A 72,089-nucleotide genomic window follows, 5' to 3' on the forward strand; every position below is an offset into this window, starting at 1 on the left:
TGTCACAGATTTAAACACTAATTCCTACAGAACCTTCTTCATCCTGCTGATCCTCCAGTATCTTTCCTAACTTCATGAGCCAATAAACTCTTTTATAATTAAGCTAGTATGAATTGGGTTTCTGTTACTTGCAACAGAAAAAGTCTTGACTGCTACAAGGATGTAGTTTAAAAATGCATTCCAGTAAGCTTTCTGACAGAGAATAATTTCACTCTATTCCAGAATAGCGTAAACCTGACTTCACTGTGATTTTCAGTATAAAAGAAGTTAGAAATTTTGAAAATCCTTCTGATAAATGTCTAAACTTTTGCACGTCACCTCTATCCCACTATACTATTCCTCAGAATATGTCTTTTTCTCTCTGTCTAATCAAAAGAGTAGAAACCTCAATATAATTATATTTAGAAGTTTGGAATGATGGTTCAAAAGGCTAAGAATAGGACAGCATTGTCTTTCTTAAAATAGTTACTGATTCAGAAAATGAACCTGTTCTATTCACAAGAAAACTCCCTCAACTGGTAATTTACATCCTAAGGCAAATGACAAGAATCACAGTAGTTCCACAGCTGCTATGGTTCTCAAATTAAACTATTTGAAGATGTAAAAATGGGAGCCAAGGAAAGGGTAGAAAATCTCCAGAAAGAGAGCCATGTTCTGTGTCTTGGTTTCTGTCCATGGAGCAATGAGAAAGCTATTCCTTGGGTAGTATATTGTAGTGATTCTGAAATACAGTTTGTATGGAGAGACGCTGGGTTCATATCTTGACTCTCCTGTTCATGAGATGCATGACCCATATGCGAATGACATGAATCAGTTCCCTCACCCATAAAAAAGTGCTAATATTAGCTATCGACAAGATGTGGTCATTGTGAGGATTAAATCAGTTCTCAACAGGACCACTTTGTGCTACATAGTTTTCACTCACTTCACTCTTCTCCCCTGACCTTGGTGCCTGGGAGGCAGACCTTGTTATGATGAAGCAGCCAGCTTCCTCCTCTGACTTGCAATTAGTTTTGTCGAATACAAGACACATCTGCAGGAAATGGAAGAACACGAGGAAAGTGAGGTCTGTATACTTTTTCCCATATCAGCTCCCTGCCAGGCCGCAGATGGGCTGTGCTGCCATCTTCTACCAAAAGCCAAGTTGGTATTGAGAGGAATTCTTCCACAACTACAGTTTTGCCAAGTTTGGTACCCTCCCCCACCTCTTGCTCTTTCTAGCTTAGGAGGAGTATCAGCTTCTCTCTGTTGTTAACCCTGGAGTCCTTCACTATCCCCTGTTGTTTTCCCTTAATCCTGCTCATATTGTTGTAAATAGTCTCTTCATTAAACTCTCTAATAATTGTTTTGGAGTACAACTCTTTCCAGCTGGGTCCCTGAACAACATACACTTAAAGACTGTCAGTCATGCTTAAATATTAAATAAATGTTATCTATTAGAGAAATTGTAGAGGTGAAAGTGGTTCCTTTTCTGATAAGTACACACACTCATAAGAACAAACAGGCATAAACTATTCTGGAACAAGATTATTATTCAAAGATTTAAGAGGACCAGAATAACTACTTTTTTCTAGAAGCAATGCCTAGGAAGATTACTGCTTGTAAAAAGCAAGACAAGCAACAAGGATTAAGATATGCATTAAATGAGAATATTTGAGTGAAAAAAATCAGTACTCTGTTATACCTAGAATTTTTAAATACTACATTCTCTTATGCCAATAAAACAAAATACACGAGGAACAAACAAATAGAATAAACTAAGAATTGTTTTGAAAAACAACATGCTAAATTATTTTAGAAAACAGGCACACTGGGGTAGGGTTAGTTCTTTTAACTATTTTTTACTACACTAACAGACAAACCTGCTATATAACTTTGCAGTAATCTTAGGGGAAATAAGCAAATATAGAGTAGGCTTGAAATCTGGTCTGACCACATGGTGACAATATTATGCCAGTTTATCTTACAGAACATATCAAGAGAAAAGATTACGGAAACAAGTAGTTGCAGAGATTTGCATCTTTCTTATTTAAGGACCAGGGGGAAGGAAGCACAATGGATAACAACAACATTGTTATCTGTTGAGGACAAAACAAGTGATCATGAAAAATACAAATAGTATGGATCAATGAATTCATCTTATATGCCATATATTTAAATGAGTAAACCATAACACATGACTGTATAGATATTGAAATTTTAACTTATTAGGCTTTTTATTTCCTTATAAGCAAATAAGATTCAAGAGCTTTAAAAGTCTTGCCATCTATTTTTAAAAGTTGGATTGAATATAATCAGCAACTTACTTTAGAGAGAATTCCTATAAGTAGAAATAAGTGCCAGACAAAACACTGCTGCAGGTTTGTTCCTGTAAGTCTGCCAAAAGGATTATATATTTACAAAGAAAATATATTCTATTATTAGTTTTTTTAGTATTACTGAAAAACTGCAATTATTTTCCATTTAATAGGGAAAAAAATTCCCATTCCTAGAGAATTGTTTCTTCAGGGAAAAAGAAGAAGAAAGAAGGAGGAAGAAGGAGGAAGAAGGAGGAAGAAGGAGGAGGAGGAAGAAGAAGAAAGAAGAAGAAGAAGAAGAAGAAGAAGAAGAAGAAGAAGAAGAAGAAGAAGAAGGAAGAAAGAAGAAAGAAGAAGAAAGAAGAAGAAGAAGAAGAAAGAAGAAGAAGAAGAAGGAAGAAGAAGAAGAAGAAGAAGAAGAAGAAGAAGAAGAAGAAGAAGAAGAAGAAGAAGAAGAAGAAGAAGAAGAAGAAGAAGGAAGAAGAAGAAGAAGAAGAAGAAAGAAGGAAGAAGAAGAAAGAAGAAAGAAAAGGAAGAAGAAGAAGAAGAAGAAGAAAGAAGAAGAAGAAGAAGAAGAAGAAGAAGAAGAAGAAGAAGAAGAAGAAGAGGAAGAAGAAGAAGAAGAAGAAGAAGAAGAAGAAGAAGAAGAAGAAGAAGGAGGAAAAAAGACTATGCTGTTCCAGCAGAAATCACTGAGAAGGTAATATATTTCATCTTCCAGTCTATTACATTTTTGAAGGTTTTATTTTATTTTTTTCCTTCTTCACGCTTCTTTTTTCCAGCTGCCTGTTGTCTCACCAACCCTTTTGCATTGATCAGATGTCATTGTCTTTATTTTCTCCTGTTAAAGGTGAGGGATCTTTCTAGGATATTTGCTTTGCTATTAATGTTTCGGAAAAGAAAATACAAGTAGCTTCTTTTTAATCAAATCAAGCTTAGTGTAAAATAGGGACCAGGTTCTACATGCATAAGCAATTGGGGATACGTGGAATGGGATAGACAGAAGGCAGCATTTAAACTTAAAGAGACTGGATTTTATTAGAGCTGTTCAATGAACTGGTAAGCTATTTGTGTGCTAAGAATCCTATGAACTAAAGTAGCCTTTTCCTATTATGCACAAGTGGGGGGCGAATGTATATATTCAATGCTAACTATATAAAACAATCTAAGAGAATCTTCCTCTACAAAGTCCTAGAATAACATACTGGGTGTTGATGGAAAAAAAATCTAGAGCTATTACAAGTCATCCTGCTATTTTAATAAAACAGGAGGAAGAGCTTTTAGCAGGATATTGGTTTGAGAAACGATGTTTGCACATAAAGGCCTGGCTAATTCTACTCCATGACCAATCTCAATTCTATTAGATTCAGATCATTCTCTGTGTTTGATACTGAAACTGAGCTTAGGCTCAGGGTAATGAAGTAAAGGAAGAGATGAACTTCAAGTCTTCCTCCTTGAAAGCTGGATAGTATATTCTATGTAAACACTTGCATTGAAGAATGACACGTAACATCATGCTGGTATTAGAATCAGCAGGTTTTAGTTTGCACAACTTGCAGGAACTGAGGGAGATAAAGGTTTGATAATAGACTGAAGGCATCTCAAAATAGGGAAAGCAGTGATTAGAAATTCTAGTTGGCACATTACTTCCCTGTGTTGTCAGCATGTGAAGTAAAGTAGCTGTGAATTACACCGGTGGTAGCTTAGTGGTTTATACCATTCAAGACTGAATATCAATGTCATTGGGCTGTGGAGACTTCCCTATATTTGAGACCACTTCATTCCCACAATATCTCTCTCTTACCCCTTCAGGGAAGAGGGGATTGCCTTTTGTTGAAACCTCAGTGCAATAAAAGACCTTCAAAACCAGCCAACGTCTTATAAGGTCACTTTATAAAAAATACACCATTTTTCTTTTATAAACACCAATCCTTCCTCATATAGCTTGAAAACAGGTAAAGGACTGTAAGTCCTTCAGCTTGAGTGGAATTAAAGCTATTGATGGAAATCTCAATTTGCAGGGCATTGGACTGGTCATGGAATCCCTCAATGTTTGCCTATTGGATTAAACTTCCAACATAGAAAAGCTAATTCCAGAGGAAATACAACTGCCCCTGTAAGGAGAATTTTTTAATTCTGTAAGAGCTTTTAGTTCATTGGAGCAGATATTTAAAGCATGCAGCATGGGGCAGGAAATGGGTGGAGAGTTGGTGAAAAGGGGATGGGAAACAGGAAACAGAAGAGAAACATTCACGTATCCATCATTCGATATACACACACACCACATTCCATACACAGCTCATACATCAGATGCTCCACTGGACACAGAGATAGAGAATGAACAGCCAACAAGATAGGCCAATGCCCTCATGCATTTTTCATTTTAGTGAGAAGAGATGAACAATAAACAAACAGTAAATAAATAAGACAATGGGCAGATAGTGATAAATGCTGAGAAAGGAATGAGAGTCACTATTGTAGAATGTCTTGGGGGTGGCGGACGAGGGCAGATACTCTAGATGGAATGATCAGACATATCCTCTCTGATGAGGGGGCCTTTGAACTGAGACTTGTAGGAAAAGAGGGAACCAGTCTTGAAAACTACCAGAGAAAGTTCCAGATAGACAAACTTCAAGTACAGGGAACTTAATGACTATTTTTAATCCCTACAAATTTAGAATGTCAAAGTAATACAAGTCCATGTGTTGATGGTGATCTCAAATTGAGGGACATTGGACTAGTCATGATATCCCTCAATGTCCTTCAATTAAACAACAGAAATTTTTTTCTCACAGTTTTGGATACTGAAAGTCCAAGATCAAGGTGCCAGCAGGTTTGATTTCTAGTGAGACCTCCCTTCCAGGCTTCTCAGTGACCCCCTTCTCAATATGTCTTCACATGGCCTTTCCTTTATGTGAACAAACTCCTGGTATGTCTTCCACTTCTTAAAAGGATACTAGTTTTTATCAGATTAGGGCTCTACCCTATGACCTCACTTAACTTTACCTCCTTAAAAGTCTTATCTCAGATATAGTAACTTTGGGGATTAGGGTTTCAACATATGAATTTGGGGTGGGGGGAATACAATTAAGTCTATAACAGAGGAGCTGAGTGATATAGTCTTATACTTGTGAAATATCCCTCTGGCTGCCATGTAGAACTTGGATGGGGGAAGGGGTCATAGCTATATAGAGCTAAACACAATCTTCCTTTTCTTGTACTAATAACTAATAACTAACTATTTATAGTTAGTTATGTTAATAACTCCCAAAGACTCACCATTGTTAGAAGCAGGTAAACAAAAAAACAACTTTTTAGCTGTTCATGTTTGACATGAAGGTCAGCGTTCAATCCAAAGAAAAGAATCTTGGATACACTCAAAACCCACAAAATTCATGTGTCAGTTTATGTTCCTCCTGTTTTAAGGGTTACAAGGCCATGTTTTTTCTTTCTATAACTTTCAAGAAAGGTACTGTTGGATCATCATCAGCCATATGAACAGTGTAAATGCCTCCAAGACGAGAAAGGTCCTACCTCCCGCACAAGGCAGTGTGCTGTTGTCCTCCTATTAGCCCAGAAGCAATGATTTGTTGCCTGTGCCCTGTTTACCATGGCCCTTTCAGAGCTGGCATGATGGTTTCTAGACATATTGAAACAGGGAATTCCTTTCCCCCACCATGCCCAACTGGAGCAGAACGCGAAAGGAATAGGATAGTAATAACACCTATAATTTTTGAGCCTTTAATACATGCCAGCTACGTGCTAAAACATACCATTGAATCCTGAGAACAAACCTCTGAGGTAGCTATTATTAACCCAATTTTAGAAATGAAGAAAATTAAACTCAGAGGGATGAAACAACTTGTCCAAAGACACAAGATGAGTAAGTATAGAGCTACATTCTGACTCTGAAATATCTCAAAACCGTGGATTCTAAGCTAAGTGCAATGGTACATAACTGCACACCATTGGGGCTTCACTTCTGAAGTTACCCAACACAGCAAACATCAGCAAAGTTCTCCTCGGCTTGAAATAACCAAGAAACACAGCCAGCTGTTAAACAAATTGTCTATTCTGATCAAAAATATATAATCTTTTATGTGTGTATATTGCTTTATAGCTTATGAAGTACTTTGACATACACAGACACATTTGACTCTCAAAACAATTCTGAGCATGTTGAATATATCTTGTTCTAGTTTACATCTAAGAGATTAGAGGCTCTAAAAGTCTCAGTGACTAGTACATGGTCATAAGGCTAGCAAATATCAGGGTGTGAACAGGACCAGGATCATCTCTTACTTCTAAGGTCAGTATGTTTTCTACTAATCTCATTGTTCATCCTATAGCTCCTCCTCCCTCCCTTTGAGCCTGCTAAGTTTGGACCACATACAGCTTGTCAAAACTGAGCAGTAAAGAAGAGTGAAGGCTACGGACTAAGACAGTATTATTTGAATCCCTCCCTCCCCAATGACCTCTTTTGTAACCTTGGGTCAAATTGACTTTATTATAAAAGTTTCATACATAAGAAAAGTTCTGCCTTCCATAGAAAATGGCTTGTCATTTTTGCTGTATTAGACCAGAAAAAGTCATTTGTTGACTGTACCTATTTATCTGGCTTTTATTGATATACTGGAACCAGGAAGTTCAGTCTGTGTAAATGAGAATAACAAAAGCACTTACCTTATAATTGGTTATGTACTGACATGGAAGTATGCACATGGTATATTGAGAATAGGAGGCACGACATGACCCTAATTCTGTTTTTTAAAAAAGGGTGTGTGTGTAATCTCATAGACTGATTAAATCTAGGTGCAATAAGAAAATATTGCATTCTTCCCTTCCCCCCTTCCCATATGAACCCGGTCTGTGAGGCTGGTTATACCTCTACTTTGTATTAAAATATTGAGCAGTCTCCATATGTTATTCAATCACACTCAGAGAAGATAATATTTTCCTACTGGTAGAAAAACCTCATTTAAGTAATTAAAATGTTCATGTTCATGTGGTAATTCCATGTGGTGATCAAAACTTTGAAATGTATTTAAGTTGATACCTCACCCTTCTGCAAATATAAGTAGCCCCATGAGGAAGCCTGCACTGGGAAATGCTGGAATAGGCATTATCTTCTCACTTTACAGAAAGCTGCTTTTCTATTCTACCTTCACTTCTAGAAGAAGGGATGAAAGCAAGAGTGTAGGTAGGACAAGCAAAGCTCTTACTGCCCAGTATGAATGCCATTTGCCATTTGTTTTCTCTGAACCAGGTACATATCTAAATCCAGCTCTCCTCTCTGGGATGTTTTGTAGGTTCTACAGAAACACCTACTCCTGAAGATCTCTAGCTCTGTTGACTCATGGGAACATAACTCCACCAGTGGAGTTGTGGCATTTGATGGCACACTGCCAATTCTTCCAGCTGAAGTTTCCTTGCTCCTCCAGGTGACTCTGTCAGACATTTCCCAGCCTACTCTCTCTCACACATAGTTCATATCTGGCCAAGAGAAGACTTTCACATTTGTCCTGCCATCTATAAGAATGGGTTTCTCAAATGGGCTTCTCATCAATAAGAGAGGGCTTCTCAAACATAGCCCTCTCCTCTGCTACTCCAGAAGTCTTCATAGGAGACACATTTGACTTTCTCCTTAGGAGAAGACTTGAAATGAGAGAGTATCAACCCCTCCAACCTTCAAGCCTTGAATGGAAAGAACTCACAGAGCCAACAATTCTCTCCAAAGAACTCCCTTCTCTAAATTCCAGAATCTTCTCTCTTGACTTCTACAAAGTCTTAGAGGATGGAGATGGGTGGTCAATTGCCAATTACAGCATATCACAGGACACAAACCTAGAGAAAGTGGGAGTGACCCACTGAAATAATCCCTTTGCTTTAAAACCATAAAGATTTATGTTGCTTGTCCTTTAATAAGCCCTGTGAAGATAAAGACAGTGACTTTCTTGTTGACTATTTTATCCCCAGAACTTAGAAAATAATCTGACACTAATTAAAGCTTCAATAAAAGTGTCTGAACGAATGAATGAATGGGTGGTTGATGTCAATATTTATAGTGGCTAAATGCTTGAGTTCTGGAATCTAACTGACCTATATTTGAATTCTGACTTTCCAAATTTACTGGATGTATGGCCTTGAACAAACAGATTTAACACTTAGAGGTAATGGCTAACTCAAGGAATGATGGATTCTCTGAAGGATGGCCTCCCAGAGCAGGAGTTGATCCTCTACTGAGCAGTACCATTGGAGAATTAAAAACTATTTCATGAAAACTGTCCACTGCTAGGAGCTTTAGGCAATTTATTATGGTTACAGCTCTGAGGCAGTAAATCATACTAGAGCCACACAGCCATATAATATTGAGAAAAGAATTGGGCCTCCTACCAAGAATCAGAGGCAGGAGAACCGACCACACAGCTGCAACCAATGCATGGACTCCTGCTCCTAGTTATTCCAGGGGAGGACCCAGTGCTCTACCAACCCTGAACACTGAGGTGCAAGAACAGGGCTTAGAGGCCATTGATCTACCACGTTATAACAAGTCAACCTCATCTTTATCATAGAGTTGAAAAACTCCATAACCTGGAACCATGGTTCCTCTCTGTATCTGACATCTGATCCTACCTAGACTCCTATGTGCTGCCCAGAACACAATGGGCAGTAGGTGATCACCATCTCTGTCTGCCTCTGAATGTGTTTCCCAACAAACACTATTCAAAACCCAGAGGGTCAGGTCATATTCAAACCTGTCATGTCATTTACCCTCTTTTTGCTCTTTACTACTTACTGCTTATCAGTAAATTATGTATTGAAATAATACCAATTTTGAGAACCCAAATAAAAAAATTAGACATGAAAAAGGAGAAATCTCAACTGATACCACAGAAATCCAAAGAACCTAAGTGAATACTATGAACAATTATATGCCAACAAATTTCACAACCTAGAATAAATAGACAACTTTCTAGAAACATACAGCCCACCAAAATTGAATCAAGCAGGAACAGATAATTTGAACAGACCAATTACTAGAAGTGAAATAGAAACTGTAAAAAAAAAAAAAAAAAAAAAAAAAAAAACTCTCTACAAACAAAAGTCCAGGTCAGATGGCTTCACAGGAGAATTCTACCAAACATACAAAGAAGAACTTATACCAATTTTTCTCAAACTCTTCCAAAAGACTGAAGAGGAGGAACATTCCCAAAGACATTCTATGAAGTCACCATCACCCTTATACCAAAACCAGACAAAGATGTCACCAAAAGAGAAAATTACAGGCTAATATCTTTGATGAATAGAGATGCAAAAATTCTCAACAAAATATTAGCAAACTGAATCCAACAACACATAAAAAAAGACGATACACAATGACCAACTCACAAGGACGTTTCAACATACACAAATCAATGTAGTACACCATATTAACAAAAGAAAAGTCAAAAACCACAAGATCATCTCAATAGATGCAGAAAACGCATGTGAAAAAATTCAACATCCATTCATGATAAAAAAAAACTTACCAAAGTGGGTATAAAGGTACCATATCTCAACATAATAAAAGATATTTATGACAAAACCACAGCCAGTATAATACTCAACAGTAAAAAGCTGAAAGCCTTCCTGCTAAAATCTGGAACAAGACAAGGATGCCCACTCTCACCACTTTTCTTCCAAATAATATTAGAATTCCTAGCCACAGCAATCAGACAAGAAATAGAAATAAAATGTATCTGATTTGGAAGGGAAGAGGCAAAACTGTCACTCTATGCAAATGACATGATACTATATATAGAAAACCCTAAGGACTCCACACAAAAACTACTAGATCTAATAAATGAATTCAACAAAGTAGCAGGATACGAGATTAACATTCAGAAATCAGTTGCATTTCTTTATACTAACAATGAAATATCAGAAAGGGAATGTAAAAAAATAATACCTTTTAAAATTGCACCAAAAAATAAATAAAATACCCAGGAATAAACCTGGCCAAGGAGGTGAATGAATCATATGCTGAGAACTATAGAACATTAATAAAGGAAATTAAAGAGGATTCAAAGAAATGGAAAAATATCCCATGCTCTTGGAATGGAAGAATTAATATTGTTAAAATGGCAATACTAACCAAAGCAATCTACAGATTAATGTGATCCCTATCAAATTACCCATGACATTTTTCACAGAACTAGAACAAATTTATATAGAACCATAAAAGACCCAGAATTGCAAAAGCAAACCTGAGCAACAAAAACAAAGCAGGAGGCATAACCCTCCCAGACTTCAGACAATATTACAAAGCTAGAGTAATCAAAACAGTGTGGTATTGGTACAAATACAGACATATGAATCAATGGAACAGAATAGAGAGCCCCAAAATAAATCCGCACACCTACAGTGAATTCATCTTGAACAAAGGAGGCAAGAATATAAAATGGGTAAAAGTCTCTTCAGCAAGTGGTACTGGAAAAGTTGGACAGCTGAATGTAAATCAGTGAAGTTATAACACACCCTCACACTATGTACAAAAATAAACTCAAAATGGTTTAAAGACTTAAACATAAGACATGACACCATAAAGCTCCTAGAAGAGATCATAGGCAAAACATCCTCTGACATAAATCGTACCAATGTTTTCTTAGGTCAGACTCCCACAGCAATAGAAATAAAAACAAAAGTAAACAAATGGGTCCTAATTAAACTTACAAGCTTTTGCACAACAAAGGAAACCTAAAAAAATGAAAAGACAACCTATGGAAGGGGAGAAAATATTTTTAAACCATGCGAATGACAAGGGCTTGATGTCCAAAATATACAAACAGCTCATACAACTCAACAACAAAAAAACAAACAACCCAATTGAAAAATGGGCAGAAGACTTTAATAGACATTTTTCCAAAGAAGGCATACAGATGGCCAGTAGGCATATGAAAAGACGCTCAACATCATTAATTATTAGAGAAATGCAAATCGAAACTACAATGAGGTACCACCTTACACCAGTCAGAATGGACATCATTTAAAAAGTCTACAAATAACAAATACTGGAGAGGGTGTGGAGAAAAGGGAACCCTCCTACACTGTTGGTGGGAATGTAAATTGATACAGCCACTATAGAGAACAGTAGAGAAGTTCCTCAGAAAACTAAAAATAGAATTACCATATGATCCAGCAATCCCACTCCTGGGCATATACCCAGACAAAACTATAATTCAAAAGGATACGTGCACACTAGTGTTCATAGCATCACTATTCACAATAGCCAAATCATGGAAACAACCTAAATGTCCATCAACAGATGAATGGATAAAGAAGATGTGGTACATATATGCAATGGAATACTATCCAGCCATAAAAAAGGGCAAAATAATGCCATTTGCAGCAACATGGATGCAACTAGAGATTATCATACTAAGTGAAGTAAGTCAGAAAGAGAAAGACAAATACCATATGATATCACATATATGTGGAATCTAAAATATGGCACAAATGAACTTATCTACAAAACAGAAACAGACTCACAAACATAGAGATCAGACTTGTGGTGGCCAAGGGGGAGGGGTGGAGGGAGAGGGATGGACTGGGAGTTTGGAGTTGGTAGATGCAAACTATTACATTTAGAATGGATAAAAAACAAGGTCCTACTGTATAGCACAGGGAAGTATATCCAATCTCCTGGGATAAACCATAATAGAAAAGACTATTTTAAAAAGAATATACATTTATTTGCTGCTATAGTCTTTCAATGATACAAGCAGTTATATGCATGGGATAAAATAGTGTTGGGCCATTGTAAATTGAGGTGAAGTAACCATATCATCTCTTCTCCATGGTCTAGACATTGTTTCCATGTCTAAATGTCCTATGTAAGTAGGCTTTAATCAAGGTACTTAGAGTGAATTTCTACATGGACTTATTAAAGCATCGATTTAAGAATTTCACTGTTTTTTAAATAACACTAAGTCTCATAACTCTGCATCAATCATCTTATGTATGTATATATGTGTAAAACTGAGTCACTTTGCTGTACAGCAGAGATTTGCACACCATTGTAAATCAACTATACTTCAATAAAGAAAAATAAATGAGTGTAACTTATTAGCAAAAATAATATAGTAATACCTGGAAAATTAGAAGTAAGTAGATTGGTTCAACTTTTTCCTGTAGTCAGTTTCACTGGGAAATTTTTTAAAATTATGTTTTTGTTGGCTGAATAAAGGCTTATAAAACAACAACAAAAAAACACAATTTTATATGGTTGTTTGGATATTAAACCAGACAATGTAGTTGGAGAGTTTAGCATCCTATAATTGACCTTGTCTTTATTTAATATTTTGATACTTTTTCCAAATGGGATTTTTCTATTAATTTTGATTTTTAAAATACTGCTTTAAAATATCTATCTTGGTGGCTGAGTTTTTTTGTATCTTCTTCAATTTCACTTCTGAAGTGAGTTACACACTTGCCTCACCCTAGTCTCAGTCCTGCCTTACCTGACATATTTAGGACACTAAATAAATATTATGCATTATATTTTTTGGCTGTGGTTACATTATATTACTAGGTTCTCTCTCTCTCTTTCTCTATGTTTTGATCCATCTCTCTGTTTCCCTTTCCCCTCCTTCATATACACACATGCATACACATACACCCAAAAACTACTACTACAGTTAGTTGCACAGTTGTTTCTTGATATAGAGCTTAGTTTCTGGGGAAAAAAAAAAAGAACATTCATCATACATAGCCTTTCCATTTTTAATTACTCCCTATCACAACACACAGCACATGTTGGCTTATAAAGGATCCAATGCTGGAATTGCTGTGTAACGAGGCTTTACCTGTCACTAACATGTGCTGTTGCTATAAGCAACTTTTCCATCTAATCTGGTCAGCTATTTCAACAATACTAGGATCGGGCCTCAGGAAACAGGGGCAGATTTAGAGCTCTGCATTATCTCCTATAGTGCCCAGCATGAGAAAGTAGCCAAGGAAAGCTTTCTCCGTCTCTGTTGGCAATCTTGAAGGACACTGACAAGATTACGGGGGATATGCTTTAGGAAAGGAGCTATAAACAACATCCCTCTGCATCGAACAAATGTACTGACAGTTAAGCAAATGGCTGTCTACTTATTATCATGGATTTTTACTAATTTTTCCTACATGTTTTAAAAAATCTTAATAATTAATAGCAATACATTATTTCAGCGGCTATGAGGTTTAACCTTCATTCTCCATTACAATTGCATGCTAATGTTTTTGACATGTGCCATACCTAACTCTTGCTAAGTATAGTAATTACAAAGAAGACAGAGGGGTTGGGAAATGGGAGGAGAAAGCACGAGGAGAGGGACGGGGAGGAAAAAGAGAGGCATGTGGAGGCAGAAGTAGGTGCTTATAAATAACAGAGCACATGAAAATCAATTTTGGTCTTACAGAGAACAAATCGAAAATAAATCTGGAAGTATTATAGTCAAGATTGTAACAAAAATTAGATGTGAAAGCCACACTCCAATTCCAGTGATCATTTGTGAATTTTTCATACTTCCAGCCAACAAAAGGTTGTTCACTGATTAATCACAGAATCTGAATCCTGCTTGAGATCTGATATTAAAAAAAAAATAAGTCTGGGAAGAATTAGGATTAAGGCAAACAAAAGACATGTGGAATCACTTTCAGTAAACGACCTTCTGTAGAGCAAGAATGAGGAACTGTGTATATGCTGGCAAAACACACTAATCATCTTAAACTAGGTGCTGTCTTGAGAGTGGAAGGAATTTATGCAGTCCCTCACTGGATGTTGTAAAGACATCTCTATTATCAGGTTCTATAGAATTGGAGAGTACCAGTGGGAAGAGCGGGGGAGTCTTTCATGAACAATTAAACAGTCAAAGGAAATAAAATGAAGATGAGCTGCCAGCAAACCCAGGACAGTCATATTATGGGAACAATAAAATCAACTTGATATAAAATCCTTAGAACTAGTTGCCAGATAAGCAGGGGGAAGAATTAATGCAATTGTTTTAGTTACTGACTTTCTCTAGACTTTGCATATGGGCAGTCTCCCTTAGGATCATTCTCTCTTCTTGTTATGTAGTCTATTCAGAATGGAACTCTCTTGTTCAGCATACTCTGATTCTCTCTAAAATGAATGAGATTTCAGATTTCACTGGTGAAGGGAATATTTCCAGTTTCATCCTAAACACTAGGTTGATTTTAACTTACAGGAGGCGGGCCAAAGGGAAATTTGTTGTGGCTAGAAAGCTATGTTTTCATTTTACATTTGCCATCCATAATTTGTATTATCTTTCCTGACCCCAAAGTGACATGCTGTGCTCTATTTACAAGCTAATAACAAACCCATTACAGGCATCCTGTGTTCTAGCAGACTGTTAGTATAATTGTCTATAGATAGAATAAAATCTTCGATATGCATTTTAACAGAAAATTCATTCCAACAATTTGAGTTTTGGATAGTCTTAACATACACAACATTTTTAGATTGAATATTCTAATCAAAGAAACAACTGGCCAAAGTTACGATAGGTTAATTTTTTTTAATATTGGGAGGTATTACATTTTACAGTAAATTAAGCATTTTATATAGTCTACATTCTTGGGATATTTTGTTACTAACGCTTATGAAATTTAGAACCTCTCCAAACTTACCAGTAAATAATCTTGAAGGAAATATTCAAGCATACCCCACCTCTTGGTTATTGGTTAGCATTTAATAGAAAGAGAACCATTAATGGCTCTTTTCTAGGCTTCCAATAAAATGTATCTAATTAGATAGTCACTGAATCTAGTGCCCAGCTATCAGTAAGACAATTAGGAACCATCTCTGCATTTGTCATTTGAGAAAGAATGAACATTACTTTGTACGTTCATTTTTTTGTTTGTTTGGTTTTGAGTGAACTCAGAGTCCTATTTAGAAATTTAGTGGAAGACGTAAGATGATCCTTTTTAATATTTACAAAAAAAGCAGTCAGTGCAGTGACAATACAAGCTTCAGGATTAGACACAAAATACTATGGATCTGATATCAGGAAGTAATTCCCCAGCCATCTGGAGAGTGAATAATTCTGAGACCTGTTGTAAACTATACTCCACTGCTTGCAGAGACAGACACTGACTGTACAACAGTTTTTCTTGATCTGGGTTCACAAACATGTTTTTGGGGATCAAAGGCATCATTTCCCTTTTAAAAGGTATTCAGGGTCCACTGGCATTTGGATAGCATTGTGATGGAATAGTTCCAGAAAGACACAAAACTTAAGACCTGTTATTATTTGTTTTCCTGTTGTCTCTGAGATTTTCCAATGAAAGTGAAAATGGATAGTTAAAACAATATCCCCATATTCATTCTTGGAACCATTTGCTCAGATCCCAGAGGATTTTTTTTTTTTATATATCAAAAGAGAGAGCCTGTGTTTTGCTGAAATGGGCTAGAGGGTAAGGAGGAAGGCAACATGCGAGGAGTTTAGAGTATTTTCTTACATCTATCTAAGAGGCTGTGTCTGAGCTGCTCTGCTCCACAGACCCATGCTTACCAAGGTTATACACAGAGAGCAATGCAGTAACACAGGAAGGAATGTTTATCAGAGCTTACGTACATGTGGAGCTGTGTGTCATGGCTTAACTAAAAGGAATAAAGTAGACTGAAACTCTGTAGGACATATTGGAACACCAGGTCTAACATATCTTAGAAGATGGGGGCTGGGGAGAGAACAAAAATGAACCAATAGGATGAGACGACAAAGGCCAACCTAGAAAATGAGCCAGGAACCATTTTAAATTTTCTTCCCCCAAATTTCAGGGTCCTTGGTGCTGTCAACCAAGAACTTCAGTCAGACCCTCAGAATGGGAGAAAATATTTGCAAACACAGCAACTGACAATGGATTAATCTCCAAAATATACAAGCAGCTCATGCAGTTCAATATCAAAACAACAAACAACCAAATCCAAAAATGGGCAAAAGACCTAAAGAGATATTTCTCCAAAGAAGATATACAGATTGCCAATGAACACATGAAAGGATGTTCAACATCACTAATCATTAGAGAAATGCAAATCAAAACTACTGAGGTATCACCTCACACCAGTCAGAATGGCCAGCATCAAAAAATCTACAAACAATAAATTCTGGAGAGGGTGTGGAGAAAAAGGAACGCTCTTGCCCTGTTAGTGGGAATGTAAATTGATACAGCCACTATGGAGAACAGTACGGAGGTTCCTTAAAAAACTAAAAATAGAACTACCATACGACACAGCAATCCCACTACTGGGCATATACCCTGAGAAAACCATAATTCAAAAAGAGTCATGTACCACAATGTTCATTGCAGCACTATTTACAATAGCCAGGACATGGAAGCAACCTAAGTGTCCATCGACAGATGAATGGATAAAGAAGATGTGGCACATATATACAGTGGAATATTACTCAGCCATAAAAATAAATGAAATTGAGTTATTTGTAGTGAGGTGGATGGACCTCGGGTCTGTCATATAGGGTGAAGTAAGTCAGAAAGAGAAAAACAAATACCATATGCTAACACATATATATGGAATCTAAAAAAAAAAAAAAAGGTTCTGAAGAACCAAGGGGCAGGATAGGAATAAAGACACAGATGTAGAGAATGGACATGGGGACATGGGGACATGGGGACATGGGGAGGGGGAAGGGTAAGCTGGGACGAAGTGAGAGAGTGACATGGACATATATACACTACCAAATGTAAAATAGATAGCTAGTGGGAAGCAGCCACATAGCACAGGGAGATCAGCTCAGTGCTTTGTGACCACCTAGAGGGGTGGGATAGGGAGGGTGGGAGGGAGACGCAAGAGGGAGGGGATATGGGGATATATGTATACACATAGCTGATTCACTTTGTTATACAGCAGCAACTAACACAACCTTGTAAAGGAATTATACTCCAATAAAGTTGTAAAATTTTTTTTAATTAAAAAAAATAACTTCAGGCAATTTGAAAATGATGGGAAATTAATCTTTCCAAAACACAGTTCAGAGTACATCACTGCTTTGCTCAGAAATCTTTAATGCTGTACCCTCTGTCATTTGGCTATTATTCTAAAATATTTACTTGGCCTGGTATTCAAAGCCTTGAACAAACTGTTCCAAACTACATTTTCACTCTTATTTTTCTTCTCTTTACCTACACTATAAGTTTCAGTCTTACTATTCTTTTTACAGTCTTCAGTTTTTCACTGTTTCTTTATCTATATTGCATTTTTTGCCTATAATATCCAATTCTGCTCTTCCTTGTCATATGTCCTAACCAGACCCAGCCTAAATGCCACCTCTTCCACCACGTAACTCCACAAAAATTCCCCCAGCAGGAAGCGCTTTCTCCTCCTTTGCTGCTTCTCTTTTCTTTATACATTCAAGGAGAGTCCACATGATGAGAAAGACACACATAGGCATTAAAGTGAACTGGGGTGGAGCAGACTGAACGGGGTACTAAGTGTGTAATCTTTGACATTTTCATCTTGCTTCACTTCCATTTCCTCATCTCTACAATGGGAACAAGGGGAAATTCCAAACTTACAAAGTTATTGTGAGGACTGAGGGCAGTAACATGGTAGCGTGACAGCCTAGTGCTTTCCCTGCATTCATCCCCTTTTCCCTTCCCATGTAAACCCTCCTTCTGGAAGAGAGCCGATAAAGCTTTTCCCCTGTGGATTCAGCTCCTCTCCGTGTTAAATCTCTGTCTCCATCCCTTGTTCCAAGCCAGGATTCTCCAAAGCCTGGTCCTAAATCAGATCCATGACCCCTCTATTGCCTTCCTCCAAATCTATGTATCATCCTGCATGCCCTGTTTCCCAGGGTTGTGATAAAAATAGAATCACAGATTATTAGTCAACTGACAGATAAGGAAATTGAGGCCCAGAGAGGAAAAGTAACCTGTTGAAGAACATACAGTGAGTACAATCGTAAACCACTGAATATTTACTCCTTGAAATCAAAGACCTTGTATTTTCTTATTGAGGACTACATCTTTCAGAGCTGGCACACTGCCTAGTGCATTTCAGATACTAAATAAATGTTGCTAAATAAATGAGTGCGGGAAGGAAGGAGTTCAAATGCCTTGGCTTATAATTTGGTATAGTTAATATTGCATTATGCCATTAGACTTCTCAATAGTTTTTCTTGATTGTATTATTTTCTCTGGGCTTCTCTGGAGAGACGAGGGCAGGGCTTGGCACCATTCTTAAGAAAGCCTTTCAGTCATGAAGTCTGCTCTCTTGGAGGGCCTCCTCACAATACCAGCGTTCTGACATGATTACATTTCTATTGGTCATACATCAGTAGGTTTAATTAACTTTTCAAAATGGCATTAAATTTTGCTTCCCCAGGACAGAGTGTAGATGCTGGCGGTCCACCGCAAAATCAATGTCTGTGTCTGGATATTTTACAAAATATATAGCCCTTAACTTTGTCTTTCAGTGAGTGATGCAAATGACTTCCTTTAGGTCTTTAATCATCTCAGGCTGATAGCACCTCTAAATCTAGCCATTTCTGAAGCTCTCCTAACTAAAGAAACTGATTAAGCAAAGAATGTTGCCCCATGGTGAAGAGGCAAAATCTTTACATTAAAAAGACAAAATATAATAGCTGTATATGGATGGCATACCAATTATTTAGTGGAAATTACATACCAAATGTTTTGTTATCAATGTTTCAAATTTGTAATGCAAACATTTATTATCTTGATAGCACCTTTTCTCCCAAGCAAGGTGGGAAATCTCCCCAAAGGATTTCCTAGCTATATGTGGGGATCCAGAAGAGGATGCTTTCAACGTGCCTATAAATCTTTCCATCATCTCCAGTCACCAGGAGGAATCTGCCCTTCTGTTCTTCCTCCCGTCTTCAAAATTCGAATTGCTTATGTGGCTGCATGGAGAGGCCTCACAGCTGCTTCTACTAATCATGAGAAAACCAATGTCTGGGCCAAGAGTGGTATATTTTTATATCCCCAGAGTTTTCAGTCCCAGTGTCACCAGGTCAATACTAGGTCCCATGCAGACAACGCAAAAGTTGCCCCATCATGCATGAACATGATCAACCTAATACTCAGGAAAGCCCTGTCTAATAGCTCTTGTGTTAACTCCACTCTACAGATGACTGAACCAGAGCCCATGGAGGTAAAGAAACTTTCCCAAGTCACAAAGTGAATAAAGTGTTAGAACCTAGATACTACCCCCAAGTGATTGGTATATTGCACATGGTATGTTGTAAATAGTATTACTCGGTTAAAATCATCTTCAAACTTAAGTCACATTCCTGATGAAACATCACATGTGCAGGTACACTCACATTTATACATCTAATATATATATTTTTTTCACTGCAAGTATAAACAACAAATTTGAACTTTAATTAATTGGATTCTGGGTTAATGAAGTAGGAGAGAAAGAAAAAGAGAAGGGAGGAGAGAGACTGACTCACATAGAGAGAGAGAAGAGTAATTAGCAGTAATTTTAACTAAGTTGATAGAATGTCTTCTTGAATCTTTTGGAATCAGAGTCATACAACAGAAAGAGCCCTGAACATGTGGCCAAAAGACCAGAGTAGTAACCCCAGCTCTAGGTCACTGTTGTTTAAACCTGGACAAGCCAAAACTTCTTTGGACTTCAGCTTTTTCATCTGTAATTGAAAGGGGGGGTCATAGCCTTTCTCAGATTCTTTATTTCTCGGTATTGTGTGATCCTGCAGGTAATAGAATCAGTAAAATACATAGATATTTATAATATACACACACATACACATATATACCTTATTTTTTTAATTGACATTTCAAACTGCTTCCTGGTGGGGGAATATGGGTAGTTTCTTGCAAAACTCCTCCTACCCATTTGAAAGGCAGAATTTGGTGCTTAAAAACAGTTGTAAGGGGCAGAGTAGCACACGTCAGGGAGGTACCTCTGGCTTGTTAAGTTTAAGAATATTCTGATGTAGTTAGAACCCTGAGTTTAGCAAGTTGCTGCTTCTGCTGAGTCTTAAAGGCCTCTCACCGTCACAATTCTGAAAACTGAAAATGCAACACTAGTGCAAGGTGGCCAGCTACTGCCAACAATTCCAGTGGCTCCTACAGCAGGATGAGGACTTCTGTCTGAACTACTCACACCTGGATTCCGGATTTGCACATGGTCTTCTAACTGCAGCACGTGATTCATATTCACACCTACTTGTGAGGGAATCTGGGAAATGTGGTTTCATATTTTCCAGCCTCTTCAAAGACAAACTAGATAGAAAGGAGGCTGAAAGACCCAATACAAACTTCCCACCGCTCATGGCAACTAAGTTCAACAATCGCGGCATAATATGAACATCGCTGTAAACCAGAAACTAACACAACACTGTAAATCAACTCTACTTCAATCAATCAGTCAATCAAGAACTTCAGGAAGCTTGCATATGGCTTGGAGGAAAAGCATGTGTGTATATATGTATACATACATACACACACACACACACACACACACACACTCAAGCTAGAAAGAGCTAAGTAAAAGAGACATTAGCATTTAGGGCATTCACAGAATCTGCAGGAGGCACTTTTTGACTGGGAGAAGTTAGCGTCTAAGATAAATGAATGTGATGATATATGGAAGCAAGTACGTATTTTATAAGGCTTTTCATTCTCTGGAGTCACATAATCGGATTTCGGTGACTGTAGGAAAATAGGGCTGACCTTCCCCTTACGAGTCAGTTGTTATATGTTTTCCTGGTATTCATTTGACCACACCTTTGGTCAACTGTAATTTGCCTAGTTGCAGCAAGATAAATGTTAAGATCTCAGTTTGGTTTTATTTAGAGTCTACTCCCCTTCTTCCTGTCTTCTGCCTCTCCTCCAGGCTATACAGATCTTAGTGTTTCTTTGTTTCTGGAATTTTACCAGTGTAAAGCAAAAGCTTCATCATGAAGTGCTTCTTTCCATTCTTTAGTAAAAGTTTACACTCAGGGAAGAGAGCATTCCTGGTGGAGTGGAGAGGAAGGCTGAGAGTCTTTGTGCTTGCAGGTTATACGTGGGAAAAACAGAGATGTTTTCCCCAGACCAAGTAGGAGGTAAAGGTCTCTGGGCTTCACAGGCAACAGGAACAACATGGTCTCCATTTCTGGACATCACTCCAGCGTAATGGTGAAACATCTAGAGGGTGGAGTTTGGCAAATTTAGGGAGACTGTTCCCTGTCCCTTGGCTCTTGCCAACATAAGAAAGAATCACATGCCAGCATGTGGCATGGAATCCAAGAGGCAGCATTCTTCCAGAAAGCATGTGGCCTCGAACAACATGGTCTGCAGCAACAACCATGCCAGACCGGAGGGTAGACTTGCTGGATTTTCCTAGAGGCACGTGAACCTTCCACGAACGACTGGGAGAGAATTCCCTACCCACGTTCTCTTGCATGCTTGAGTTTGGGAACTAAGTCACATCTACCACATACGTTTCTCCAATAAAAGTAAATATTGATTTGCAGCTCTGTAAAGGAGAAAAACATATCTGCGAAGGGAATTGTTTGGACTTAGAAACAAGGAAAATAGAATCATGCTGACAGATTTATCTCCAGCTGTTGCCCAGCAGTGTACCCTGAACCTGGCCACTTCAGGAAGCATCTCATTTTACCTCTGACAAGTTGTCAGACTTCATTTCGTTTCCACAAAAAACAGTAAACTTTTATCTGCTACTGTAGAGTTTCCCTGAAGCCATTCTGCTTTAATCAGAACCATAGAATAGGGAGAGATGTCAGAGGATGATTTGAATCTATGTAGTTCAGCCTGCCCAATGCACAGAGGCATGATTTGAGGTAACAATCCCGTTTCAGAAGTGTATAAACAGTTCTGAATCACTGACATGAAAAGTTTTTTAAAAATTCGGTTGGATTTTTGACATTTTCCTCTGAACGTAAAATACTCCAGAAACATACTATGTGCCGTTTACTCCCCAGTTTAAAAAAAAAAAGTCACCTTATGAATTTCACACTATGAGGTGGTTTCTGAATTCATTTTCTACATCAAAGGACTGTCTGGGGAATGCATATTAGATTGAAGAGACCTCAAACAGTATTAGCTTTGATAACTATAAGTTCCTGTGACTTTTGAAAGGAAAAGAATTTTGAAAGGAAACAAATACATTTAAGATAAATTACTAATAATTATTTCCAATTGTAAATGTTGAATATTTTTAATAAGGTTTAATAAACCTGTTGAAGGCTACTTTTAAAACAACATAGTAACTAGCTCCACCAATCAGCCAAACTTTTCAATTTAATTTTAGACATATTTAAAAAAAAATATTGTCCTAACTTCTTATGATTTAGTACCATGTCTCAGACTATAAATTTTAGGGGCAGTCTCAATGATAGATTCAAAAGTAACTTAGAGAAAGAAAAATATTTACAGAAAAAATAATTTATCTCAAATATTTTAGAGAAAAATAACAGTGGTATATTCCAGGTAAACATGTTAGAAGACCCAAAAAGTAACTTCAATAGTAATGAAAACAGACATGGCAAAGATGACTTAAAGAATTCAAATAATACTGTTTTATGGCATGTGTGAAAAGGGTAATTATGTTATTTTAAACATGCATTGGTAACTGAATTAATTAATTAATTAATAGACATCTCTTTTATGTACAACTAGAAGACTTTAAATATTAGAGCTTGCAAACAAAATAAAGACTTTTTAAAGAATATGCTCCGTTGTGGAAAACCTTTCATTTGATATTATTTTACATGTACAGTTGTTGAATTTCTGATTCAAGGCAGTTTTCATATCCTCGAATGCTTGTTTGAGCGTATTTAATTCTGTTTTGACTTTTATTGATATTTGCAGTTTTCTTCTGCTTCCTGTTTTTTCTGGAGAGTTATCTGCAGTTGATGTGTTTGGAATTTGGTTTTCTGAATTTTCAATAGATCTGTACGGATTTGTTAATGTTGTGAATTTTTGTGGTGTTGTATTTTCTAAGATTCTTAAAGATACTTTATTCCATCTGTGTAGACACTGGAATAGACTTTCCTGTCGTTCTGGTGGTGGGGGTGGAGTTAAGTCCTTACATTTCTGTGGTTTGCAGACCCGCAATTTTATTTTGAAACCCTATATTTTGCCCTTTTGCTTATCTTCCCCCAGTTGTCAAAAGGTGTTTATTTTTGCCCTTTTCCTCCTTCAGAAGCTATGCCTATCAAACTGCCCTTTAAATCATGCATATTTTTAGGTCTCTTCATGTAGTCCATGCTCTGATCTACTAAGAAACGCTTTTAGGATTTTTATACTAATAGTGGTGGTTTCATAGTAAGCTTAAGCTTTCTCTTCTCCACTGTTATTCTCTATATGTCTTTGCTTGTCACAAAGCTTTAAGGGGGGGGCAGGAGTAGAGTGGGAGGATGAGCAATTACAGCTGGAATCTGGCTATTTTCTTCTTCTTACTTATTGTGAAAATTGGACATTCTTACCTTTAAATTATGCAGAGGGCATGATGTATATACCATGATATATATAAATGATATATCATGAGATATGTGTACAGATATATATGTGTATTTACATCTGTATCTGTTCTCAATGGTCTGTATTGTTTGATAGGAAATACTGAGAGACAGAAGGGCAGGTAGGTAACTGCCTTTGTCTTCAGCTGTCTAGACAGTTTTGTTTTGTTTTTAAGTATTCATTATCTTTCTTTTCCTTTACCTTCTTTCTAATCTTTGTCTCTTTCTTCTTCCTAACTTCCTCCTTCACTCTATATTATGAAATTAAAATATAAGCCTTCATGTTTATGACAGAACTCTTTATCCATGGATTCTTCTTTTCAAAACAGCTGAACAAAGCAATTGTGCCATGAAAAACAACAGTAGTGTTTCATAACCATGTGGCCTTCATTTTCTACCCTCAAGACAGAAGAGAATAGAAATCAGCCTGATGGATGATTTAACTTTTTTTTTTAAATGAAGAAGGAATATCATGGCACCAATTCTTATTTAACTTCTTTAAATACAGAAGTATGGGGCCTCCCTGGTGGCGCGGTGGTTGAGAGTCCGCCTGCCGATGCAGGGGATACGGGTTCGTGCCCCGGTCTGGGGGGATCCCATATGCCGCGGAGCGGCTGGGCCCGTGAGCCATGGCCGCTGGGCCTGCGCGTCCGGAGCCTGTGCTCCGCAGCGGGAGAGGCCACAGCAGTGAGAGGCCCACATACCGCAAAAAGAAAAAAAAAAAAAAAAATACAGAAGTATGTGTTTAATTGTGTACTTTGAATCAAAGAACACAAGGTAACCAGATATGTTGTATTTTTACATATTTTTTCACTTGTTTAGATTATTTGCATTATATAGCCAAAACATCAAGCCATTTAATGGAATTATTTTTCTCACCTCACTTAAATGTGTGGTTCATTTCTTTTAGAGTATTTATAGTTCCCATAAGTTTTTCAAAAATTTCTAGTCAAAAATAAAAGAAAATATTTAGACATTTTACAAATTATAAACTTCATTTTTTCAGTCTATCTTTATTGTACAGTATCATCCTCGCAAATGGTGTCTGTTTTGTGGTCCATTGTCTCTTGACTTTTCCATGTTTATCTGACACATAATAAATCCAATTGTCATATCAGGGTATGATTGGGGACAATTCCTAAGCCACTGTAATCATCAGGGTGACACTGGTATTGAAGGACCCATGCACAAAAATTGTAAGCAGTGGCCTCAGCAAAGAACTGTTCAGAGTTCCCAAGTGATAAGGCTAGAATTTAGGCAAACACAGCTAAGGAAGGGTAGAGAGCAAGTCAGGAGATGGGGATGGACAGACAGGAGAGTTGCTTAGAGGCAAGAATGATCAAGATTCCCCAAGGAGATCATAAATTCACATGGCCGCCAGTCTAGCCCAAAGATTCTTTTGTTTCCAATAGAACCTTATTTTTAGACAAAGTTGGCAAATATGTTTCAACTTTCATGCTAACTCTAATCAATGGAACTTTTATGAGTGGAGAGACGATACATCCCATTTTGCCTAGGATGTTCTCATTTCATCCTTTTACTCAAGCATTTATTAATAGCTCTCACTGACTCTCAGAAGAGCCCTAGCTTCAACTAGCAATTATGCTGTCACCTCACCTGTGAGAAAGATCCTAAGTCTTCCTAAAGCTCTGGAAGAATGTTTTTGATTGATTTGTGATGTCTCCCCAGGGCTAAGAGTAGTTTAAAAAGCTGGGAGGGTTGGCAGCATAGCATATGTACCTCGTGTTCGCCATGTCTAAGTTAATGGATGAGCCCGACCCAAATACTTTGTTTAACCAAAAGAATAAGAAGAATAAAGGAAGTCAGCAAATGGGAGTGTACAACTTGACAACATATTCTATATTGGCACATGTAAAAAATATAAAAGGTGGGCTTCCCTGGTGGCGCAGTGGTTGAGAGTCCACCTGCCGATGCAGGGGACACAGGTTCGTGCCCAGGTCCGGGAAGATCCCACATGCCACGGAGCAGCTGGGCCCGTGAGCCATGGCCACTGAGCCTGCGCGTCCGGAGCCTGTGCTCCGCAACGGGAGAAACCACAACAATGAGAGGCCCGCGTACAGCAATGAATGAATGAATGAATGAATAAATAAATAAATAAAAGGGAATGGTGATGTTAGTAAGAATAAGTGCTTATTAAAATTTTAATATCATTTTCTGATTTCATCAGTTGGTAGATGAACATTGTTCACATTGTATCATAGTTGAAATCAAGAACCATCTTACAATTGAAGAACTATTGTCATTTAATTACCAGCACATTTTTTCTTAGTGTTACATAAAATAGTCACACATTATACCTTCCCTGATTTACTTGCTCTTTCAAAGGCCACCACCCTCTTCTTAAGAGCTGTGCCCTCCAGTTGCAAGTACCTAGGAATTTACTTCTCCCCGGAGTGACCCATATGGAATAATTCTTAAGTGAATCTACACTCCTGAGTTTCTCTGCAGGACTTTTTCTGAGATCACACCCTTATTAGGTTTTCTCCCTGTAGTGGGCAGAATAATAACCCCTCAAAATGTTCATATCCTAATACCCAGAATAAACTGTGAATAAGTTATGTCACATGAAAAAGGGAAATTAAGGTTGTAGATGGGAATAAGGTTGTTACATTGTTAATGAAATGATCTTAAATAGGGAGATTAGAGTAGATGACCAGACTAGGCCTATTGTAATCACAAGCATTATAATCACAGTTTATAATCACAAGCTGGAAAGTGAAGAAAATGCATTCTTTTCTACAGCCTCCAGACGGGAACACAGTCCTACCAACACTGATTTCAGGTTAGTGAGACCTGCGTTGTGATTCTGAAAAAGAAAACTGGAAGACTAAAAAAAATTATGTTGTTTTAAGCCACTAAATTGGCAGTAATTTATTACAACAGCAATAGAAAATGAACACACTCTTCCTTCCTGTACTGGTTAAAACCTTTCAGTGGTTTATTGCACTTAGGCAAAATCTAACATTCTCAATTTGGCTTAGAAGGTTATGCACGATCTACCCTGTGCCCACATCTGTCAGCTTCCCCTTTCCTGCCTTTGCTCTGGCCTTCCTCAGATGCTCAGGAAAATCAATCTCCTTTCTATTCACAGCTTTTGCATCTGCATTATCCTCTCCCTGGGACACTTTCCTCCTTCTTTTCTCTCGGCCACCTTCTACTCATCATTCAAGTCCTAGTTTAATATTCTTTTTTCCTTAGGGAAGACTATCATGTTTTCCAGACTTATAAGCATTTCACTAAACTTGGTAAAAATTTAAGTAAATAATCATTCTATGTGATTTATTCTTTCAAGTCTCTCTCCCCCTGCTAAATGGTAAATTCCGTGAGAGCACAAACATGTTCCTTGTTTGTTCCCAGGCCTATTACAAAAACTGGCACAAAAAAATTTCCTGATTGAATGATAACTTCTGTGAGGCAGACACAGATGAGGCAAACTTGAGGATCAAAGAAGATAATAACTTGCCCCAAAATCGCACAGCTGGTAAGGGGCAGATCTAGGATTCAAAGTAAGGTTTTTTTTGTTGTTGTTATTGTTGTCAAAGTATGAATGTTTACCAGAAAACACTCTATTATATTGCCTCTCATAGACTTTAAAAAAAACCAACTTCTGAGTATAATAAATATATGCTCAGAAGTATATAAAATATCCTGTAGGGCCAGGTATCTAGAAGACATTTAATATGCAAGCAGTGAATGCACAAAAAGGTAGTTGGAAAGCACATGTGCTAATAAGAGAAAATATATGAGTAAAGTAACCATGAGAAAATGGCACTCTGTCCTCATCTTAAATGCCTTTTAATCAAGTAGAAGCAACTGCTAATTCAACTTCTGATGGTTTCTCTGATTTGAAGATATTTTCTCAATATAAACAGTCACATCAACCATAGGTTGACCTGATTTTGCAGGCCCCATGCCCTACTGTGGTTTTATTAAGTGCTACTGAAAAAGTTAATTTCCCTCAATAAGTCAAGTTCAACTCCAGTCCCTGAAAACAAAGTTATCCTTCCTAACCATTAATAAATTGGCTGAATGTTAAATCACACCTTGATTTTGTCTCATTAATGTTCATTAGACAACCAAAAAAGGAAAGAAGTTGATTATGTCAGGCTCACAATTTTAAATTAAAATGGAAAAAAGCAGGAGTTTCTAATTTGCAAACAGAGCTTCAGACAACAAACAGGTAAAGTTGACTGTGCATGCTGTGGGAAGAAAAAACTTAGTGGTTAATTAAAACTTTAGTCATTTAAAATGTCTCTACTGCAAACACAAATTGCTACTTTGCATCTTCCCATAAATCTCCAAACTCTATGAAATGTTTCATATGAAGAATCTTAAATATTGATGATGCATTTTGTTATTGTTCTTTGAATCATGGGCACTTGAACACTTTATAGAGGAAGGACAATAGTGGAAGAAGTACTGGCTGGGAATCAAAAAATATGGTTCTACTTCTGGCTTGTCTTTTTCCTCATGCATGGTGTGATTGGGAATACTATGGCACTAAATCTTCCTGTGCCTCAGTTTCTAGTAAAATGAAATAACACTTGATCTTGAAAAAGCTGCTGTGTGTTTTTTATTATTTGATTTACCTTTATTTTCTTATTTATACATATTGGCAATAGGGGTTTGGGCCTGTGTTAGAACAGGGTCCTCATTCAAGCCAATTCAACATCAAGAAAGAATATTCATAGACTAATTCACTTTGTCAACCTGACCCTTAAAAATTTGATTCTGATTCAAGGTGGCAGCCGGTCAACCGAATGGCTATCTAAAAACCACAGACGTTCTTTCATCCTTACTATCTGAACAGACAAAGGAAATATGCAAACTTTTCAATCCTCCAGCCAAGGAAAGATGGAAAAGTTATGATTCCCTGAAAAGTAACCACTTTTCTGAGCAAGACAAGTGAAAACACTTTTTTCCATGTGTTCATGGAAAAAAAAATGGTACAAAATTTGAATCCTATTTTAAATGCATTTGGAGAACTTGCTATTTAAGAAAGCCTTGCGGGCTTCCCTGGTGGCGCAGTGGTTGAGAGTCCACCTGCCGATGCAGGGGACACGGGTTTGTGCCCCGGTCCGGAAAGATCCCACATGCCGTGGAGCGGCTAGGCCCGTGAGCCATGGCTGCTGAGCCTGTGCGTCCGGAGCCTGTGCTCCGCGGCGGGAGAAGCCACAACAGTGACAGGCCCGTGTACCGCCAAAAAAAAAAAAAAAAAAAAAAAAAGAAAGCCTTGAAAAGAACACATAAAAATACAAAAATTTTGTACATATATCACATAACTGAGTTTACTTTTATCTGCACCTTATTTATGCCCTATTTCATTGTATTATTTTCCCTTCATTTCTTGTCACTACTACTGTTGCCCTCCTTCTGAAAGGTATTCACACTAGTGTTTTTAATCTAAGTCTCTCCAGTTTCCCTTCTCTGTACCTATTTAGACATGTGTATCCTTGAAAAATATATGGTATTAACATGTGTTTTTAATTTGCATAAATGGTGCTATAAATCTTACTCTTGCTCCCTTTTCTTATTAACATGTTTCCAAGATGTAGCCTAATTGCAATAAATCTAGCTCTTTGTTTCTGACTCTGCATCATATTTTATTTTGTGCATATACCATATTTTATTTAATCATTTCCCTGGGAATGGACATGTAGGTTGCTTCTTACTAGTGACAGCCACCAGCAAAAAATAAAGGTTGTTATGAAAAATTTGTGCATGCCCTTTTACAAATTTATGCAGGCTTTTTTTTGGATATAAATCTTGGAATAAAATTTCTTGGTCTTAATGACATAAAAATATATCCTATATCCTAGGCATTGACACTCTCTTCTTCACAATGAACAGTTTAATCACCCACCAGCAGTGGACAAGGCTTTATAATAGTCTCAGCAGTACATTAATATATGCCAACTTTGTAATTTTGTGATTTTTTAATTAAGAAAGTTATCTTTTGTTCAAAGTTGACTATTTTTACTATAAAGTCATATAGAACACTGTCATATTTCTGCACGTTTTGAGCTATTTATGTGCATCTCCTCCTTATATTCCATTATTAACTACAATTATATTTTTCTAGTGTTAAAACATGATTACATTTCTGGAATAGACTCATTGGTTCATGATGTATTTTTAAACATACTATTTGCTTCTGTTAGATTCATTTAATTCAGATTTTTTACATCTATATTTAATACTGAAATTGACCTATGATTTCTCTTCTTGTACTACCTTCAACTTGTTTGGGTATGAATAATAATTAATTTTATTAAAGTGACTGAATAACTTCCTTCATTATTCCATTTTGTTTTTTACTTTTTATAACCTCTTATATAAGATTTGGATTATCTGTTCTTGAAAAATTAGCAGAACTCACTTTTAAACCAGACCTGAGCTTTTTGATGGAAATGGAGTTAGAATTTTCATTACTAATTTAAGTTTTTGTAGCTGGTAGTGTGTTATTCTTTTTTGTTTCATTTTTAGCCTATTTTGGCATTTATGTTTCTCAAAATGTATCAATTTTATCTAGATTTTCATGTTTGACATCTAAATTGCTAAAAGTATTCTTTTATTTTAAAAATCTATAAGGCATATAATTATTTAAGAACAGAAGAAATATGCAAATAGAAAAGAAGAAAATAACGAGTAAATGTATATTCCATCTTTGTTGATTATAAAGTTATAGCTAGTACACTATATTCAGATTTCCTATATATTTGCTTATTTGTGTTTTCTTGAGTTCTTAATTTCAATAATGGATATTTTTAATTATTGAATATAATTATTCATTTATTTTTTCTGTTAACTTTTAATTATGGATTTTAAAGTTATTATTAAACGCATATTCATTATTCATCATTTTTGTCCTTCTGATGCAATTTCCCTTTCGTCTACTCATATTAAGTTTGGTTTGACATTAAAAGTCCTAACCTGGATTTCTTTTGGCTTATACATTATTTTCAAACAAATCAAAAGTGATTGTTTTAAATAAAAATGTGTATAACAATACTAATGTATCTTGATTTTTATTCACTCTGACAGGCTATCATTTGGTCAGTGAATTGAGCCTATTTATATATATTGTAATTACTGATGTATTTAGATTTATTTCTGAATCTTATTTTGTGTTTTCTACTTGCTGTATTTTTTTTATATCTTTCTACTTTGCCCCTTTTCTGCCTTTTCAAATAGATGTGGATTTCCTTCTGCCAATGTAAAAGTTACTCTTTAATTTTTATTCTTTGGGTGGGTCCCTTTTTACATACAGGTCCCAGTAAAAATGTTCCCTATTAACCTCCTAAGCTCCAGAATATTTCTGCCTCCAAATTGTAATCAGACATGAACCTAACATACTCTTTTCTCTGATTTCTTCATCCCTAATACCCTCTCCCCACAACATCATGTAGGGAACTTTAGAGAAATATGTCTGTTATAGGTTGAATTGTGTCCCTTCAATTAGGCATGGCTCTACCAATTACTAGGCATGTGAATTTGGACAAGAAAATAAAATGCTCCAAGCTAAATAACCTCATTTGTAAAGAGTAACGTTTTACTGACACACATACCTCACACGACTTTTTGGTGAATCATACAATGCCAAGGAAGGGTAGGGGATTCATGCTCAGTGATACACCATGTGCATGGAATGCTTGATGTCCAGGGTCATATATTAGGCCATAATGTGATTTGAGTGACTGGATTGTAAAAGAAGAGAGCAGGCACTCAACCACACAAAGCAAAGATAGGTTTGATCATCGTGCTTGTTGTTTTAACCCTAGGGCACTGCCTAAGAAAGGAAGGGTTGGAGTGTCCTGTCATGGTTGTGGAAAGCAATGTGGCACTCTGCATTTGGGCAGCACTAAAAAACTCTACCTAGTTCATGTATTTCCATAATCAGCATACAGTTTCTCATTACACTTAAACACATCATTAAAACAAAATCATGATAACTGAGAAACTCTGAGCCTTTGTAGACTTACAATACTTTATGATATCAGGCAATTCCAGACTACTCCTGATATTATTTGGGGGGTGGGGCAGGGCTTAGGAACAAGAGTATAAATAAATGGCTCTCACCCTCCTCTCCTCCCTACCAGAACTGACTGGTATGTATATGGACACCTATCTTCAAGGCCAGGCTCCATCCCCACCCACTCTAGGACCTTCAGTTATGCTCACTAAAGGAGTATTCTGCCCACAACAGAATGGACTTGGAAAGAGGTCCTCACAAGCCCTGAAACAGACTAGAGGAGGTTGAGCAGAGATATTTCTGGATCCCAGGTACCTGAAACATGGTCTAGAAGGGAACATACATGCATTTACCCTTGGCAGACATATCCTATTAGCTCCATGGACTCCTCATCCCAGAGAAGGTGATGGGGTACAGCTGCAGATGGGCAAGAGGAGACCCTGGATGGTATGGTGTCCAAGGCAGTGGTCCCAGGACCTCAGATATAAGGGTATTATTCATCCCAGGTTTCTTTGCTGTCAGATTAGTGAGTAACTCTAAGAGGCATTTTCTCCAAAACCATTAAGCTTTTATTTTATTGCTGTGAGGTAGTCTAGTGAAGTAGCTTCTATGAGTAATGCAACAGAATAATGTAAGGTATTTTGTTTATTTGTTTGTTCTTGTTTATAGACATCATCTGGAAATTTTGATTCATTGGTTCCAAAGTAGAGTTGGGAATATATATACATATATACATATGTTTTTAAAATCTCATAGGTCTTTCTATGTCTCTCTGTTTTTGAAAACACTTTATTGAGGTATGATTGACACACAAAAGGCTGTACATATTTAATGTATACAACTTGTTGAGTTTAGAAGTATACACCCATGAAACCATCACCACAAACTATGCCATAAATATGACCATTACCTTTAAAAATGTCCTTTTGCCCTCTTTATTTATTTTTAGTGATAAGAACACTTAACATATGATCTGCCCTCCTAGCAATTTTTAAGTATATAGGACTGTATTGTTAACTATAGGCTCTATCCTTTCCAGTAGATCTTTCTAAATTAGATGCTAGTTGGACACATAAAAACTCATTAAGCGGGTAGATCTCATGGTAAGTATTCTTTTCACACACACAGGAACAAACAAAGGGACACAAGCAATCTTTTGGAGGTGATAAATATGTTTATTACTTCAATTGTGGTGATGGTATCACAGGTATCAAAGACATCAAAATGTATTCATTATTATATATGTGCAAAGTTTGTACTCTAAGTATACCTCAGTAAAGCTGATAAAAAAGAAAATTATAAAATGAACATATGACTGCCTTTAAAGGCTAGTTTAGACATCAACAATTTTAAAAATGATTACAAGTGACCAGAAATGTAGTACACTCAATTTTCAGTTTTTAAAGAACCTCCATCCAAATGAAAAATAGAATTATTATATGATCCTGCAATCCCACTCCTGGCATATATCCAGAGAAAACTCTAATTCGAGAAGACACATGCACCCCAATGTTCACAGCAGCACTATTTACAACAGCCAAGGCATGGAAGCAACCTAAATGTCCATCAACAGATGAATAAAGAAGATGTGGTATATATATATACACAATGGTATATTACTCAGCCATTTAAAAAAAATGAAATAATGTCATTTGCGGCAACATGAATGAACCTAGAGATTATCATATTAAGTGAACTAACTCAGATAGAGAAAGACAAATATCATATGATATCCCTTATATGTAAAATCTAAAAAAAAAATGATACAAATGAACTTATTTACAAAACAGAAATAGACTCACAGACTTAGAAAACAAATTTATGGTTACCAAAAGGGATAATGGGGAGGGGGGAAAATAAATTAGGGGTTTGGGATTAATTTATACACACTACTATATATAAAATAGGTAAGCAACGGAAACCTACAAGAAACTATACTCAATAACTTGTGATAATGAGTAATGGAAAAGAATCTGAAAAAGAATATATATACATATATATATATATGTATAACTGAATCACTGCTGTACACTTGAAACTAACACAACATTGTAAATTATACTTAAATGAAAAAAGAGTAGTGTAACATAAAAAAGAAATGTAGTACACTTCATGGAACTTAGCAGTTCATCAGAATATTAAAAGTTATAAATTATAAGGAGCTTTATAATGATATACAGGTTTAAAAAAAGCCTTTGGGTTAAGCTGTTAGTGAGATACACTAAAAAGACAAAAGAATATTGAACCAAAGTTTAGAAGAATCAAACTATCGAGATTCTAGTAAAAAAAAAAAAAAACAACCACTAACTATTGGCTTTTCTGGGTAGCTCAACTGACTTTCTGGACCAAGTTCCCTCTGTGAAATGAGGGGTTTTAATTAGATAATAATTAAGTTTTCCTTTTATTCCTAAAATTTATAAAATGAATGAACAAAAGTCTGCAATTCCATATTAAATAAAGTTAAGTGCCCTTTCTTAAGCCATTCTGCCAATTACCAGGATCCCAGTGTAGGTCTTGGCAAAAAATAAAATGGCCTTCACCTTAAAATAGTCCACTTGATGGGACTGAATAGGAGGATTATTGTCTGGTGGCTCTCAACAAATGAATCTCAGAGGTGGGAAAAAGTCTAACCATATTTCATGTGCTCTGTCAACCAACTCAATTATATGTTTAAAGTCAACAGAAACAGAGAATCACAGATGTAAGAATTTATCATGTTCTCTCACTCCAGAGCCTTCTATTTAGAATTCCATTCGAATTTTCAATTGAACTTTGGGTTTTACAAGGGAAGATGGCATGGTTAAAGGTACACCTGTGAATCAGGAGGCTTCACATCACCCTGTTTCTTGATGCTCGGTGTTCAAAAGAAGTTACCTCTCTGTCTAGACTTCTGCATACTCATATGTTAAAGACAATAAAAGCCATCATATTAGAAAGAAAAGAGGTTCTCAGGCAAGACAGAATGAGAAATAAATATGAAAGAGTTTTAAATTATTTTTAAAAGCTGTAGACATTTATGCACTAATGATGTTATTTTGAAACCTGGAGAGAGTGGCACTTTAACCCATCCAGTGCTCTCTGGGCTAGGTCAGGCTGGCACATGTGTCTGTAGAGAAAGGCAATTGGAAAAAGAAGACAGGGAAGCAATACAAGAGTGCTCATTATAGTCACCAGGCTGACAGTAGAAAGAAGGAGTCACTGTGATAAAAGAATAGAGTCATGAGATCATGAATTGGCTGATTTTAAACTTTTCTAAGACACTGATTTCTTTTTACCTTTCAATCATTAAACTTGATGTTTGCTCTCTTATTATTTCTATAAAGTTATACTCTAATAGAGTGCTAATGCATATGTAAAGCAAAAGGATTCATGTTGTTATGCATTTCCAAACAACATTAACCAGTCATATATATGACTGATATATTTATATTTATTTATATTTCTATGCCATAACACATAGCACATGAAAGCAGTTGAATATGAAAGTGAGATTCTGACAACCAAGAAGAAAATTAGAGGTGTAGAATAGGCATGTGTTTCAAATACAAATGTGATGTGAGGATAGAGGAAAAAAAAAGAAGAAACGTTTATTGCTATTGGGTAATCATTAAATCACTATGCCTGGCATATTTGATACATTATCTCGTTTTATTCTCCCAAGAAATATGTATTTATAGATGATGATTCCGAGACATGCCTAAGGTCACAGAACTATTCTAGTAAATGATACTAGAACTAAGATTTGAACCTAGGTTGATCCTGCTAAGCTGCATTCCAAAAGGTACATCAGTTATCTTCAGTTGTTTATGTCTGTGTGGCTTCCCTTTGTCTTTTTCCCAACCATCTCTAAGAAGGAAAGAGTAATGAGGATGGGTTCCATCTATTCAAGTTAATTCCTTTTACACACATTTTTATCTTTATCCTTTAATTCACCATGATGCTTATCATCACAGACAACGTTTCTGCTTCTTGTCATCCTAAGTAGAAAATTTTTGTGAAAACTAGGACACATAATCTTTGAACTCCCATTTCCTATGAATCATACATTAATTAGTGCCAGACTGGATACTGATGGTCGTCATACCCAGATGAATTGCACAGATACTAAGGCTAATCAACACCTTATTTTGCTTTCAGTCTGTTGAACAATGAGGTAGCCATGTTCCATCAAAACTTATTAGACTGAAAAATGTACCAATCTAATGTAGCTATTGAACCTGTCATCATGTGCTCTAAAGAAAGGCATACGTACTTGCTCATGATTTCCAAAACAACATTTATGCCTCAATCAAACTAGCGATAAGGGCATCCCCTCTTTCCCTTAAATATCAGACATAATTCATGAAGTTATCTTTCACTGCTCTGGATATGTTTTTGAAGGACTCCCTGTTCTGATGATTATGAGTATATAGACCAAGGGCTCTAGTTTTATTATATATCAGGGCCATTAGGTAATGAAGTATTTCTGGAATTATGAAAACAGTGAAAAAATATACTTCACCAACAGTTATAAAACAATCTTCTTTTTTAACAAAAGTAGAAAATAGTATAACTCTACAAACATGATATTCTTTATCTTGTTCTCAATAAACTACTGAACTCAAATAATTGATTTGTCATTTAAGTTATATACATTTTACCCCATATATCAAATTATTCTAGAGAAATAGATATGCAGCAAACAATCATAAACAATTATGAGATTCCCTCAAAATTAAGACTCTAAGTTGGGGACACATATTAGATATGTATTACAGGGATTTTACTTGGAAGCAATGGGATGGGATTGACTTAGATTAGAAAGAATATCTTATAATGCAGATTTAGAGAAAAACGTTCCACTACTTCGCCTGTCAAAACAGAATGGCAATCTGGGATAGCCATTTCACACATTTTCACATTTGGGGTGACAGCTGATTTTATGTACAGATGGTAACACTTTCTTCATGTACACAGTCATCAGCCACTCCAGCTAGAAAGCAGGCACCTGCCATCTTTTCCACTAGCATCTAACTTCTCCACATGCTGCAGAAAATAATTCAGACTTTCTTCATGTGACCCAATGGCTCTCGTGCCAGATGAAGAGAGGGAAGTTAAGCCGCTGAAGTTGTCCCCACAGAAAGGTGATAACATTATGAGAAGTACCGGTAGTGAGGAGCAGGGGAGCCAATGGAATCGTTGCCAGCATTAAGTGACAATAGTTATCTTTTTTATCCTACGCACACATTCCCTACATTAACATTTATCAAAATGTGCTTTATAAATTACAGTTCCAGAAGATACTCAATTCGAGAAGGGTCTAATTAATATGCAGGTTTGGGAAACACTCAGATGTATAGCTCTCTTATACATTCATGTGGCCCTCTAGACTATTAATGGTATGAAGAATTCCAGTTTTGAAAAATCTAATGTTTGCCAGCATTTATTAAATGCATTTGAACAAAGAACTTTAAAAAAATTCTATAAAATTCTTTTCCTTCAAAGATATTTTAAGAAATATTGCCTTATACAATCCAAGAATTATGAATTTTTCCTACATACAAACCTCAGGTTATTCATGCAAAAGGATTTGATCCCTCTTTCCCTTTAATTAAATAAAGAAACATTGTCTCAGATAAGCTCCATGAGAACTGGGATTTTTGTTAGTGTTTTCCCCTCACTGTTCACTGTATCTCCAATGCCTAACAGAGTTGTCAACACATAGAAGGAACATCACAAATATGTACTGAATGAATTATAAGGTCTTCTACTGTCATTGGTTCCTTGTCTCTTCTCATCTCTTATCTTCCTCTCCAACATCTATAGCTCTCTTGGTCCATGTCAATTAGCCTGACTGTTAGCTCTCTCACTTTGCCCGAGTCTGATTTTTGGATCTTCTAACTGCATCCTGACTTATTGTTTCTCATGACTCTATTCTGAGTCTGCCTTACCTGACTCATGCTCTACTCTGACCTCTGAAACCTGGGTGATTTCTCTGCATTCTGCTTCTTATTTTCCAATTGTGACTTCTCTCCTGATACCCACAATCAGTTGTGAATACACAAAACAATGTAAGAATCAGTACAGGAATAAAGCCCACCCAAAGAAGACAGGCCAGTTGGACTTGGAGAAACATCCAGAATTGCTGTGAATCAGAAGTTTTCTGAACAGTCTGAAGTCTGGAAGTACCAATAAGGGCATATGAAGCAGTGGGTCAAGCACCAGAAGTTAACTAGTGCCAATGTGCAAGTTAAGGAAGGGACATAGGATAAAATTAAAATACGAAATCAGTATATCTGAGGAAAGGACTTGATTTCAACTCAAACAAAAACTAGCTTTTATCTGTCATGTGCAAAAGTGTCAGAAGGGCCTCTGTGAGTAACAAAGGAGCACTGATATAAATTATGACTTAAGGTTGAAAGTGTCTTGAATGCTTGCTCCCCTCTAGAATAGAACAATCTGTTATCATACAGCAATTTGTTGGCCTTGATGTACAGTTACAGTACCTTAATTATATCAATTAGAGAAACCTGACAGTTATGCATTTTTGTCCTTTTAATTTCCTGATTTTCTTTCAGAATAAGAAAATCCATGTACCAGAAATCCAGAGTGGCAACAGTCCACTCTCATCACACCCACAGAGGCTCCCAGTGTGAGCCATTGCCAATGAGACTGCAGACAATAGTCAGCGTACAAGAGAACGCTGGACACTGCTATGGGAAGGACATGCAGTCAGGGTGGGTCAGAGCACTGAAAGGTTTTCTGCCCTTCTCTAATTCTGGCAAGCTAGATGGTGAAACGTAATTAAGGCTCAGCCTCATTTCTGGTCCCTCACAGAACCAAGAGATAATGAGAGACAAAGAAGCAAGAATAGAAAGGATGACTGGTACCCTGAGGTGGCAAGAATATAATGAATTAATTTCCCCACAGCATTCTTATGACTAAACGTGCTGTGCTGAATGTGGTGAGTCTGAGAACAAATGCCAGTTGTTCCATGGCTGTCCCAGCTCTTTCATTATGTTTAAAATAGAGTAACTCCCATGTGCACAAAGACATATGTAGAAGGATGTTAATTGCTTCATTGGTTTAAGTAGCAAAGGATCACAGACAACCTAAATTGCATGTCCTTAGTATATGGGATAAATAAACAATGCTACATAAATGGAATACTCTGCAGTATTAAAAATCATTGAGTATATTTGTGATATACAGTTAGTGGGAGAAAAAAAGGCATAGAAAATTCTGCAAAATATTTTAGTGCAAATATTTTAGTATATGTGTATGTGTATAGTATTGTGTGTATATTATATATTACATGTATGAAACACATGTTTATGTATGCATAGTATATCTCTTGGCCAGTACAAAAGAAACTGACAATAGTTGTAACCTCTGAGAGAGAGAACACTTTCACTGTATAACCTTTTGTACCATTAGTAGTTTTTACCACATGCATGTATTAAGAAAAATAACCCATCCTATTTAGACACCAACACCTATATTCTCTCTCAAAGAGAAAGAGGAGATAGAGGCCATACGTCACACTTCCACTTCAGAATGTCTAATATATGCTATCATTATAATTAATCCATTTTATAATTGACCAAGTAGGAGTTCTCAGCCTGGAGTCCAGGCCCTGAGGGGATACATGAAAACTGAACAAAAAATTTTTAGTCTATCTGCTCATATCCATTATTTTGCAGGAGAAAATTCATAGCTTTCACCACATTCTCAAAATAATCTAAGAAATAAAAAGTGTTTAGAAATACTGTTCAGCTTAGGCAGATTTTATAAAAGGCTTCTGTCAGATTTTGTCAGTTCTTTAGATTACATATGATATTATTTGATAAAATAGTCATGTGACATGTTTGCTTGGCAGGGTGATAAACATTCATCTTTTTTAGTGAATACTATGGTTTGTAATCTGATCCCAAAGTTCTGTTCTATAAGTTTATACCAATGATATATCACCCTGTGCTTTTTTTTTTTTTTTTTTTTCTTTTTTTTTTTTTTTTGCGGTATGCGGGCCTCTCACTGTTGTGGCCTCTCCCGTTGCGGAGCACAGGCTCCGGATGCGCAGGCCCAGCGGCCATGGCTCACGGGCCCAGCCGCTCTGCGGCATATGGGATCCTCCCAGACCGGGGCACGAACCCGTATCCCCTGCATCGGCAGGCGGACTCTCAACCACTGCGCCACCAGGGAGGCCCACATCCTGTGCTTTTTAAATGAGAAAACACAGACCCCTATGGTACTTGCCAGATGCCTAGAAATTCCCTGAACCACAGAACAAACAGCACATACCTTCGGCAGCATCCATTCTACCCAGGAATTGCAAAATTTCATTTTATAGTAGAAAAAAGTTAGACTGATTATGCATTACTTAAACTTATTTTTGAGCTAACAATTGAGATTAAAAACATTCTGTGCTCCAGGAAAGGATACAATTCTTGGCTATAGCCTCAACACTCCCAGAATTTCTATTCCTCTCTGCAATAGTTTGATGGAAGTATTTTAAAATGTCTGTCTTATATTTATTAATGCTTTACCATTTACAATTCATTTATATTCCTTTGTTCTTTCATTTCTTTCATTATTCAATGCTTGAGTAGATGCTAGGCACAAACATACAAAGTTCTTGCCCTCTTAGAGCTAATATTCTAATCCAGACACATCATTTACTTAGAACAACCATACGAGGTATATTAAAGTAAATCTTTAGTTAAATCACTTACCTCACCTGAACAGTAGTTGAAGATAATCAAAAGACAAAACCTGAGCAATTTTTACTGCTGTGCAGCCAAATATGGCCTGAGACCTGCTATTCCTCACACTCACTGGAATCTATCATTTCTTAATTTGTGTTCTTTTGGTTGTCCATTCCTCTGCCCTCATAGAGTAAGTTATATGTGATACTCCAGTCCAGCCTGTAAGAGCTTGGAAGTTACCACTCCATCCTCCTAACAAGTAAATAAGTGAATAAACATAAGAATCAACAACTCTTCTTAGATCCACTAGAGAAGTGAGGTCACAGGGTGTACTACTGCCCCCCAAATTGGGGAGACAGATAGGTGGACACAGAACACTATAACTTAATCATGACAGAAATCCACATGTAGGAATCTTTGTGGGAATCAGTGCTGACACAGGCAAATTTGAATTGTAATTGGTAAATTAGAGACTCAGCATGGAAAGCTCTGAGGGTTAAAAACTCCGTGTGAACCCAGTCATAGGGGGACCCCAACACTTTTGTCAGGTTTACTTCCAGAAGCTCTCCCAGGTCCTCACAGTGAATGTCAGACAAAAATGCCCTTATGCTTCTGACAAGGGGAGGGGAAGAGGAACCATTTTGTAACATGCCAAGAGCACTGTGTTCATTTAACTAGGCTTGTCCTCAGGAAAAACTATTTCACCAGGTCTTAACCAGGGAAGGAGAATGGTCAGGAATATCCAACTCCCGCTCCCTCTAGGCTTCTACACTAGAGAAGGAAATATACAACTCCAGCCTCTCTGACAATCCTGTCCCATCTAAGGGGAGAAAAATCCTGAAAAACAATGGTGCAACTTACCGTCCAGGGGTGCAGGTGCATCAAAAGACCAAGACCTAATCATAGGACTATAAAAAGTTTCCCCTCCATCCATATCTCACCACCACTAAAGGCCTATTTACCTCAGTTCCTTTTCCCAGTACATTGTGTTCACTTTTCAACAAAAATTGCAAGGCATATTAAAAGGCAAAAGTCTCTTATATAAATGTATAATTGATATGCTAAGAAAGGAGAGAAAATGGAATCACAAAAAATACTCAATTCACACTACAAAATCCAAAAAAATGTATAGGAGACAAAAATATGAACAAGAAGCAAGGGCACAAAGAGAAGACAGCAACAATGACCAATATTAATCTTTCAATGGTAATCTTAAACATCAATGAACTAAATATACAATTCAAAGATCATCAGAGTGAATCAAAAACTGAGGTACAACTATATTTTGTCTACAAGAAACTCACTTTAAATATATAAAAATATATAGATTAAAAATAAAAAGATGGAGAAAGACATACCATGCTAACACTAATCAAAAGAAAGCCAGAGTAGCTATAATGATTTCAGATAGAAGATTTCAGAACAAGGAAAGTTATCAGGGATAAAAAGGAGCATTACATAATGACAAAGTGGTCAATATTCCAAGGTACGCTACAACAAACCTTAATATGTATGCACCTAACAAAAGAGTGTCAAAACATATGAGGCAAAACCAGAACTGCAAGGAGAAATAGATGAATTCACTATTATAGTTGGAGACTAACATTCCTCTACCATTAATAGACAGATCTGGCATGCAGAAAATTATAAGGTGATAATTGAACTCAGAAGCACCATCAATCAACTAGGTATTATATATATACATATACACATGGTCTATCCTATCTGACAATAGTAGATCACATATTCTTCTCAATGCCACAAGGAACATTCACCAACACAGGCCAAATTCTACATGATAAAACACATCTTAACAAATTTAAAAGAATAGAAACCATACAATATCTCCTCTCAGAGCACAGTGGTATTAAACTAGAACACAGTAACAAAAAGATAACTGGAGAATTACAAAATACTTGGAGGTTAAACAGCACACTTCTAAATAATACATGAGTCAAAGAAGAAATCTCAGGAAAAAAACTTTTAAAAACATTTGAACTAAATTAAAAAGAACATATAACATCAAAATTTGTGAAGTACAGTGAAAGCAGTGTTTAAAGGAAAACTTATAGCATTGAATGCCTATATTGGGGAAAATGATCTAAAATCTACCATTTAAGTGTTCATCTTAGGAAACTAAAAAACAAGAACAAATAAAACACAAAGCAAAAGAAAAGAAATAATAAGAATTGGAAGAGAAATCAAAGAAATTGAAAACAGGAAATCAATAGAGAAAAAAAGGAAGCTAAAATCTGGTTCTTTAAAAAGATCAGTAAAATTGATAAGCTTCTAGCAAGGCTAACTAAGAAAAAAGAGAGAGGATAAAAATTACTAATATCAGAAATTAAAGAGAGGTACTGCAGATTCCACGGACACTAAAAGGATAATAAATGAATATAATGAACAACTCTATGCCCACAAAATTGATAATGTAGATGAAGTGGACCAATTCCTTGAAAGATACAATCTGTCAACATTCACTCAAGAAGAATAGGCTCATACCCACTAAAGAAATTGAATCAATAATTAATAACCTTCAAAAAAGAAACCACCAAGTCTAAATGAGTTCACTGGTGAATTCTACTTAATTTTTTCTTTAGAAAAATTACTTCTTCTTTAGAAGAAATTACAGGAACTCTCTACAATCTCTTCCAGGAGATAGAAACAGAGCGAATACATAATAACTATTTCTATGGGGCCAATGTTACCCTAATATCAAAACTAGATAAATACATTAAAACAAAGTTACAGACAAATATCTCCCATAAACCTAGATGCAATACTCCTCAACAAAGTATTAGTAAATTGAATCCAACACAGTATAAAAATAAATACATGCGACAAACTAATGGGATTAATCCTAGGTATGCAAAACAGGTTCAACATACAAAAATTGATTAATCGATCATATCACATTAACAGGCTAAAGAAGAAAAATCACATGATTAAATACACAGATGCTAAAAAATAATTTGACAAAATCTAACACCCATCTTTGATAGAAAAAATAAATAAACTCTCTGTAAACTGAGAAAGAACTCCTCAACTTGATAAAGAACATCTACAAAAAACTTACAGCTAACATCATACTTAACGATAAGAAACTCAAAGCTCTCCCACTAAGATCAGGAACAGGGCAAGGATGCCCCTCTCACCACTGCTTTTCAACATTGTACTGGAGGTTCTAGCTAATGCAATAAAGCAAGAAAAGAAAAGAAAAGGTATACAGATTGGAAAGGGAAAAACAGCTGTTTTTGTTCACAGATGACATGATTGTATATGTATAGAAAATCTGAAGGAATCAACAAAAATTTCCTGGAACTAATGAATAATTATACCTGGGATACAGAATATGAGGCTAGTATACAAAAATCAATCACTTTCCTACATACCAGCAATGAAAAAGTGGAATTTGAAATAAAAAACCCATTATCATTTACATTAGCAGCCAAAAAATGAAATACTTAGACATAAATCTAATACTTATATGAAGGAAACAAAATCTATGTGAAGGAAACTACAAAACTCTGGTGAATGAAATCAAAGAAGAACTAAATGAATGGAGATGTACTTCATGTTCATGATTAGGAAGACTCAATATTGTCAAGATGTCAGCCCTTCCCAGCTTGATCTATAGATTCAATGCAACCCTAATCAAAATTTCAGCAAGTGATTTTGCACAAATCAACAAACGGAGACCAAAGTTCACATGGAGAAGCAAAAGATCTAGAATAGCTAACTCGATATTAAAGAAGGACAAAGTCCAGGGACTGACACTACTCAACTTCAAGACTTATTATAAAGCTATAATAATCAAGATAGTGTAGTGTTAATGAAAGAATAGACAAATAGATCAATGGAACAGAATAGAGACTCCAGAGCCCCACAGAAATAGAGTCCACTGATCTTTGACAGAGGAGCAAAGGTAACACAACAGGAACAACCGAACATATGTATGCAAGAAAAGTGAACTTTCACTCACATCTTATGCCCTTAACTAAAAATGGATCAAAGACCTAAATATAAAACAGAAAACTATACAACTCCTAGAAGATAACATAGGAGTAAACCTAGATGACCTTGTGTATGACAATGACTTTTTATATATACAAGCAAAGGCATGATTCATAAAAGAAAATTTGATAAGCTGCACTTCATGAAAATTAAAAACTTCTGTTCTGTGAAAGACAATGTTAAGAGAATAAGACAAACCACAGACTAGGTGAAAATATTTACAAAGATATATCTGATTAGGGACCATTACCCCAAATTTACAAAGAATTCTTATAAATCAAAAATAAGAAAACAAACTACCCAATTTATAAAATGAACAATAGACCTGAACAGATACCTCATCAAAGAAGATACATAGATAGCAAATAAGTATGTAGAAAGATGTTCAACATCATGTGTCATTAGGGAATTGCAAATTAAAATAACAAGATACCACTACATACCTGTTTAGAATGGCCAAAATCCAAAACACTAACAACCTCAAATACTGGCAAGGATGTGGAGCAATGGAAACTCTCATTCATTGCTGGTGGAAATACAAAATGGTACAGCCCTTTGAAAAACAGTTTGGCTCTTTCTTACAAAATTAAACATACTCAAAATATGATCCAGCAATTTATAGCAGTTCTATTCATAGTTGTTCAAATTTGGAAGCAACCAAACTTTCCTTCACTAGGTAAACTAAATGAGGGTACATCCAGGCAATGGGATATTATTCAGTGCAAAAAGCCTTGAAAATAACGAAGAAAACTTAAATGCATATTACTAAATGGAAGAAGTCAATCTGAAAATATTATATACTGTAAGATTCCAATTATGTGACATATTGGAAAAGATAAAACTGTGGATACAGTAAAAAGATTGCCTGGAGTTAGGGGAGAGGGAGGGATGAATAAGCAGAGGAAAGAATATTTTAAGGCAGTTCAGCTTTTCTGTATGATACTACCATGGTGGATATGTCATTATATATGTGTCCAAACCCACAGGATGTACACCATTAAGAGTGAACTCTAATTTAAACTATTTAGGGTAATAATAAACCATCAATTTAGGTTCATCAATTATAACAAGTGTATAACAAAACTTTGATGGGGGATGTTGATAGCAAGGGAAATTGTGTTTGTGTGGGAAAAGGAGGTAATGGCAATTTTACATTTTTTTGGTCAATTTTGCTGTGAACCTAAAACTACTTTTTTAAAAGTTTCTTCATTTGAAAAGGAGAAATATGAAATTTGCTCTCAAGAAAGACTCCAGTTTTTATATGGTTATGTCTGATTTTAATTCATAGAAAAAATGAGCCCTTTTTCTCATTCAGAGAGTTCTCATGGAACAAACGCATTTGCTTAACCATACAGAACTTGGTGAGAAGAACATCTACTGGTACAAAGTTTTTTACTGCTTGCTATAAACAAAAAGAATCTAGTTAATTATATGCAAATAAGCCTCACTAACACCTAAATAACTCAGCCTTGTCTTCATTAAGCTAGAAGATATAGTACATTTCTCAGGGAATTAGACAAGGAATATTAATCAAAGATTCTTGTAAGTCCTAATGAATTTATTGATTGTAGACCTTGATGCTACCACCAGCGGCAGAAACCCAGATGACAAGAGTTGAGTAAGCAAATGCTGATTTTCAAAATTTAGAATAAAATTGCTTGTTCATTTTTTTAAAATATCCTGCCCAAACCATTTTTTTCTCTGTATTTAATGTTGTCCCTATTGTCTGCTGTGCACCAAGATTCATGAGCAATTTCTATTTTGTAGCAATCTGGAGATTTGTAGCTGGGAGAGCTGGAAGTTACTCTGTGAGCTAAGGGCACAGAGAAAGGGCAGGCAGCAAATAAAAGGCAAAGGATTGAGAAACAAAACTGAATTTCCTCATACTAACAGTTGACCTGGAAGCTGATTTTTCCCCTTACTCTCGTATTCTCGGATTTCAATAACTTCTTTTCACTTCCCCTTGGCTAAAGTGGCTGGAGAGCACATCCCATCACCAACTGGGCTGAACGTCAGCTAAGTGCTTTCAAGACCATCAGCAACTCATGAAACATGGCTGCCTTTCTGTACAGCAGTTGCTTGGTTACTTTTCTGTAATAAAACACTCTGCTCTCTAAGGGATGATGACTTGATCGAAAGTTTTAAAGCGTAATTTGGCCCTTGTTACTTTCCATTTTAAACCTCTCCAATTGGGCCTTTATCCCACTCCTTGATACCACTGATTTATTTCAATTAAGATTCTCTGTGTTCAAGGACCACAATTAGCCACTGTCACTATGGATTCCCATCTACTCCCACTATTGATTCCCATCCCCCTGGGATTTGTACATGGTTTCAAAGTTGACCACTGACAGTAAAGCACTAGTCCATTAGAGCTGAAGGAAAAGTGAAGGCAGCAAGAATCTTCTAGCAAAGAACTTCCTTACAATATTGATAATAAGAGCAACTATGGATAAAGTGCTTATTATGCAGAAGACATTATTCTATAAACTATATATAAATATAAGTACAGTTTTAATTCTCACAACATGCCAATAAGATGGTACTCTTATTATCCTCATTTTCCTGGTGAGAAAACTGTGAAGCAAAGAGGTTAACTGCCCAATTCACAGACATAGTAAGTGATGGATCCAGAATGCAAACCAAAGTAATCTGGCTTCAGAATCTTCTCCCTTCATCAGCACAAGTGACATTCCTCTGTAGCTGATACTAAATGAGTGAAAATACTGCTATTAATAATGGCTGCCTGATCTGATAAAATAAGTTTCCTTCATCAGTACCATATCTCTTGTCTCTACCATTCTATGGTTCTCTGTTCCAAGCTTTGAAATTGAACTGACTATATCTAGCTAATGGGAGAATCAGAACCAGAACTCAGGTTTTCTGTGTGCTTTACTCAATGTTCTTTCCTCTATATCATTCTTACTGGGCATGTGGAGGAGAAATCTTTGTGATATTTGACCATTTTTATCTCCACAAGAGTACATTTCTTATGGTTCAACCTCATGCATGGGAATGACAGTAGCTCTTTTCTACCCAGAAAGAGATAGTATTCTCTGTTAATAAAATAAAGATAACTAATTTGGGATAAATGTTCCTTTGTTTGAGTACTTAACATTTTTGGCAAAGCAAATCTCACTGCCAAACTTCTTACAAATCATATTGCCTACAGTGTGTGAATGCCAGGACCTTTGTATCTGAATCTGCTCATGCAGTTCAAACCTGGAGCACACCTGTCCAAAGGCAAAGGTAGGTTACTGAAGGCTTATCTTTTTTAATTCTTGATTTTTTAAATAATATCCTCTCTTGGGGACTAATTGATCGCCAGGTAGTTGCATGGATTTCATTCTGATAGTTACCAACACATATAAAGAAGCTATGTAATGTGTATGTAGGCCACAGCTCAACCAATTCTTAAACATGGATATAAGATACAGCTTAATGTAGGCAACTCTCATCTTCTCCTCAACTAGTGACAGTTGTTCCTCTGATTTTTCTTAGTATCATCTTTTACCACGACCTCCCACCATGTAATGCTTTCCAAATGTTTTATTCTACCTACACAGTTTTGCTACCCTCCTTTTCCTGTGTGCTTAGAGCAGCCTTCTAACTGTCCTCTGCGCTCCTCCCTCTTGAATTCATCCATCATGTTGCCTGACACATGCTCGGTTTGTATTATTTTTATATTCAAAAAACAATCAGTGATTCTCCATTGATTACCAATGAAAATGGTCTGCCCGACATTCAAGGTTGTCTATTCTCCAGTCATGACATACTTTGCACTTCTGTTTCTCCTACTCTCCTATATAGGCCATATTTCTCTCCATAACTGAGTTATGCCTATGCTTTCCCACCTCTATGCTTTTGCTTAAGTTCTTGCCACCCAAGAGCTATCAACATTATACTTATTTTTGTATTAATATTGTACTTACTTTTGGCAGCCTCAATCAAGTGCCATTTGCTAAAGCAAAAAGGAAGCTATTCCCTTGACCTCTTACTTGGGAATCATGACCCCCTCCTCTGAGATCCATGCACTCTATCCCTTTCTTAAGGCACTTCCCACTTGTTTACATCCTCAACACATCTGCAAGTTTCTTAAAAAGAGCAGCTCTGCCATTACTCTTTAAGTCCCCAACATGTAGCTTACACACAGTTAGCAACAATACATAATACAAGAGTGAGTGAGTGAAAATATATCACCACAATACATGTTCAAGTTCCTTTATGAATACCTATGCTATGGTCCTTTCTTTCTGAATTTCCCAAAGTTCTCATACTAGATACTATAACAAGTGGGGTTCAGCTGTGTTCACGATATTACAAAGAGAAACCCATGGTAATGGAATGTTCACATTAGAGACTGGGCCCCTAAACAAAATAACTGTTTTTAGTTTATACTATAATACCTTTGGCTTTCATTTATTTTACATAATACCTACTTGCATTCTCTGAAAAGTCTGACAACATCTGTCTTTTTTGTCTGCTCATTATCCCTGCTTCCCAGAATGTCTTTTCTCAACCTGACCCACTGAGCGAATTTCAAAACACAGCTGCAACTTTTTTTTTTTTTTTTTTTTTGCGGTACGCGGTCCTCTGACTGTTGTGGCCTCTCCCGTTGTGGAGCACAGGCTCCAGACGTGCAGGCTCAGCAGCCATGGCTCACGGGCGCAGCCGCTCCGCGGCATGTGGGATCTTCCCAGACCGGGGCACGAACCCGTGTCACCTGCATCGGCAGGCGGACTCTCAACCACTGCGCCACCAGGGAAGCCCTGCAACTTCTTTACTATGGTCTCTTCCCTGAAATCCACTCTGGGGCAAACTGACTTCTATGTTCCTTATTGTTTTCCCTTTATTTGTCCCTTCATTGTGACTTATATTACATGGCATTACAGTAGAATTGTTTTAATGTCTTTCTTTCCCATCAGACTATGATTGTTTTGAGAGTAAAGGACAGATTCATTTCTCTGTCTCTAGTACCAACTGTGAAAAAGTTTTCCATAAATACACACACTGCTGAATCTTTTAGTACCAAAGTGAAATTGAAGGTGGAGGATGAGGAGGACACTGACCAGTCTTGTCCTCAGAGCAAGTTCCTGAGCCATGTGAAAAAGGAATGGGGGGTGGGAGGAGGGTGATGTGGAAATTTTTTTTTTACCTGGATTAAATGCAACTGGGATTTGTCATAAGAAAACATAACAGGAAACCCATGGTATCTGTGCAAAATATTGAAAGGAAGATTCAATAGAACATAGCTAAGCAAAATGCTGGGAATACTGTTGCTTCAAATTTGCACTTAAGTTCAGATTTTTTTTCATGTATTGAATATACTAAGATACTGTGATCAAACATGGCCAAACAGTTATAATCTCTGAGAAATATTAACATGATTAGTTTATTAATTAACAAAATATAAGCCTATATCCTAACACACTTAAGAACAACTGTGAGCATCTTTCTCACAGCATAAACACAAGATATTTTTGTGTTTTTCCCAATTCATACTTTAAGTTGTGAATGAGGGCTGAAAGCATAACTGCTCCTTCAAAGTCTATGCAATGAATAATAATTTACAGAATCACTTGGCAGCAGTGTTACTAGGTAGGTTTTTATAAAACCCTATTTTTAAACCCATACTCTTTTTGAGTGTGTGTTTTTTGTCTCTGATAAGATGTTTGCAATAACTACCTTAAGTCTTCTGTTTGCAATGTAAGTGCTTGCTATTGAGAATGTAAAAAAATATAGTGGCATTTGAAACTGTTTTGTACAAAAACCTTCTTTTAGAGGTTTGGGCATATTTTGTGTTTATTCTTTTGTTTCTTTGTGCTCCTTCATCATGTCCAATAAAAGTAAAAAGCTCTTTTAAATATAGGTCAAAGCCTATTGGTAAGTACAGACCTGAGAGAGAGCAGAGTCACCTATATGCTGGTTCTTCAAAAGAATGAATAACAAACTGCTATAATATTCCCTTTACCAGGTCATCATCCATCAAACATGATACAGAGAGGTAAGGAGTTGTAGGGGTAAATTTGCCAGTTATCATCTCTTAATCAGAAATCTCAAGCTATATTTATTATTCTTTAAACGTTTAGAAGTTCAAAAAGAAGCTGAGAATTTTTACTACTTTGAACTTGGCTATAATTTTTCTGATTTTCATAAATTACACATAGGATAGATTCAAGAGTCATAAACCGTGAGAACAAAAATCAGGACTATGTCTCCTGTTTTGGGGAATAGAATACAGTGTAGTGGTCAGAAGGACAGGCCCCAGGGTCAGATTAAACCTATGTTCAAGTGTTACTCATCAGTTTTAATTAGTTGAGAGACTTTGAGCAGATCACCTAAATCTCCGAAGCCTCCATAAAACGACGATAATAACACTATCTACCTCAAGGTGGCCATAAGCCAGTACAGAATGGCGCAGCCCACCTCAGTCATAGGATTGCAGATCCCCTTCTAACTCCATCCAGTAAGAAGGCTGGAATGCTAATGTCAAAATATCCCTGATGCCCACAGAGTATACCACTCCAGAAACAAACAAAAAATTAAATCTAATGCTCGTTCAACTCAGAGACATGCTATGTGACATTTGGCCTTTTGAAATCTAAAACTGAACTAAACTACCATCTAATTATGAGAGGATTTCACCATAAGATGCATTTTATTTCTACCTTATCCAATGTGAAGTTAAATAACCATAGCCAAACTTGGATGCTCTCCATGTGATCATGATAGGGAAGTCAGTTGAAATTCTAAGCAAACTTGCCTTTTGAAGTCTACCTAAACTTTCCAAAGATGGCCATGTCAGAGGCAGCTGGCTATCTACAGAAGAGGGAGCAAAAGAAGCCATCTCTGGGAGCTGCAATACCAAAACCCTCCAACCCTTCTATGGCCAACAATGCTTGTTAGTGAGAAGGAGTGAACTGGTGTTCATATGTCCACTCAGTGTTTGCAGTGTCCTTGTGAAAAGTTTTGAAAAATAAAGGCTTAAATCATTTTACATGAAACAATGTGGGGTTTTTTTGTGTGTGTGGCTACTTGTCCATTTTGGGTAACTCAAGAAATTGAGTCTGGCATATGGTTGAACAAATGGTCACTGTTAGGAAAAGGCAGCTATTTTATGAAGACATCCTACTGTTAGGTATGCTGCTATGTTGATGATTGAGGGGAAGTATATGAAAAACTGAAGAGGGAATGTCTGTACCAACGTTGAAATACAGTGCATTCTCAGGTAGCAAATTAGAAGACTGGTTGTCAGGCCGCCTGTAACCTGGGGTGATGCACGCAGGAGTCCTGGGGCACATAGGCAAGGGAATGTCTTACAAGCAGAGACTACTGGTACTCCCCATGCTGGGCGTGCAGGGAGTTCTCACACATGGCTCCAGTGGTAAAATGGTGAAGGTTTCCTACTGCTATGACTCTTTGACTGGCCTCTTTGCAGATGGGGAGGAGCAGGGGTGTATAAAGTGTGTCTTATCTTCAGAGAGAGATCACTGCTGTGTATACTCAGCCTGAAAGACAGAGCCTAAGGGGCCTGGAGGCTTTGAACCTGGTCTCCTTTCTGCTTGGGAACATTGACTGAGTCCTGATGGGGGGAAACTCCTCCATTGTGGCGTGAAACAAGATGCTGAGTCCCCTCATGGAGATATTTGACAACCTAAGAGAGAGAGAGTCCAGAATGATGAGAGGCTTTGCATCAGCCATTAGGTAGCAAACATAGTATGGCAGGAGGCAAGGAGAATTGTCCTGAGCCTAGTTGTCACAAAAGTCCTCCTCAGATGTAGACTTTTGGTCTTAGATAAGAGGTTATATATAAAGCCATTAAAAATTTATAGAGGGCTTCCCTGGTGGCGCAGTGGTTGGGAGTCCGCCTGCTGATGCAGGGGACACGGGTTTGTGCCCCAGTCCGGGAGGATCCCACATGCCACGGAGCGGCTGGGCCCGTGAACCATGGCCGCTGAGCCTGCGTGTCCGGAGCCTGTGCTCCGCAACGGGAGAGGCCACAACAGTGAGAGGCCCGCGTATCACAAAAAAAAAAAAAAAAGAAAAGAAAGAAAAATTATAGAAAGTGTCAATTTGTTAAATGGAAATTTTAAAGTGTCACTATATTAAACGGAAAATTTTTAAATATCCCAATTTGCATAAACTTTTCTCATTTGATAATATAACTGGAGACTCAGAAATGGAATGGAAGTCTGCACCTTGGTTTCTCTTGACCCTGAGAGATGCAGATTGTGAGATGAGTAGAATATCTTTTAGAAATTTGTTTCAGTTCTGTTTGTATGTTCTATCAAAACTTGTCTCCATTGTTAATTATCGTTTTTTTTTTTTAATGTCAAGGCCTCAGTCTCTTTTCCAAAGAGAACTGGCTAAAGATTCCCATGCAGACTTAGACTAGGGAGGCGGGCCTGGTGCTGGTGAGAGGCAGAACTGAAGACAACAAGGACAGGCAGAAGTGAGGCTATGTGGCAGCTGATGCGATCAAGCGTGGGGACACTTCTAACAGTGCTTCTGCTCACTCAGATTTAGGTTACGTTTCATGTCAGTTTTCATGAGGAAGGCTGCTACTGTCTAGCACACTTCATCCTCCAAGGGCCGTGCTTGGATGAGATTAAATCCAGCTGTTCCACTTGACAGAGCTATGACTGTATCTAAGGCCTCTCTGCCTCTGAGTGACCACAGGGAGCTTAAACCAGGGTTACACCCTGCTCTGTGCTTCTCTGGCTGCCTTGCAATTAGCTAACATAAGAATCTCATCATTCAACTCGCAGGCAAGCAGGAGAAATAGTTAATTTTCTCTTTTCCTTCTTCTAGCCTGTCACAGAAACATGACATGAGAAAAGACCAAATCTGCATAATATTACACACATAATTTGGTACTTTCAGAGAAAGTTTGGAGCTAGCAATGGATTCCATTGCTAGCTCTGTTGCAAAAGCATTTCTTTTAGAGAACCACTAAAAGGTACATGCTAATTGAAATCTTGAGGATGGGGTCTGGGCATCGGTAAAGAGATGCAGTCTGCCTTTGGGGAGGCATTTGTCACAGACAAGACCACTGGAAACAAAGCTTAGGCACTGATCCTGAAACAAGCTGAGCACGGAGAAGCTCCCCATCTTCCCATGTACACCACGGAATAGCTTTCAGCCTGAAAGCACTGGGGCTCTGCTGCCGCATGATAAAGCAGATCCGATGCTAATGCTGCTTGTCTGTGTACAATGTCTCAGAACACGTCCTCATAGAAGGGAGGCAGCTTTCAGCTCAGAGAAATCTGGCTTTATCTGCTGGGCTAGAGTGTCATTTAATGAGTGCCTTTGTTGAGGGTACAAAGGAGGGAGGGTGAGGAGAGGGTGCAGAAGGAGATGCAAACTGATGAATAAAAACTGAGCTTTCAGACTCTACACAGCACCTGCCTGTGGTCAGATGAGGTGTTTTCGTTTTTTTTGTTTTTTGTTTTTTTTTTTTTGCATGCGGGCCCCTCACTGTTGTGGCCTCTCCCACTGCAGAGCACAGGCTCTGGACGCGTAGGTTCAGCAGTCATGGCCCACGGTACCAGCCACTCCGCGGAATGTGGGATCTTCCCGGACTGGGGCACGAACCTGTGTCCTCTGCATCGGCAGGCGGACTCTCAACCACTGCGCCACCAGGGAAGCCCCAGATGAGGTTTTAAAAGTAGGTAAGATAAGCAGCTGCCCACTGGGATGAGTCCCTTAGCAGGGAAGACATAAAGTACCTTATTCACCTCTTCACCCGCAAGCCATCAGTGACAGTTAAAAGGCCCTGCAACATACATTTGAAAGGATCTGAACTCTTTTGTGTTTGCGGAGGGACTGCAGGGATTCCTCAATTCAGTTGCCTTTAAAATCATATGCATATATTGGGGGCTGCCCTGGTGGCGCAGTGGTTGAGAGTCCGCCTGCCGATGCAGGGGACACGGGTTCGTGCCCCGGTCTAGGAAGATCCCACATGCCACGGAGCGGCTGGGCCCGTGAGCCATAGCCGTTGGGCCTGCACGTCCAGAGCCTTTGCTCCGCAACGGGAGAGGCCACAACAGTGAGAGGCCCGCGTACTGCAAAAGAAAAAAAAAATGCATATATTGGAAATGCATGTCCCTAAAGGAACATCTCCACCAGGATCACCTGGACCCCGATTCAGCTATAATAGATCAGTATATCTGGGGTGAAGTCCTTAAGTAACCCCCCCACACACTCAGACCTCCAGGCCCAGGTGAATATTATACATGTTAAGGTTTGAGCCATTGCCTGCAAACTTCCGGGGCAGGGGGGTTGATTCTTTTCCTTGGGAAACAATCTGTACTACCCCTCAACTGAATTTTCCCATTCATTCTCTGTAGATTTTTTTCCCCAGTTCTTTATCATCTGGTAGTGTTTTCATGATTCTTATATCTTGAAATTGCTTGTTTATATATGGGTGTGTTCTATTCCTCCTGACATGTTTTTCACCCTGTGATTCTGATTGTGTCTCTAACTATAGGATTAGCCCATGAGTTTCAGGTATATCCTCCCACTGCCCAGTCTACACTCCATAGGAGCTCCTAACAGGGGCATCTTCACAGCATGCCTCAACTTTGCACTACTATTTCTTTAAGCCTTAGAAGAGGTTTCAGTGTTAAAGTGTACCTCCACCTCCGTTAGAAACACATTCTTATTAATGATAAGCCATTGAACAAAGTTTATTAAATAAGATTTTTAACTCTATTTATCCAGTAAATAATCAGTGATATACACTAAGATAGATAGACAGATAGATGAAAGATAAATAGGTATTCACTATGGCATTCAATCTATATTGGTAAAATTTGGAAGCAACTTAAATGTCAGTTAAATAAATGTTATACTTCAAATGAAGGAATGTTATTAAGGTTAGACTGTCTTTTCCGTGTAATATGAAAGACAATTTTTTGAACAGTGTTAAATCTGGTCATTCAATTTGGGTTCTACAGCTTCTATCACCAAAGCTACCTGTGCCATTAAAAACACAGGTTAGAAAAACCGAAAAAGGAAAAGGAAAAGGCAAAGAAATGAAAGAAGGAAGAGAGAAAAAGAAGGAAGGGAGGAAAAGAAAGGAGAATTTTAGAATGTGCTAGATGAGGGAGAAAAGAGAGCAAGAGGATAAATAAAAATAAATAAAATTATTAAAAGATAAAATGGGTAGGATATGATTCCAAAAGGTTCATTATGTGGGTTAGAACCCAGCCTCAGCCACCTGGCCCCATGACGTTCTCACCTAGGTGTAACTCATTAGGGACTCAGTGAAATCACTGGCTTAGCTGCTGAAAATGACAAGAGCTCTAAAACTGTATTACCAAAGACAGTGAAATTTTGGAAAAGGAACCCCTCCAGATAAGGAAAAAGGTAAATGCAATGTGTTGGTTCTTGCCACGTAAAAGCAGCCTTTCCCCTGGCCCAACACTCTAGTGCAATCATCATTGTAGGGGACAAAGTAGATAAATAACAGAGAAAATTCAAACTAGCAGAATGAATCTTAGACCACAAATTAAGAACTGCAAGAAACAGAACATTCTTTAATTTTCTGTATTGCAACTAAATTTCTGTTTAAAGCCCCTTTTCTGCCAAGCTATAGGAATACTCAGTCTATTTCATTTTATCTGCCTTTCACAGCTTTTCTCTCTACATTGACTCTGAATACCAAGTCATGAGGTCTCATCAAGCTGTTAGTTTACCTTGTCATTGTTAAGCCATCCTTTGAGCCCATCCACAAAGCCCCTTTATATTAACCAACTCTTTCTATTAACTCTGTGCCATTTATGGGTACAAAGGGATCTCCTGATACTTCTGTGTCTTGCTGTGGCCCTGGAAACATCTGCAAAGCTGCCTCAGGCCCCATTTGTCTAGGCATATTACATGGTCATTTCCCTCTTATGAGGTCTTACCACCTTTCCACAAATTCTTCCCTTTTCTGTATCCATCAATTTGCAGTGTGTCTTTGCCTTTCAATCCCTTGACTCTGGACTTGTAAATTGTTTTAACCAACATGCATGTAGCAAATGTGGTACAAGCAGAGAATCTAGAAGTGCTTGTGCCTTGGGCCTGTGTCCATGACAGTACTATTCTTACCAATATGCCAGCAATATTTTATTTAAAAATTTAAAAACTTACATTATATATGAAAATCCAAAGGACCTAGATAGCTAGGATTTACACTGCCTGATTTCACAACTCATTATTTCAGTGGACATCAGCACAATGACAGAATAGGAGGTTTCAGCTCTCCTATCCCTGAAATAAACACTGATTTTAACAACCACCATGGGCAGGAATAACTTTATGGGAGCCCAGACTACATCTGAGAGATCCCAGCACCTCAGTGGTGCAAAAAGTCTGAGAATAGATGCATTGAAGAAGATGATAAGAAGAACAATTTCACTTTATCCCCATCACCCCTCTCCTAAGGTGGCACAGTTCAGGGCCAGCCGAGAACCACTTGGCCCACAATTTCTCTAAAGGCAATGTGCTTGTCTGGCTTCCCAAGACTTGTGGGACATTACCCAAGAGGCCCCCTTCTGATTTGCCCCACCCAGAACACTGAGGGAATTGGCACAGCTGAATAGTCTGGGAACAGCTAGGAACAGAGAAAAGAGACGGGGACCCACTGCTAACAGCACATGAATCTCAACAGTCAGCCTCAGATCCTACTCAGTGGTCCACAGTCTCCACTGAGAGCCCTGCCCACAAACCCCAGAGGACTCTACCTACCAGGCACCCCCAGCTATGCTACCTGTGCTCCCAGTATTCCACACACCAGCCATGGTGGTGACCTATCATCCCCCACAGACTGTGTGAAAGTGCATCTCTGCAGATGGTGTGTGCCAGGCCTCACAGATGGCATACATGAGCTCCTGCAGATAATATCCAAATAAATATCAACAGACATCTCAGTTCTGCCAAATTGAGAAAAGGTGCACAACCTTAAGCATTTCAGGGCACTACCTTAGGAAAAACAAACAGGAAGTTCTATGCACCAGCCAGTTCAGGCTGGCTTTTCAGGATCAAGGGAAGGCACACAATCCTAAAACTTCACCCTCAAGAGAGCATAAGAGGAGTGGAGCAGGTGCACCCATAGAAAAGGTCTGAGAGACCAATATCTCTAGATGAACTAGCTAGTGAAGGTCTGTCTCTCCCAAAGCCAGTCAGTAAGGACTAGAGTGAAACATGAACACAACAAATCAAGGCTTCTAAGAAGGCAAGAATGAAGGAATAAAACAATGCTCCAGTGTCTGACACCAAAGGGAAAAAATATCTATGTTTACCAAACAAAGAATCCAAAGTAAGTATCTCAAAGAAGTTTAGTGAGCTATAAGAGAATACTAATAGACAACTAAACAAAACCAGGAACACAATACATGGGCAAAATGAGAATTTTAACAAAAAGAGAATGACCATAAAAAAAGAACCACAGGTAGTCTGCAGCTGTAGAATACAATGACTGAACTAACAAATTAAAAAGAGTGATTCAACAGCAAACTTGATCAAGCAGAAGAAAGAATCAGCAAACTCAAAGGTTATTTGAAATTGAAATTGCATTTAATTCTTTGTCATGGCAGCCTAAGGTATTGTTTTTTCATTGTTTTTGAATGTGGCTACGCAATTGTTCTACCATCTTTTATTGAAAAGGCCATTCATTGAATTCCCTTAACACTCTTTGTCAAGTATCAGTTCACTATAAAAGTCACAGTTTACTTCCAGGTATGTTCTATTCTGTTCCATTGATTTATTTGTCTGCACTCATACACAAAACCACATTGTCTTGATATAAGTTTTTCATTTTTTAAACCACTTTATATATAAAAGTATAATTGGCATGTAAAAAGCTGTATACATTTAATGTATTCAATTTGATGAGTTTGAGGCTAAGTATACCCCTGTGAAACCATGACCACCATCAAAACCATAACCATACCCATCACCTCCCATAGTTTCCTTCCACATCCATCAATATCATCACCATCATCATTTATGGTAAGAACACTTAACATAAGATCTATCCACTCAGCTAATTTTAAGTATACAACACAGTATTGTTAACTACAGGCACTATGCTGTGTAGTGGATCACCAAATGTTTTTTATCTTGGATAACTGAAACTTTGTACTGTTTGACAATCAATTCCCCATTGACTTCTCTTCCCAGCCTTTGGCTACTACCATTCTACTTTCTGTTTCTATGAGTATGACTATCTTAGATCCCACGCAGTATTTGTCTTTCTGTGTGTAGCTTATTTCACTTAACATAATGTTCTACAGATCCATCAAAGTTAATGCAAATGGAAGAACTTCCTTCATTTTAAGGCTGAATAATATACCATTACATGTACAAACCATATTTTCCTTATTTATTTATAGGTTGGTGGACATTTAGGTCATTCATATATCTTGGATATTGTGAATAATGCTGCAATGCCCATGGGAGTGCAGTTCTTTTTTTGAGATTCTGATTTTAATTTCTTTGGATAAATACCCAGAAGTGAAGTTTCTGGACCATACAGTAGTTCTATTTTTAATTTTTTGTAGAAACTCCAGACGCTTTTCCATAATGGCTGTACCTATTTACATTCTCACCAACAGTATACTGGGGTTTCCTTTTCTTCACATCCTTGCCAATACTTTTCATTCCTTGTCTTTTTGATAGTAGCCACCCTAATAGGTGTGAGGTGATATTGCGTGGTTTTATTTGCATTTCTCTGGTGATTGGTAATGCTGAGCATGCTTTCATATACCTGTTGACAATTTGTATACCTTTGCAGAAATGTCTATTCAAGTCCCTTTCCTATTTTCTAGTTGGTTTATTTGTTGTTGTTTTCTATTGAGTTGCATGTATTTCTTATATATTTAAAATATTAATCCCTCATCAGATATTTGGTTTGCAAATATTTTCTCCCATTCGTAGGTTGTCTTTTCATTTTGTTGATTGTTTCCTTACTGTGCAGAAGCTTTTCAGGTTGATGTAATCGCTCTTATTTTTTCATTTTGTTGCCTGTGCTTTTGGTGTTATATGCAAAAAAAAAAAAAAAAAAAAAAAACCAACTATGCCAAAAGTATGTCATGGAGTTTTCTCTAGTAGTTTTACAAGTTTCAGGCCTTTTATTTAAGTCTTTCATCATTTTGAGTTGGTTTCGGTGTATGGTATATTTCTGGGCTCTTTGTTTTTTTCCATTGGTCTACGTGTCTGTTTTTATGTTAGTACTATACTGTTTAGATTACTATCGCTTGTAATATAACTTGAACTCAAGAAGTGTGATGTCTTCAGCTTTGTTCTTCTGGCTCAAGATTGCTTTGGCTATTCAGAGTCTTTGGGGGCTCTATATAAATTTCAGAATTTTTTTTCTATTTCTTTAAAAGAACCATTGAAATTTTGATAGGGATTGCATTGAATCTGTAGATCACTTTGGGTAGCATGGATATTTGTTCTTCCAATCTGTGAACATGATGTATCTTTCTCTTTGTGTCCTCTTCAATTTTTGTCAACATTTCAACAGTATGTTTGCCATGTACAGATCTTTTTTTTTTTTTTTTTTTTTTTTTTGCTGTAAGTGGGCCTCTCACTGTTGTGGCCTCTCCTGTTGCAGAGCACAGGCTCCGGACGCACAGGCTCAGCGGCCATGGCTCACGGGCCCAGCCGCTCCGTGGCATGTGGGATCCTCCCAGACCGGGGCATGAACCCGCGTCCCCCGCATTGGCAGGCGGACTCTCAACCACTGTGCCACCAGGGAAGCCCTGTACAGATCTTTTGTCTCCTTATTTAAAATTATGCCTAAGCATCTTTTATTTGATGCTATTAGAAACAGCAATGTTTTCTTAATTTATTTTGCATATAATCTATTGTTAGAGGATAGAAATGTAATTGATTTTTGTACATTGATTTTATAACCTGCAACTTTATTATATTTTTTTATGAGTTCTATGAGTTTTGGGTGTAGTCTTTAGGGTTTTTTATACATAAAATTATGTCATCTGCAAATGGAGTTAATTTTACCTCTTCCTTTCTGATCTGGATGCTTTAATTTATTTTTCTCACCTAACTGCTCTGGCTAGGAATTCTACTACTCTGTTGAGTAGAAGTTGCAAGAGTGGGCATATTTATCTTGCTCCTGATCATAGAAAACAAGCTTCCAGCTTTTCACCATTTAGTACGATGTTAGTTGTGGGCTTGTCATTTATGAACTACATTATGTTGAAGTACATTTCTTGTATACCTAATTCTCTGAGAGTTTTTTTTTTTATCATAAACAGATCTTGATTTTTAATCAAATATTTTTCTGCATCTATTCATCATATGATTTTTATACTTCATTCTGTTAATGTGGTGAACTGCATTGATCAATTTGCATATGTTGAAACATCTTTGTATTCCAAGGATAAATCCCATTAGATCATGGTGCATGATCCCTTTAATGTTTTGTTAAATTCAGTTTGCTAAAATTTGGTTGAGGATTTTTCTTCCATGTTCATTAGGGATACTGACCTATAATTTTCTTTACTTGTTGTATACTGTCTTTTGCAGGCAGCAAATAGTTGAATCCTATTTTTTTTTCCATTCAGCCCCTCTATGTCTTTTGATTGGATACTTTAATCCAAAACATAATAGTTATACAAGAAAACAGAGAACACATTTTCATGACCTTGGGTTTAGAAGTAAGTTTTTATATACAACACCAAAAGCATGGCCCATAAAATAAAAAAGAGAAAAAGGTAAACTGGAGTTAATTAAAAATTTTAAAATATGCTCTTTAAAAACTATTTAAAATGAGAAGATAAGCAATAGACTAGGAGAACAGTTTTGCAGATCATATATTGATTATTAGCCTCATATCTAGATTATATCAAAAACACATACCTCTATGATAAAACTAAAACCCAGTTTAAAAAATATTTACATAAGATTTAATTTCACCACAGAAGACATTTCACCAAAGATTAAATACAAATGGCTAATAAGCACATGAAGAGAAGCTCAACATCAATAGTCATTAGGAAAATACAAATTAAAATGATAATGAGATACTACTAGCCCAGTGGCTGTGTAATGGTAGCTCATTGTGGTTTTAATTTGCATTTCAAAGGGACTGACAGTACTGTCAGTATGTTAAAGCAAAACTCTTACATTGCTAGTGGAAATGTACAGCTATTTTGGAAAAACACTTTGGCAGTTCTTGAAAACAAATTAACATGGACCTCCAATACCATATGACCCAGCAATCCCACTCCTATGTCTCTTTCCAAAGAGATAAAGACATATGTCTACACAAATATTCATGGCAGCATTATTCATAATATCCAAAAACCTTAAAAAATGGAAATGGTTTTCAATTAATGGATAAATAACTAAAATTTAGTGTGGCAATTCAATGGAAATACTTAACAATGAAGAAGAACTATTTTTACAAGAAACAAGAATGTATCTTCAAAAATGGTATGTTGGGCTTCCCTGGTGGCACAGTGGTTGAGAGTCCGTCTGCTGATGCAGGGGACACAGGTTCATGCCCCAGTCCGGGAAGATCCCACATGCCGTGGGGCGGCTGGGCCCATGAGCCATGGCCGCTGAGCCTGCACATCCGGAGCTTGTGCTCCACAACGGGAGAGGCCACAACAGCGAGAGGCCCGTGTACCAAAAAAAAAAAAAAAAAATTGTATGTTACATGAAAGAAGCCAGACACAATAGACTACCAGGTGCATGATTCTATTTATATGAAATTTCTTTTTTTAAAAAAGCAAAATTATAGAAGCATAAAGTACATTAGTTGTTTTTTAGGGCTAAGAGTGGGTGAGGAACTGACCTGTAATATACCAAAGGGAGCTCTTGTATGATAAAAATGTTCAAAAACTAGATTGAAATGATGGTTGTACAATGTTATAAATTCACTAAAAATAAACTCTCTATAAATAAACATACAAATTATAAACATACAAATAATCTACATGAAATGGACACATTCTTAGAAAGATCCAAACTACTAAAATGAGTGGCACTGAAGGAAATAGAAAATCTGAACAGACTTTTAACAAATTAAGTGCCTGAGTTAGTAAACAAAACTTTCCTACAGAGAAAAACCCAGACAGTGTCACTGGCAAATCCTACCAAATGTTTATAAAAGAATTAATGCCAATAATTCACAAACTCTTCCATAAAGCATAATATGAATCCTTCCTAACTCATTCTCTCAGGCCAAGTATTACTCTGATATAAAATCCAGGCAAAGATATCACAAGAAAATAAAGCAAACCAATATCCCTGTAATGATTAATCTCATGTGTCAACTTGGCCAAGCTATGTTACCTAGATATTTGGTCAAATATTATTCTTGGTGTTTTTGTGAAAGTATTTAGATAAGATTGACATTTAAATCAGCAGACTTTGGGCTTCCCTGGTGGCACAGTGGTTGAGAGTCCGCCTGCCGATGCAGGGGACACAGGTTCATGCCCCAGTCCGGGAAGATCCCACATGCTGCGGAGCAGCTGGGCCCGTGAGCCATGGCCGCTGAGCCTGTGTGTCCGGAGCCTGTGCTCCACAACAGCAGAGGCCACAACAGTGAGAGGCCCGTGTACCACAAATAAATAAATAAATAAATAAATAAATCAGCAGACTTTGAATAAAGCAAATTGCCCTCCATAATGTGTATGGGTCTATTTAATCAGTTTAAGTTGTACTCTGAAGAAGAAGAAATTCTGCCAGCTGACTACTTTCTGACTACCTTAAACTGAAATATCAACCCTTCCCTGTGTCTCCAACCTTCTGGCCTACCCTGCAGAGTTTGGACTTGCCAACCTCCACAGTCATGTGAGCCAAATCCTTAAGTCAATCTCTTTTTCTCTCTCTCATACAAACATTATCACAATAGGATATATATTTTATATATATATATATACACACACACACAATAGGATATATATAAAGATATAGAATAGGAGATATATATATGTATATACACACACTGTGTGTGTGTGTGTGTGTGTGTGTGTGTATAAAACAGGGTAGATACATATGTGTGTACTGTGTGTATTTATCCTATTGTGTCTCTTTTTCTGGAGAACTTTAGTACAATCCCTTATGCATATGGATGCAAAAATCTGCAGGTACTAGTGAAATAGATACAGCTGTACATAACATGATTATATAGCATGACCAAGTAGGATTTATCTTAGGAATGTAAGGCTGGTTCAATATATGGAAATAAATCAATGTAATATACCATGTTAATATAATAAAGAAAAAAAACTGACAGTCCTCTCAATAATGTAGAAAAAATCATTTCACAAAAATCAACAGTCTTTCATTATAACTATACTCAATAAATTAGGAATAGGAGAGAACTTCCTCAGCATGATAAAGAACAGCTATGAAAAAATCCATAGCTAACATCATATTTAGTGGTAAAAGACAAAGCTCTTTCTCTAAGATTGGGGACAAGACAAGAATGCCAGCCCTCACCATTTATATTCAACATTGTAGTGGAATGCTAGTGGCATCCAGATAGAAAAGAAAGAACTAAAACTATCTATTCATAGAGGACATAACATTTCATATAAAAAATTCTCAAGAATCCACACACAAAAGAAGCTATTACAGTTAATTAGCTTAGCTAGGTTATAGGATACAAGATAGATATAAAAATAAAATCAATACACTAGCAATTAAAAATCTGAACATAAAACTAAGAAATTTCATAATACCTTATTCTATTTACAATACAGGCATACCTCATTTTATTCTGCTTTGCTTTATTGCAACTCACAAATACTGTGGGTTTATTTTTAAAAATTGAAGGTTTGTGGCAACCCTGCATCAAGCAAGTCTATTGGCATGTTTCTGACAGCATTTGCTCACCTTGTGTACCTTTATTACATTTTGCTAATTCTCACATTTCATTCTATTATTATATTTGTTATGATGATCTGTGATCAGTGATCTTTGATGTTACTATTGCAACTGTTTTAAGGCACCATAAAATGTGTCCATATAAGATGGTGAACTTAATCAATTAATATTGTATATGTTCTAACTATTCCTCTGACTGGCAGTTCCTTCATCTTTCTCCCTTTCCTTGGGACTCCTTATTGTCTGAAACACAAATATTGAAATAAGGCCAACTAATAACCCAACAATGGCCTCAAAGTGTTCAAGTGAAAGGAAGAGTCACAAGTCTCTCACCGAAAATGATATGGTAGAAATAATTAAGCCTAGTGAGGAAGGCATGTTGAAAGCAGAGATAGGCTGAAATCTAGGCCTCTTGTGCCACTTAGCCAAGTTATAAATGCAAGAAAAATTCTCGAAGGAAATTAAAAAGTGCTACTCCACTGAACACACAAATAAGAAAGTGAAACAGCCTTATTGCTAATATGAAGAAAGATTTAGTGGTCTGAATAGATGATCAAACCAACCACAACATCCCCTTATGCCAAAGCCTAATCCAGAGCAAGGCCTTAACTCTCTTCAATTCAGTGAAGGCTAAGAGAGATGAGGAAGCACAGAAAAACAGTTTGAAGCTAGCAGAGGTTGGCTCGTGAAGTGTTTTTGTTTGTTTGTTTGTTTGTTCTTTGGCCACACCACCCATGGGATCCTAGTTCCCCAGCCAGGGATCAAACCTGTGCCCTCCGAAATGGAAGCACAGAGTCCCAACCACTGGACTGCCAGGGATATCCAGTTCATGAGGTTTAAGAAAAGAAGTCATCTCCATAACATAAAAGTACCAGGTGAAGCAGCAGGTGCTGATGTAGAAGTTGCAGCAAGCTACCTGGAAGATCTAGCTAAGAGAATTAATGAAAGTGGCTACATTAAACAACAGATTCTTAATGTAGATGAAACAGGCTTCTGTTGGAAGAAGATGCCATGCCTGGAAGATCTAGCTAAGAGAATTAATGAAAGTGGCTACATTAAACAACAGATTTTTAATGTAGATGAAACAGGCTTCTGTTGGAAGAAGATGCCATGTAGGACTTTCATAGCTAGAGAGAAGTCAATGTCTGCCTTCAGAGCTTCAAAGAACAGGCTGGCTCTAGAGAGATAGGGACTAATATATTTGGTGACTTTCAATTGAAGCCAATGCTCATTTACCATTCTGAAAATCCTAGGGCCCTTAAGAATTATGCTAAATTGACTTGTCCTGTTCTCTATAAATTGAATAACAAAGCCTGGATGACAGCATATCTGTTTACAACATGGTTTATTGAATATTTTAAACCCATTGTTGAGAAGTACTACTCAGAAAAAAAATATTTCTTTCAAAATAGTACTGCTCATTAACAATGCACCTGGTCACCTAACAGCTAGGGTGGAACTGTACAACAAGATTAGTGTTGTTTTACATGTCTGCTAACACAACATCCATTCTGCAGCCCATGAACCAAGGAGCAATTTCAGTTTTCAAGTCTCATTCTTTAAGAAATATTTTGTAAGGCTATAGCCACCATAGACAGTGATTCCTCAGATGAATTTGGGAAAAGTCAATTGAAAACCATTAGGAAACGATTCACCACTCTACATGCCAGTAGGGACATTTGTGATTCATGGGAAGAGGTCAAAATATCAACATTAACAGAAGTTTGGAAGAAGTTGATTCCAACCCTCATGGATGACTTAGAGGGGTTCAAAAACTTCAGTGGAGGAAGTAACTACACATATGATGGAAATAGCAAGAGAGCTAGAATTAGAATTGGAGACTGAATATGGGACCGAATTGCTGCAATCTTATGATAAAACTTTAAAGATTGAGGAGCTGCTGCTTATGGATGAGCAAAAAAGAATAGTTTCTTGAAATGGAAACTACTCCTGGTGAAGGTGCTATGAAATTGTTGAAATGACCACGAGAAATTTAGAATAGTACATAAACTTAGTTGATAAAGCAGCATCAGGGTTTGAGAGGACTGACTCCAACTTAGAAGTTGTACTCTGGGTAAAATGCTACAGAATAGCACTGCATGCTACAGAGAAATTGTTCACGAAAGGAAGAGTCAGTTGATGCAGCCAGTGATGTTGTTGTCTTATTTTAGGAAATTGCCACAGCCATCCCAGCCTTCAGTAGTCACCATCCTAGTCAGTAGCCATCAACATCGAGGCAAGACCCTCCAATAGCAAAAATATTATGACTTGCTAAAGACTCAGATGATGGTCAGCAATTTTTAGCATTAATGTATTTTTAATTGCACACTTAATAGACTACAGTATAGTGTAAGCATAATTTCATATGCCCTGAGAAATTTTTTTTTAATTGTGTGACTCAGTTTTTTGTGATATCTACTTCATTGAAGTTGTCTGGACTTGAACCTGCAATATCTCTGTGAGATGCCTGTAGCACTAAAAAGTAAAATACTTAGGAATAAATTCAATAGAATAAGTGTAGGACTTGTACACTGATAGCTACAAAATACTGTCAGAGGAAATTTAAAAGACCTAAATAAATTGAAGTATCTCATGTTTATAGACTGGAAGACAGTAGTGCTAGGGTGTAGTACTCCCCAAATTGATCTACAACTGAAGGCAATCTCTATCAAAATCTCAATTACCCTTTTTTTTCTCGAAATGGACAAGATCCTGAAATTCACATAGTGATGCAGGAGACCCAAAATAGCAAAAATAATTCTGTAAAAGAACAAAGTTGGTGGACTCACACTTCCCAACTGCAGCTTATTACAAAGCTACAGTAAACAAGAGAGCATGCTCCTGGCATAAGGACAGACACTCCAATCAATGACATGGAAATTAGAGTCTACAACTTAACCCACATGTTGATGATCAACTGATTTTTTAACAAGGGTACCAAGACCATTTAATATGGAAAGAAGAATCCTTTCAACAAATGGTCCTGGAGTAAGTGGATATCCATTTGCAAAGGAATAAACTTGGACATCTACTTCATACCAAATTAAAAAATTAATTCTAAATGGATCAAAGACCTAAACTCATGAGCTAAAAATTACACAACTGTTAGAAGAAAATTTTTATGATCTTACATTAGGTAATAGTTTCCTAGATATGACATATAAAGCACAAACAACAAAAGGGAAAACAGATAAATTAGATGTCACTAAAAGGGAAAAAAAATGTGTGTTTTCTAAGAACACTATCAAGAAAATGAAAAGATAATCTATAGAATGGGGGAAAGTTTTTTCAAATAATACACCTGAAAAATATCAGTATCCAGAATATATAATGTTACAATGCAACAATAAAAAATAAAGGTAACAATTCAATTTTTAAAAATCCCAATATTTTTAAACTATCCCAATTAAAAAATGGTCAAAGCATTTGAGTAGACCTTCTCCAAAGAAGATAAACAAATGATCAATAAGCACATGAAAAAATGCTTAACATAATTAGTCATTAGCGGAATGCAAATCAGAACCACAATAAGATGCCACTAAGATAGCTATAAACAATAAGAAAAAAATCTCTCAAAATAGAAAATGTTGGCAAAGATATATTTTTAAAAAGATACATTTTAAAATCCATCTAGGTGTGGAAACAGAGCATTTTAAACCTCTAATCATGACTGAAGCAAACAAGGATATGAAAAATACTTCTTTCCAAATAATTTAGCAAAGAAAGATGGATATGTTCTAATGATACCCTCTTCCTGAGACTGGTTGAAATAACAAATCACAGTGCCTATGACATTGCATGGATGAGTGATTTACCAAGAAGTAGAAGAGCTATGGAAACACCTTGCTTCTTACTACATGATATATTATAGCCAAAAGAACATATAGAGTTCTAAAGATTATGTTTAAATTCAGAACCTATTGATTTTTAATAAAGCACACTATACTGGGCCTTAAGAAATGCTTCTGGGGCCATCATAGTTACAAAACTGCCTTGGATTTTGTAGGAGAGTCTGAGTATTGATGATCCTGATCAGCAGTTCCTTCATTGGAAAAGACTGAGCTTTACTTCACCATTTTTTTGAAGAGTCTATGCCCTTGCATTTGGGTAATGCAAAAGGAACAAACTGGGCATGAGCAGGGCTATGGAGCAAAATATCTCTGATGTGCTTAGTGCAGTCTATGAAATTTAACAGGACCTAGGTAATTGGGCTGTGAAGTCCTAACATCTCCCCACCTCTTCTACCTAACACATACATTTTCAAATGTCAGTGTTAATACTTTTCCAGCTGAACTTGCTAAAATGGTGCAGAAGGATTATAGCCTTATTCATAAAGTCAGAAAGAAAACAATGCACAGCAACATTTAATTTTCAAATCCCATGAATTTCTATTGATTTGGGAGTACATAGCCAGGAATAGTGAGAAAGTAATTTGCAATTTGTATCAAGGATGCCTATTTCAAATGCTTTTGTGTTCCAAAGTGGTTACATTGCAAAAAAATAAGTAACCCTGCTGATGGGAAAACTTATGAGAATCTTCCTAGATATTATCAGTTTTAATGTGAGAATCAGTTTTAAATGTGAGAATAAGAGGTAGTGATACCCTAGTAAAGCTGTGAATGTATATACTTTAAAAAAAATTTTAAGTGAATCTGTGAAAAGGGAAAAAAGATCATATTCCAAAAGATCTTACAAGAAAATTTACATAAGGGAGGAAGGTTTTCTTGTAATTTTACTTTAGAATTTACCCTTTGGGCTTAACAATGTCCAATTATTAGAATCATAAGGACAAGAGAAAACATAAACTATTGAAAAAAGAATGTTGCCTATGGACATGGCACTGAATATTTCCATGTGTGCCTGATTTTTCAACTTGAACTAGAATAACAGTAGATGAGTATACTTAGAGAATCAAGCAAGTAATGATTATACAGGTAGTTGCTTCAAACATGGTGTTTGCTTAGTTCCCTCTGCAATATCTGATTTGGGCTCTTTTACTTCCAGATCAAGGGTAAAGTGGAATGAAGAGCAGAAGCAAGTGAATAGTGATGCTTTCTTACTCAACAGATTCACACAAGTATAAGAATACACAGGCAGCCAAAACATGGTCTCTTCCAGCAGAGAACTTACCCTGTACTTGCAGAGAAAAAAATATATTTATAATGGTACATACAGAAATCTATAAGTTGATCATGAGAGTACTTGTAGATCAGCACTGCCCAGGGAACATTGGAGGAGGCTACAGTGCAGAAGGGAGGTTGCCTTAAATGAGTGAAACACATGATCTAAAGAGGTAAGTTTTGAGGGTAAGAATTTGGACAAATCAGAACCAGACAATGAAAACCTCAAGTACACAGGAAATATCACTGTTTTTGCTTAAACACCAGGTGTGTCTCAAGTTACACATTGGTATGCCTGGATTTGATAAAATGGAAACATTTTCTCATTGATTTAGTAAGTCATTTTGAAAATGCATTTTTTTTTGCATTTCAGTTGCCAGATCATACTAAGAAAACTGAAATTTCTCTGTAGTCTTTCCTTTTTAAAAAAGTAATAATACCTATGGATTGTTTGTTGTTAAAGTCATTTTGCTTTTAGAGTTCTTTGACCTCTAAAATGCAAAAACACACATCCAAAATTAATTTTGCACACAATTCCAGGTAGTTATGGACTTCCTGACTCACTCTTGGACCTATATACCGGGTTAAAAGTTCCTATATTGCTGCTCTGTAGTGCATGTTTTTCATAAAAATAAAAAAACAGATATGCACAATGAAATGCACAAAATTACCTCTCTGGGAATTAACACATTAGGTTTTATGGAGGAAGATCCACAGTAATTATTATCTTTTTCCAGTATTTTTTGAATTTTTTTAAATGAAGAATGTGAAACAGATAAATAAATAGATAGAATAGTATCTATGAACTCTCATATACCAATCAGTCAGCTTCAACAATTATGAACTCATGGTGAATCATGTTGAATCTATGCCCCATCTACTATCTCTTCCTTATTTTGGAGCAAATCTCGTCTACCATATAATTTCATTCATAAGTATTTCAGTACACATCTCTAAAAGATAAGGACCTTTAGATATAAGGAAAAGACCATTGTCACACCAAAAATAGTCTAACAATTATTTCTTAGTATAAACAAGTTTACAACTAGTGTTCAAATTTCCAGTTGTCTTACAGAAGTCTTGCTTATATTTACCATTTATTGGAATCAGGATTCAAATAATGCCCATACACTGGGATTGGTTGGTATGTGTCTTAAGTCTCCTTTACTCCATATGTTCTCTCTCTTTCCCTCTTTCCTCTAGCTCTCTCCTAAATTTTATTATTCAAATAAATTGGGTCGTTTTTCTTGTGGAGTATTAGAAAATTAAGATTTTGTTGACTGAACTCCCATGAAATAGTTTAACATCCTCCTCTGTCCTCTGTATTTCCTGTAAATTGGAAATTGGTTCTAGAAGCTTGATCAGATTCAGATCATATTTTAGCTCTTTTTAAAGACTATTTCATAAGTGATGTGTTTTTCCATCAGGTGGTAGAAAATATCCAGCTGTTTCTGGGTTTTTTTGATGTAGGCAGTCTTTGATGTTAAATGCCTAGACTTGTTTCTTGATTAGAGATTGAAAATGGTGGTATTTTAACATTAACATTTCTTTTTATTCATTACTTCTCCTCATCTATTTGGTTACTTAATGATATAATTGGTATATATAAAGCAGGATAAATACTAGCTCCTTCTCTTTATTTAGCAGTTTCCAAATAATGAACTGGTTGCTACTATTCTTTTAATAATAATTTTTTCTTATTAAAGTCTCAGATGTAACCATATTTGATGTGCTATAACTGATTCCTGTTATTGTATTTATAGATGATTAAATGTGCACATCATTGGACAGTGGGAGCCTCTTTAAGGTGACACTTGGTGGATTGTGACTTGACTCTTGCTATTTAGTCTGAGAACTAAGTAGCAAGTATTTTTCACATAGTAGAAACCTAATGAATAAACAAAGAAAGGAAAACTAGTCATCAATCAATAGCCACTAACTGAGCACCTACTACTTGTAAGCTTGAATTTAAGGACATTATAGGAGAATACAAAGACATATTCCTTGACACTCTGAGTGGAAAATAATTGTGGAAACAAGACATGCATACATGGATTATATAAAAGATGATGTCTTATTGAACAGAAAGATCAGTATCCAATGAGAGGCACAGATAATAGGTACCATGAATTCAGATGAAGAGGTTTCCAAAACACTAGAGTGATAAGTTGCTGCTGTTGTCTTTCAAATTACATCCCCAAAAGTCAAGGAGCTCCACTGACAGTGTAGTAAATCTGAGGTTCAGCTTTTGCTCAGAACTTCTGCTCTACCTGGTCAAACTCCAACTCACCCTGAGCACAATTCCTGTGATCAAAATATGTAAAACATTCAACAGTTCTTTCCCATTTTGTCTCATTTGCTACAAGGTCTTGTTTACCTGTATATGTTCCTTGAATCTATATCTTTATATGATACCTAGTAAATAACAATGGTTCAATCTCTCCTCCAATAATAGATTCCACTTCTGATTAGGCACTGCTCATTCCAGAAAGACTTTTTAGTCATTATTTAATGTTGTAAACTCACACAAGAGCAGAAATATGGCAGTACAGGGGAGAGAATTACTGATTTTATATTATTAAATAATGTACTTTTTAATGCAGCAGAAATTTAAAATA

This window comes from Mesoplodon mirus (genome assembly GCF_964341445.2).
Source record: "Mesoplodon mirus genome assembly, chromosome: 2".
NCBI lineage: Eukaryota > Metazoa > Chordata > Mammalia > Artiodactyla > Ziphiidae > Mesoplodon > Mesoplodon mirus.